Source organism: Pavona decussata, unplaced genomic scaffold, assembly GCF_977016875.1.
Source record: "Pavona decussata unplaced genomic scaffold, jaPavDecu1.1 SCAFFOLD_199, whole genome shotgun sequence".
Taxonomy (NCBI): Eukaryota; Metazoa; Cnidaria; class Anthozoa; order Scleractinia; family Agariciidae; genus Pavona; species Pavona decussata.
Genome location: NW_028145607.1, coordinates 921,642 through 993,730, shown reverse-complemented (window position 1 = coordinate 993,730; position 72,089 = coordinate 921,642). Strand labels below are relative to the sequence as shown.

Here is a 72,089-nt window from a genome sequence, read left to right as displayed (position 1 = left end):
CTCTGGCTCGGGAGATTGCGCAAGTAATCCCTATGATTTTGACATTAAATAAATTACTTCACTTTAAATTTAAAGTTACAAACTAAAAAAAAGGAGTGTATCGTGCTCGCTCATATTTAAATCATCATCATCATCATCATCATCATCATCATCATCATCATCATCATTTTCATTTCAGAGCAAGGGCTATAACTCTGAAAGCTATAATCAAGCTGGAATCCTGCTAGCTAGAAGTTCTAATCATCCAAGGGACCGACCGCTCTCTCCTCTTACCTTTTTCTTTTCGGGCGCGTGCACGGACGATTTTTTTTACCAATTGGATTTTTTAAAATTTTCTCTTAGAAATAATTTTATTTTAATTTGTAGGTCCTAAAAGAACCATTTGCATTTAAACACAGGAGCCAAACAAAACAAGGCCTTAGCAGCAGCCTTGTTGAAAAATTTCCTGTGATTTTTTTTTTCCACTTTCCAGTTCAATTGTCCACCCCCTACACCCTCCCAACGCGCAACGCGCGCGGCTCCACTGATTTGAGCGCTAAGAACCGTGACAATGTGTACTGTGAAGTTTATAATCATTTGACACCTTACCTGCTTGGGAAAGCAGCAATTTTGATTCACTGTCCACTCCACAATCGTCGCTAACTGTCCTTTCTTGGCAAAATGCGAGATGCCCTTGAACGCCCGATAGACTGTCACGCATTCCACAGTTGCTGGAGCCGCACAGGCACCAAGTCGAATATTTACACACCGTTCCCGACAAGGCCATAACAGTGCCCGTTTGCAAGCTTCCCAGAGGACAAAAGTTATTGGGACAGGCCAACAAAACTACTTCAAAATCTGGCCACAAACGACGTTCTGGAACGTTTTGTAGAGGGAGAAATCTGGACCATATGGCGTGATTGGTCAACTATAAAAGTAACTTTTGTACTTGACGGAAGGTAATTGCAATACTCCAGTGTACATTCACAGCCTTTGGAGGAAACAAGTCTACCGGTTTTCTAACTTTACATATAGGAGCAAGTTTGTCATACATAGCAATAGAAGCAAGAGATTCACTAATTTTCTCAAGGATTGCCAAAAGACCGGTGAGGTTGACATTGTTTTGTTTCCAACTACAAATTAATTTAAAAAGCTTGTTAACAGTTGCTTTCCCACGGTACTTTGACATTGCTGAAAGTTTGTTTTTACTTTGTTTACGAAATCATTTGATGTATATTATGCCTTATCACTGGAATATAAAATAAATGTGCGTTAATCAACTGAATACTAAATTTATCGGGCCTGGATTTGTAGCTACCGTATTTGCATTTGTCTTGGAATTTGATCGCCCTGTTTGTTTGTTTGTTTTTTTTTTTTTTGGCGTGTAGCGTGTTCCCTTCAGAGCTTAAAAATCTCGAGATAAGAATGAACGAAGGAAGACGACAATATGCATGATATTGAGGATCTTCTCTTTATTTTTTGACGGTAAAATAATAGCGGAACGAAATAGCAATCTTGCGTCATGTACACGTGCGTGGTACTGTAGATATCTGCTCGGCGCGGCGTTAAATTACATATTTCACGGCTTGAACTACACGTCTCCTGTTTTCCACAAGTGTTAAAATAATAATGTTTTCAATCCAAAGGGATTGTAGCTTTGAGTACAAGACTGTTTTGATGCATCCAGGATTTCGAAACAGGTTTCCATCGGTAGATTTTACAATGTGCGGTTCTGTTCGGAATCGGGATGCTTCTTGTTCGCTTCGTGAAAGGTCGAAATTCCAGAAAGTACACTTCACGTTTCCGTCTCTCGACAGGACACTTTTGTCGGGCCGCCTTAGCAATTTTTACACAACAAACTATAAAGAATGGGCTTTAAGGCCATGCTAGTTTCAACTTCAAATTACATGTACCAGTGGGCTTTTGTTGCTGTTAAAGTTAGCTAAAATTACCTTATCCGCTAAAGCGCTGTAATAAGGGTAATTGTAACAGCCAAAAACAAGCAGTTTTCAACAGCTTTCTCAAAATAATTTAGTGATTCAGGGAGATCAAGAGTTCTGTTATGAGTGAACCAAAGTACATCGATAGATGTTATTGCGTTGATCTGAACGAGCGAAAAGAAAATGCATAATTTTATTGTAGTTTCGACGCCGCCGGAAGGCCAAAATGGCGTTTTTCGAACTTTCTTAGATTTTGAAAAAACTAAAGCGCTTCAGGTCCTTTGAATAGTATTTTCGAAAATAACTCACTATAGAGGTTATTTGGGCAAAATATGAGGAAATTGAAAATTTCACGACTGACGCCGGATTCTCGATATTTACAGACAGTGGCTCTTAATATTTGAAGCACTGTGCATTACATGGCAGTCATAAACTCGGACCTTCAAAAATCAGCGATTACGGGGAATTATATCGTCATTTACTCAATTTTTCTCGCATCACTTCGACGTATTTCAGAAAAGTGTGTCAGTTAAGGCTATAATAGCACACATTTTTCAACAAGGCGTGAGCGAGTGAGCTGGTGTGAGAGTTGGCAGGTATACCAAGGCTGTAATCACTTTATGTGAACGATTTCTCCGACGACACTATAACACGAGCCGAGTCACATCTATACGTGGAGGACACAACTGCCTTTGTAATTGGTGATAGTACTGACGATGTAGTATTAAACCTCGATGGACTTAGCTTTTTGAAGAAGTCTACTCTTGGTGCGAGCTCAACAAGCTAACTTTACACACTACAAAATCTGAAGCGATGATCATGCAAAGAAATGGATTTGTGAACCCCTTGTTACCAGTTATGTGCGGAAACTAAACTTAGCGTGGACAAAAAAAATTATTGGTTGTTATCAGGTATAGACAACAGATTTTGCCGAAAAAGCTGAATGCATTGGAAGACAGTGTGTACTGTATTCCTACATTATGGCTGTATTTATGACGTGTTACTGCGTTTGGGCTACCACTGATCAGACAGGCGGGGGTGTGGGTGGGGAGGGATGGGGAGGTCTGTTCCTCGGTAAGGGAACTAAGACTATTCACTTTGCTCGATCACACCGAGAAAGTGAAAGTTAAAGAAAATCTGGGAGGCGTACAAATGCGTCCAAAATTCGGCCGCTTATCAAGCCTTATAAGCCTGTTGTATTGCTTTTTTGACGTTCTCGTCAGTCTCGTTGCCGTCGCCAGGCGACCTAGGAATCTGGGTACGAAATTAACCGCGCTAACGATCTGTCAAAATTATGGCGGAAGCGGTCCCTGCTTTAGGCGATGAAATGGAGTCGAAAACACCATTTTCTCAGCCGTGGAGATCAAGTAACTTGGTTCTTGTGGTTGAAGGTAAAAAATTTCATGTTCATCGAGACGTGCTCATCGTTTGCTCGCCAGTGTTCGAAGCCATGCTGCCATCGGATTTCAAAGAGAAGTCCACGCTTGAAATTCCCCTACCAGAAAAGAAGGCGGAGGAGATCGAACAACTCCTAAAAGCTATTTACCCCGATAGGGAGTTTAGGATCACAAAGGACAACTGCTTCTTCCTCCTTACGCTTTCGTTTGAATATCAAATCGATGTGCTGAGGGCGCGTTGTGAGACTTTTATTTGCACTTGGTACAAGAAGGACATGACGGCAGACGAAGCTATGGAACTAATAATCTTAAGTCAAAAGTATCCGTTGAACGACAAAACAGTTCAAGGCTGTATGAAAAGATTTGTGTCCCAGGAAAAAACATCTTGGAAAGACCGTAAGAAACACAGGCTGTTCCCTGAGGTTGGGCCCGTGAATGCCCAGCGGATTGCAGAAGAAAAAGGTAGGTACTTCATATATTGGAATTACGGTAACCGAGTGACAAGGTAACAGAGTAACAGGGTAACAGAGTAATAATTAACAAATAATTATTATTATCCCGCAAGCACACATTGGATACGAGATGATAGACAGCCATCAAGGCGAGTAACGCTGATCATCACGTCAATCATCACCTTGATTAGGTTGATAAAAGCGACTTAGGCAACACAGTAACCAATGACAAAATGTAAAAGTAAATATTACATGCCACAATAAGTAGAATACGGGATAAAAAATTGAGTTGGGTGGTCGTTTCCCGAAAACAGAAAACAAAAGAATATGTCAAGCTCCTGGCCTAAAAAGTGGTCGCGGTCCCTTAAGAAATTTGAATGGTGGTCAACTTCGAGAGAGCTTTTGAAACAGTATTTAACTCAGAAACAAAAGGGTTGTTTCCAAAGTGGTCGCTTACTGGAGGTGGTCGCTTACAAGAAGTGGTCGCTATGAGAAAGTTGACTGTAGTCTCCTAGACAGCTGTTATTTGGCTTGTCACGCAATGCTCCTCCTCAAGCATTGAGTGACAAGCCAAACAGCTGTGTAGGAGGACTGTGTATGTTGCCCCTTATAGTGGTAGTATGAAAAGAAATAATGTCATCTATCATTTTGTTTGTTGTTTGTCAGTATATCTTTTATGTACTGATTCATTGTTTTTTATTATAATTTTATTTCAGAATATTCTTGCTCCTGCACTGTTTGCTGGTGTTGTTGTGGACAAACATCCAAAGGTTAATTTGATCCTGGTTTAACAAAGTACTTATCTTTTGCAGCATTTCAATGACCATACATTGTGTAATTCTGTTTTTTAACTCTTTGTAGCTTAAATTGGTTAACTATTTTAGAAGTATAATGAGAGTGGAATTATTAACCTCAACTCTTAAATTCAAAGAATTAGCCTATCACCTTGCCTGAATATTCTCTGTTTTAATTGAATCAAAATAAATTAACAAAGCAATGGATTCTCTTCTGTCTCAGCCTGTCAGTTTGAATAGTTTCAGGCAAGCTTAATATAGAGCTAAGAGCTATCTATAATAGATAAATAAATAAATAAATAAATAAATAAATAAATAAATAAATAAATAAATAAATAAATAAATAAACAGAACCAAGTATTTAAGGACAAAACAGTTCAATTATTTTCAAGACAATGAAATGATCAGCTGACAATAAAACATAATTATACATGTACTTGTATGTACTTTTGAAGGTGACTTCACTAAGTACTCTGTTACTTGGCAAATTTCGGCAAGGTTGAGAGACAGAGATCTTCTTGTAATTACATGATGAATTTCAGCCTGGGTGCAAAAGAATTGTGTGGGGCATGGTTGTCCTGCGATGAACCCTTTTTTCATTGAAAATATAATTTTGCCTGCCTAAGTGCACTTTGCACTTTGCACTTTTAACAAATTACCCAAACTACTACCTAGAAATGTAGAGAGAAAGAGTTTAGAATTTCTTAGTAGTGTTTCAGCAGGCAAGATCAAGAAATATTAGTTGTGTCAAATTGAGTTGGGAACTTAAATCATCTTACACTCATGTTACTTATCTTTAATTTTATGGGAACACTGAATGTTCCTCACGGTTTTTGGCCACAATAATCTCTTTTCGTTTGAAAAATGCATATTTTCTCTCCGCTGTGACATTAATTTTACTAAGATGGTTAAAAGTGAAGCACTTTATTTCCAAAAATGATTCTTTAACTGATTGGAATGGTCTTGCTCTATTTGGGCATGCACACTAAGCAGGGCAAAAAGCCTTCCTGGTTTAACCACAGTATACTCTTCTCCTTTTAGAGTAACAGTATGGAACATTGCCAAGGCCTTATCAGCTGTTTAGTGTAAAGCCTTTATTTAACAAAGGTAGTACTTACTAGTTAAAGGGTAATAAAATAGTGCTTTTGAACTTTGAGTATAAAGGGTACTGCAAAGAGCCTGTGATACCCCTTTGATGTATCGTACAGCCACGGTGGATTGTATTGTAGACGTTGATTTTCACAAATGAATATGATAATCCCACGGAAACAACAACTGTTAGTATAATTACTCAGGTGATTATAGAGATTCTGTTGATCTGATTGGTCGAGGATTGCGTCATATCCTGCTATAATCACCTCGCGCGAGGTGATTATAGCGGGAGCACTAACTTTCAAAATGGCCGCTTAGCTATTTGTTGACATTTCTGAAAAAGAAGTAAATAGGATGAAAGAAAATGCAATTCCGAAAGGCACTAAAGATGCAGCTAAGTCCGAGGTGATACTTTTCGAAGGCAAGAGATGAAAATTTTGCTAATTGTGATTAAAAAAAACCCTTGTAAATTGCATGTTGTCGATCTCGATGACTTAAAATGAAGACAACAAATTAAGTTAAATTCGAGCAAGATTTTCTTTATTAACAGAATGATTTCACAAAGAAAACGAGTTTAAGACAAAATTTGAAAGCATGGAAGTAAGCAAGATGAATAAATGTCTCTGTAAGTTTTACGTTTCAGTGACGAGAAAAGAAAACAGTTTTTATAATCTGAAAACTAGCTTGTTGTCGGTTCGAGCGGCTCTCGACCACCATCTAAAGTCACCGCCTCACAACAAAATATTTTCATCTGCGACAACCGTGTACTTGTTTAGTGAAGCCAACAAATGACTTAATTCCTACCTGAAGCAGCTTATCTCCGAGGGCAATTTATAAACGTCCGTTAACCGGCGAAGCCATCATGTCAACAAGAAATTGTGCAATAAAATGCTATCGCTAACACATCCAGGCTCGAGTTTTACGCCAAACAGCCTGGTTCCGCTGTGGTTCATCTCCATCTATTTTGGTAAACGGGTCGGAGAAACCCAACATTCATTCACAGAAGTCAGTGCTTCGTCTCAATGAAGCGGCAGTTAAAGAATACTGACATTCTGCTTGAGGCCGTGTGCAGTTTATCGATTGCGCATGTGATTTCGATTGAGCATGTGATCGGCAGACTGCGCGTCTCTGTTCATTGACGCGTGACGATTTGAAACAAACAAACAAAATCGACATTTTTCGGACGGTACTTGTTTTTCTCTGATAATCACCTGAGTAATTATACTAAAACAATTATTCGCCTTATTTACTTCGCCTTCGGCGAATAATTGTTAAATAGTACAGCATCAGTCACTACCAGCAGTGCCAAGTCCCCACCCCCCACCCCCCAGCCGGGTATTGATGAGACATTTTTCCTCAGTGTACGTCCTAGGTGTTGGGCATTTGTTCACACCAGAGCCGGGTGGGCTCAGTCACATGAGACATAATTCATAGAAGCATAAATGTGACAGTATTTTGGGATTGTAGAGGCCTTCATGGAATTAGTTGTCTAAAGCGAATGTTGTTAAATTGAAACATTTTCTGTTTGATTTCACACACTTTCGACCAGCACTTTTTGAAAATAATTATGTTCCTGTTGTTTCAGTTTAATTTCAAAAGGGAAATGCATTAAGTATTAATAAAATTGCTAGGCCTTCACTAGCAAGCTTGTGTTGCAATCAAGTACTGATTACTGGCTGATAAGTTGTTTTTTTTTTGCATTTCTTCTTATGCTCGTGGTTCCTTCTTTTATGTCAAAAGATTGAAGTCCAAATGCAGAAATAAAAGTTTCATTCCCACTCCCGAACTGGACAGCGTCAACCATAATTACACATCACACACATTTAAAAACAAAGGTAACATTTATTTACACCTCACTACATGAAATATTACAAATGTACTTGCAAGTAAATAAAAAGTGAACTCACTTGAAAATATATTGTGGAACAGATTTATTTACAAGCCCTTGCTTCACCCTACAATGTACTAATTTTCTTAAGCCGCCTGTTTAACAGGATTCAGCTGCTTAAACAGTTTTATAAGAGAAAGTGGATTTAAGGAATAATCTCGGCCTTTTGAGCCCTTAAAAAAAACATTCAATTAACAAAAACATAACAAAAACATAACTGTTTCGTAATACAGTAGTAATATTTATACAATGAACTGTGTAAAACTCGCGTTTTGATTGGTCTAGAGGAGTGTGTGATTAGAGTATAGACGCACGATTGACGTCATCGGGTGGTGTGACCAGCGCACGTGATCAGAGTCTAGAGTCCAGCCAGAGTGACTGGTCAACAAAGTTTTGCAAAATGTTTTTGCGAGTAGCGGAAAAACACAGGCAAATTTTCGCAGGAAAGGAAAACTGTCCGATAAAATATTGGACAAAGACCGTTGAGAGTGACCTCAGCCAGGTTAAAGAAAAATAGAACTTTGTTGTGACGTGAAAAGGAAGCAAATATTTGTCGAAATATGTCGCCGATAGAAATCCGGTAATGGCGAGTAATCGATTACAAATCGCAGTGAAGCGACTTACATGCTGTAATATTTTGGGGTCACGATTTCCTTCTGGAATAAAGGTTAGTTTTGAAATATTTTTAGTGAAATTCTTTCGGGTTATACTCTAATTTAAAAGATCACAATTGCATGTGTGTAGTAGTCTAAAACTGAGTTTGCTGGAAAGTTTTTGACTCAGCTCAGGCAAAGCGATGCTCGCTGACGAAATGTGTTGAAATGTCTTGGTTATTGCATAAAACAAATAGATTCCATTTTGCCGTGGGTCTGTACTCTGATAACGCACAGAGGACGTCAAAACGTGGTGAGAACATCAGTCACGCTACTCGCCTGCGGCTCGTAGCGTACTTCTTTGTTCTCACCACGTTTTGACGTCATCTGTGCGTTATCAGAGTACAGACGCACGGCAAAATGGAATCTATTTGTTAAATAATGTAGATGTAGTAGACTGCGATAAATGTCATGTAACATATTGTTTTAAACTGCTCCACAACACATTCATTTACAAAATCTCTCCAAGAAAAACAATCAAATAAAAGACATCACTTGAGATGTAACCTGCTACTGACCTCTACGAAACGCTACAAATATCTGTAACTATTTCTTCTTACAAAAATTCAGAAATTTCTGAATCAACAATGAGTATTTTGTCGATATTTTATCACAGGTGAGTAATCATATGAGCTCAAATATCTGGATTCGGCTGTTGTTAGTCTCAGACACAACTATCCTTCCATCACTAAGATTTGCTGTAGACACTGGCAAATTTAACTCTCCACTGCCACTGCCTTTTCTTCCAAACTTTGTTACAAACTTTCCGCTCAGCTCGAAGACCTGAACCCTGTGATTCCCTGAATCACAAACCGTCAGATGTCCGTCCCTGTTAACCGACAAGTAACCGGGAAAATTGAACTCACCCTCCTTGTTCCCCTCCTTACCGAATTTAAACGCAAAATTTCCCTCCAGATCAAACACTTTGATACAGTGATCACCCACGTCTGAGACTATAAAATACTGCTCCGTCTGGATGCAGTGATAGGGACGGGACAAAATGCCTTGTCCGCCAAATTTAAGTTTGAACTGCCCACGAGGGGAAAATATCTTTATTAATTTGTTACCTTTATCAGCGACAACAATATCACCGTTACTGGTGACAGATAAACCTTCAGGATTCTGAAGCTGATGATCAAGGTTTCCTTTGTCACCAAACTTGGTAAGAAACCCACCCTCCCTTCTGAACAATTGGACCCTGTTGTTGCCATACTCCGCAACTATGATGTTGCCATTGGTTTCAAAAGCTATCCCTAAAGGGCAGTTAAATTCACCCGGATTACGTCCCCTTCTACCAAACGACCTTATGTGGGTACCGTCACTACTGAATACCGATACCCTGTGGTTACTTAACTCGGTTACTGCTATTTCATTTCGATTATTCACTGCCACTCCATATGGTCTATGAAGCTTTCCAACAGACTCACCGTATTCTCCAAAAAATAGCACAGGTCTGAACCGCCTGGTTTGGAACGGAACCTTAAAAGAACTGCCACGGACATGAATTCCTTCAAACCCACTAATTGCTTTACTCTTTTCTTTTCCTTCTGCACCTGATTGCTGCGTCTTAATTTTGTTAAAAACAGTCTTTACAGAACCGACCCCCTTAGTGTTTAACATGCTATAAGTAAGTAGTTCTTTATGTTCAGTAAAATGAAACCTAGGGATGTGTTCAAGGTCACTTTTACCTTGGGCTTCCTGTTCCTGAAGGATCGTGTCAAATGTTTCATTAACTCCCAAGATTTCAGCGCTGGAACTTCGTCTCAAAAGTTGTCTGGTTTCCTCGATGGCTGATTCAATGATATGAAGTTGATTTTCAGCTTCGTCTTTTTTCAGCGCGAAACATTCGAGCGATACTTTCGCTTGGTTATCAACTGCACCAAAAATGTCCTTCTTCCTCGCTTCAATGATTGCCATCATCTGATCTGCAGTCGCCTGCACTTTGCTTTTTACATCAGCTGCTTCCACCTGAACACCAATGCTGCTTTGGTCGAGTTCGCTGATTTCATTTCTCTTTTCTTCTGATTTCTTGTCAAGCGATTCTATCAGGGACTCCATTCGTAGCCTGTGTTCACTTGCTCCATCTTCCAGAAGCACTTTGGTGTGACCTAGCTTTGTGAAGTGTTACAGCACAAAAATTGCAAATGGCGACTTTACATTTCTTGCAAAAGAACTTAAGCGCTTCGTTTTCGTGGCGTTTAATCTGGCAAAACGCTGGTCGCTTTAGCACGTCTCCAATGTCCTGATCTTGAAAGTCTTTTATCGCCAACACTCGATGGTCTTTATTTGCTCGGATTATATTATGTCCCGTGATGCAGTCTTCACACCAGAAACCACAGCACTGGAAACAGTAGAAACAGTTGGCGCTTCTCTTGTCGCAGTTTCCGCATTTCACGCCAGTTGTGTTGCACTCTTTAATGGCTAACACATCCAGGAGGCTGTTTATTCTTGGTGGGAAACTCGCTGGGATTTCCACTTTCTGGGAGCCGAGTTTCCTTGCGACATTCTGGACATGAAATAGCATCTTGACTTGAACTCGTTCGATGAATTTCGTTCAGACATTTAAGACAGAAGCTGTGCAAGCAAGGCAGCTGTTTTGGCTCGGTAAAGGGGCACATACAAACAGAACAGGATACTTCATCATGAAGATTATCGAGCAAAGTCTTAACATCCATAATAAAGGACGCGAAGCGAAGGTTTGGAATTCAAATTGATGCAGTTGAGAGATCAATGAATTTTTGTCTGGTGGCGGGATGTTATTTCTTATTAGATTTGCAATACCGGTATTAACCAATCACAAAGCGATCAATGCGTTGTTTTGACGTATCATCGAAAAATAATGCTTTCAAAAATATCCTGAGGAATTGTTTATTATGCGCTCAAGAAGGCATAACCCTTTTTAAGAAGCTGTCAAGATGTTTTCATATCAGACTGCCTTAGGGCAATGTTTGAGAGATTTACTAATTTTTCTGCGTCTGTTTTCCTTTACACTCGTCAGGTTTTATCCTTTAAAGTTGGCTTTCTTTTTGTCCCAGCAGGTGTCTCGTGTCCAAGCGATGTAGCGCGTCTGGTTTAAACTGTAGATACCTGCACCCCATATCAAATTAAAGCTATCAAACTACACGAAGAATTTTGAAAATAAAGTGAATTGTCGAATTTTTCACGACCTTTAAATGCGAGCGTCCGAATCACATTTTGAAAGCTACAAGTCAAAGCGAATTTTATTTTTCGCAAATTTAATTTGCTCCTTAGTTTCCGGACCCAAAGCGCTAAAAAACGTGTCTGCGTTTTGCCATATTCAATCGCAGTGAAAAGTTACAGAACATTTTCGAAATAGGATAAAAAAAATGTAGAGTGATCCTACAAAAATCGCTCTCGGAGAAAAAATATTTTGAAAGAAAAAATTCGCAGACACGTTTTTGTTGTTTATATGTTAAACTAGCTACTGTACAAATTTGAAGGCAAACGAACAAATTCCCTTTGAGTTTTTGCTCTTTAAAGTGTCCCCTCCAAGTAAAAAAAAATTGATTCGAGAAAACACTGCTAAACATTCGGCAATTCATTTATTTCAAACTTCTTGGAATAGTTTGATAGCTAGCCAGCTCTATAAGCTTTAATTTGATATATGGGTTTAGGTATCTACAGTTTAAACTGGACGCGCTACATTACCGCTATATCGCTTGGACGCGAGACACCTATGAAGGTACACGCTGTCGAAACGTTTAACTTTTAGCCTTTCGGTGGGGAGTAGGGTGAAAAGAAGAGCCCCTCTCCGGCCTTCCTTCTTGACCCTTTAGTGTAGGAAAGCCATTACAATACTACATTGAATTGGCTTTCCAGGGCATGTATATAACTGAAATTTGTTCTGTATTTGTTCTATTATTTATTGCTGATTAGACCATTGACGGCAGTTACTAATTTTTACAATACAATGCAGTCGAACCTCCCGTAAGCGACCACCCATAATGTCAAGGATATGCGGTCGCTTACGCGGGAGTCGATCGCTTACCAGATATCAGACCACAGGGGATCTAAATTTCGGGTAATATGCATATGGTAATTGCGGAGTGGTGATTATTGTTTGTATCTCACAAATTACTCAATACAGCGATTGAGACAATTCTTGTGAAAGAAACTTGACTCTTTTATTACTCCAGGTGGCGCTGTCTAAATTTTTCAGGGAATGGAACATCAGCAAAAAGTTAACAATTCTTTTATAAAACCTATGATGTGTGTGGTTTCAAGCATTAAAAACACCAACAGGCCTGTAGGTTGCAAAACAATCCCACACTTGTGCGCCCATAAGTTTGGAGCTAACCATCTGACTGCTGCAGGACAGTTCAAAGCACTTTATACTCTCAGAGGCCGCGCGTGTCATTAAGTATTAAATCATTACCAGTGTACGACAGCTTAACACGCTGGACTCTCCTACAAGGGGTTCAACCGATCTGATTAAAGTTTATTTCAGTGTACAGTATAGTGCATGTGTATTTTATCAATTGTTTCACTGCTAAACTATATCGGGAGACACTTCCAGTAGCTCCAACTATGAGATTTACGGCGTCCGCTGTAATGATGTGGCCAATATAATATTACAGCGACACATTTTTCAATTTCCGCCCGTGAGAACTGCAGCAGTTTGTGTGTAAAGTGGTCGCCTACGGGAGGTTAAAAACAATTGAAAATTTTAAACAATCATCTCTAAAAGTGGCCGCTTACGAGAGGTGGTCGCTTACAAGAGGTGGTCGCCTACGAGAGGTTCTATCTATAGTGATTTGACTTGAAAACTTTCGGTATTTTGGAAAAGTGGTCGCTAATGCAGGGGTAGTCGCTTACGAGAGGTGGTCGCAAAGGGAGGTTCGACTGTATGTAAGACTTTAAAAGCTCTTTTAATGTGCCGTCTCAACTTCTATATTTTCTGAGACGTGAATTATAAATTATAAATTATGTGTGTTTGAAGAACAAACCGCAGCAAAAAGCGAAATCGTTCCAAATATCGCATTTTTCAGTATTGCACTTGTGTTTTGATGTTAAAAATCAAGGGAGTTGTAGCCTGTTTGAAGGTTTCTTTTTAAGTTCCAACTTTTAGGGGTTGCGTCCTTCAGTTTCATTTTTTAGGCGTGGCTCGATCCTGAGACACGCTCTTCCAAAACGTTTCGACGCAACCACTTCATTCAGTTGCCATATAAAAAGTATATCTAAACAAACGAGAAATGTTTTTTGTCAAAACCACAGCGCCAAGATGTTTAGAGATGCCGGATGTTTTGTAAACCTGGATCCAGGATCAGTAAAATACTTGACTGACGGCACGACTGATCCTTACGGCAGTAAAACAGACGAAACCAAAAAAGTTGGATATAGGCCTGGAATTCTGTAATCATTTCCAGCTTCTACTCTCTTGTGGACGGTAGACAAAGTGTCGAAAAACCGAGTGTAAATACAACACTTTTTTAAAACATGATGTTTTCGAGATGTCAAAAACAGAAGGATTTGACAGCATATCAGTGTGGGCATGGCCTCTGAATCTGATATGAAGTAACTTCAGATATATTTTTTTTATTATTATTATTTTTTTAACAAATTCTACAACGGCGGGGAATTCGACAAGACTGAGGGTACTTTGTCCTGCCTGACTATTTTCGACATGACAAAAAACGGAGGGAATTGACAGCATATCAGTTTGGGCATGGCCTCTGAATCTGATATGAAGTGACTTCAAACACTTTTTTTTATAACGGCGGGGAAATCGACAAGAGAACACTGTCCTGCCTTTCTATTTTCGAGATGACCAAAACGAAGGGAATTGAAAACATGGTAGTGTGGGCAAGGCATGAAAAAGTGCCTGTCATACTGCTCTGGGAATTCCCCAGCAGGGCGTAAAAAAGTGCCTGTCATATTGCTCTGGGAATTCCCAAGCAGGGCGTAAAAAAGTGCCTGTATTGCTTTGGGAATTTCATTTAAAGTAACTTCAAACACATTCAGTTTATTTATTTATGGTTTTATTTTATAAATTAGCTAATGGCGGGTAAACAGAGAAGAGGACACTGTGTCCTGCCTTACTACACCTACCTACCCAACCTGTCCTCAAAGTGATACTGAATTTAAAACAATCCAAACCAACAAGTTGGGCAAAAAGATCAAAATGAAATCAAAAATTAAACGTAAGATCAGCTAGAGTGCTACGCTAAGTTCGTTTGTTGTCTGCATCAAACAGGCAAGAAAAATACGGACGGAAAAATAAACTTTTTCCACTTGGTTTAAGATTGTTGTTAACATCAGGTTCGTATGAAACATTTTGTTGTGTTCCATTTTTTTATCCTCTCAGAATGACAGACTAAAATGTAAACTGGCCTTTCGTATCTCGTTTTCTAATAGAGAATGGAAGTGCAGGTTCTCTGATGTGCTATTGCCAAACAAACAAACAAACAAACAATTGCTCCGCGTAAAACAACAGCACAAAACAAAGACAATTTTGTGTGATAGCTGTAATTCTTTTTGTTGTTTATACTATGTTTCTCTTTGTATATTCGGTTTTAGGAAATGTATTGTGCCATGTCTGGCGCATTTAAATATTGTTCGTTAATTTTAAAATATGTTACTCCATTGCTAGTATAAATTCGAATCACAACTGTAAACGAACTCACAACTGATGATGATCGTTGAACGATCGAAACATGTCTTTTTACAAACTCAAAGTGGTTGTCCATTTTTTCAAAAAATGGAGAAATGCTTTATTGTTTTTTAAAACCAAACTTAAAACCTTCACGGGTAACTTGAAAGCGTTTTGATGCATAATTATCTAGACTTGCGATCTGCATCAAAGAGCGTTCAACAAGAAGAAACAAAGCCTTTTAATCTTCTATTACAGTGGGATCCCGCCCTACGACCACTTTTTTGTGCCGCGAACGAATTGGAAAGTCCAGTTATAGTTCCTTGATTTTACAACCTCGTTATTACGACCATATTTTCACGGCCCGATGGTGGTCGTATTAACGGGGTTCCGCCTTATTTCATTTTAAACATTGCTGTGAAGTACATGGTCGGTGAAACATGTAGTGTTCACCATGTCGCAAATGTGGAAAAAAGAAAAACTCTGAGCCTCTGACGGGAGTCGATCCCATGCCCTTCCTCATAAACAGGTCGGACGTTCTAACCACTGAGTGTTTTAAGAGACTCGTGGAAAGCCAGATCATTTATGACAGTCTCTTATTCTCGACCTATCCCGCTATGATAAATCAATTTACATGCTCAATGGCCTACGAGCAAGCTCGCCTTCTTGTTCCTTGACCCCGCCTAGGTAAGCTCACTCACACACGACCAACTACGCCCTCATGAAACTGTACAGTAGCGACATTATGTAGTCTTACTATGATAAAAAGTGCAATTCACAGGAGGCAGCGTGGTCGAGTGGTTAGGGCGTCAGACTTGGAATAAGGAAGTCCCTGGAGTTGTTTCTGGGTAGCCCCGGGTTCAACTCCTCGGCTTTGTTTGTCAATAGCCAGCTGGTCTGCCTCCTGCCAGCTGGGATTCTTAACCATGTTATGTTCTATTTGAAATAATTATTTGTTTCTTCCTGTTTTGTTTTATTATCCCTGAAAAGCTCCAGGAGGATTATTATGCGCAGTAAAACTATCTGTATGCACAGTATAAGAAGCACCACAGGGCGCGTAGCGTAACCTGTTAGCATAGCGAAACTTAAAATAGCACGTGAATAAATCAGCAAATAAATATTATTATTATTATTATTATTATTATTATTATTATTATTATTATTATTATTATTATTATTATTATTATTATTGTTGTTGCTGTTGTTGTTGTTGTTAATATTATTGAACGAGTGAGCATTGTTTAGCTCGGAAAATGGTGAGCTTTAATATATTAAAAAAATTGTATGAATATCTTGGCTTTTTTCTGGACTGAAGTAGAACATTTGACATTCCAGGACAATGATGCTAGACTCTTTAATTGCCTCCCAAAAGTTATTAGAAAATGCAAAAATTACAGTTTTTTCCTGAGACTGTCCAAGACTTTACTGCACTTTAATATTTGCTTACTTGTTTTTCAATTTTCCATTAACTACATGGGTAATTTAATATAAAAAGTAATAAATATTAGATGTGTCTATTTTGTGCTTGGTAAATTTTGCTAGACTGAGATTACGATTAGGAGCACTTCGTAATGTAAATCTAGCCATCAAGTAGTGATTATTGGCTGATATTTGTTTGTTTTTGTTCTCATTTTCGTTGTTCCTTCTCTGATGTCAAAAGATTGAAGTCCAAATGCAGAAATAAAAGTTTCATTCCCACTCTTAACTGACAATCATCAAACATAATTACACATCACGCACATTTAAAAACAAAAGTTACCATTTATTTACACCTCACCACATGGTATATTACAAACCTACTTGCAAGTAAACATTAATTTACTTATGTCACAAAAAATTCTGTCCCTTGTAATGTTAATTTTATTACACTGACATGCTAAAAACATTCAAAAGAGTGAAATCACTTGAAAATCATGATATTGTAGAACAGATTTATTTACAAGCACTAGCTTCACCCCACAATGTGCTAATTTTCCTAAACCGCCAGTTTAACAACATTCAGCTACTTACAGTAAATTATATAAGAGACAATAAATTTAAGGAGTAATGTCGGCCTTTTGAGCCCCTAAAAAACATTTCATTAACAAAATCTATGTTACAGTAATAATATATAGTGTAGATATAGGAGAATGCAATAAATGTCACAACATATGTGTTTTTAACTGCTCAACAAGTCATTCATTTACAAAATCTCTGTTGCCCAAGAAAAACAATCAAATAAAAGACATCATTTGAGATGTAACCTGCTACTGGCCTCTAGAAAACGCTACAAATATAATTATTTCTCAAAATCGTCTTCTTACAAAAATCTAGAAATTTCTGAATCAACAATGAGTATTTACTCGATGTTGTTTCACAGGTGAGATATTATATGAGCTTAAATATCTGGATTCGGTTGTTTAACCTGTCAGACACAACTATCCTCCCATCACTAAGATTTGCTGTAGACACAGGATAATCAAACTGTCCATTCCCACCGCCTTCTGTTCCAAAATGTGTTACAAACTTTCCGCTCAGCTCGAACACCTGAACCCTGTGATTCCCTGAATCACAAACCATCAGATGTCCCTCTCTGTTAACCGACAAGTAACGAGGAGAATTCAACTCACCCTCTTTGTTCCCCTTCTTACCGAATTTAAACACAAAATTTCCCTCCAGATCAAACACTTTAATATAGTGTTCACTCCCGTCTGAGACTATAAAATATTGCTCCGTCTGGATACAGTGATAGGGAAGGGACAAAGAGCCTTGTCCGCCAAATTTACGTTTGAACTGCCCATGAGGGGAAAATATCTTAATTGTTTGGTGACCTTTATCAGCCACAATAATATCACCATTACTGATGACAGATAAACCTTCAGGATTGTAAAGCTGGTGATCAAGGTTTCCTTTCTCACCAAACTTAGTAAGAAACTTACCATTTCTACTAAATACTTGGACCCTGTTGTTATTTTCGTCCGCCACTATAATGTTGCCATTGTTATCAAATGCTATCCCTGTAGGGTAGTTAAATTCACCCTGATTACGTCCCCTTCTCCCAAACGATCTTAACTGGGTACCGTCACTACTGAATACCGAAACCCTACAGTTATTGAAGTCAGTTACTGCAATTTCATTTCGATTGTTCACTGCCACTCCCCATGGGAAATTAAGCTTTCCAACAGACTCACCGAATTCTCCAAAAGATAGCACAGGTCTGAACCGTCTGGTTTGGGTCTTAACCTCAAAAGAACTGCCAGTCGGACATGTTTTCCTTCAAACCCACTAATTGCTTTAATGTTTTCTTTTCCTTCTGCACCTGATTGCTGTTTCTTAATTTTGTTAAAAACAGTTTTTACAGAACCTACCCCTTTAGTGTTTAGCATGCTTAGTAGTTCTTTATCCTCAGTAAAATGAAACCGAGGGATGCGTTCAACGTCACTTTTACCTTGGGCTCCTTGTTCCTGAAGGATTGTGTCAAATGTTTCATTAAATCCCAGTATTTCAGCGCTGGAGCTTCGTCTCAAAAGTTGTCTGGTTTCCTCGATGGCTGATTCAATTATCTGAAGTTGATTTTCAGCTTCGCCTTTTCTCAGCGCGAAACACTCGAGCGATTCTTTCGCTTGGTTATCAACTGCGCCAAAAATGTCCTGCTTCCTCGCTTCAATGATTGCCATCATCTGATCTGCAGTCGCCTGCACTTTGCTTTTTACGTCAGTTACTTGCACCTGAACATCAATGCTGCTTTGGTCGAGTTCGCTGATTTCATTTCTCTTTTCCTCTGCTTTCTCGTCAAGCGATTTAATCAGAGACCCTATTCGTAGCCTGTGTTGATTTGCTCCATCTTCCAGAAGCACTTTGGCGTGACCTTCGTGGAGTGTTACAACACAAGCGTTGCAAATGGCGGCTTTACAGTTCTTGCAAAAGTACTTTAGCGCTTCGTTTTCGTGGCGTTTAATCTGGCAAAACGCCGGTCGCTTTAGAACATCTTCAATATCCTGATCTTGAAAGTCTTTTATCGCCAACACTCGGTGGTCTTTATTTGCTCGGATTATATTATGTGCCGTGATGCACTCTCCACACCAGAAGGCGCAACACTGGAAACAGTAGAAACAGTTAGCGCTTCTCTTGTCGCAGTTTCCGCATTTCACGCCAGTGGTGTTGCACTCTCTAATGGCCAAAACATCCAGGAGGCTGTTTATTCTGAAGTTGGTGGGAAACTCGCTGGGATTTCTACTACCTGGAATCCTAATTTCCTTGCGACATTCTGGACATGATATGACATCTCGACTTGGACTGGTTCGATGAATCCCGTTCAGACATTTAAGACAGAAGCTGTGCAAGCAAGGTAGCTGTTTTGGCTCGGTAAAGGGGCACATACACACAGAACAGGATACTTCATCATGAAGATTATCGAGCAAAGTCGTTATATCCATAATGAACTATGAGGAGGCGAAGCGAAGGTTTGGAATTCAAACTGATGCAGTTGAGAGATCAATCAGTGTAGTTTTGTATGGTGACGGGATGTTATTTCTTATCATACCGGTATTGACCAATCACAGAGCGGTCACTACATTGTTTTGACATCGAAAAATAATGGTTTCAAAAATATCCTGAATTTCTAGGAATTGTTTATTATTCGCGCAAGAAAGCATGACCTTTTAAGAAGCTTTCAAGATGTTTTCAAATCAGATTGCCTTAGGGCAATTGAGTGATTTAATTTTCTGCGTCGGTTTTCCTTTAGACTCGTGAGTTTTTAACCTGGCTTTCTTTTTGCCCCAGCAGGGGCGTAAATGAGACTTTAAGTCAACCAAGAAAAAGGTTTTGATTTCCAATATCACGCTGTCGAAACACGGAATGAAATCGAGCTTCTTGAAATGCACACAATCTTTTTAGTATCTATCAAAGCTTGTTTGACAGAAACGCGTTTGTTGTTGCAGGAAATGGTTATTCAGCTAGCCTGTGAACAAAATCCTTGGTGGGAAGTACGGTGAAAAGAAGAGCCCCTCTCCGGGCGGCCTTCCTTCTCAACCCGTTAGCGTAGGAAAACCATTACAAAACCGTGCATTGAATTGGCTTTCCAGGGCATGTATATAACTGAAGGTTTATTTCTTGATAAGAGAAATATATTATTTGTTCTATTTATTGCTGATTAGATCATTTACGGAATAGGATTCGGTGCTTTTATTTTCGTTACGCAAAAAAAGAGTTCCTGATTTTTACAGTACTGTATATGTAACACTTCACAAGCTCTTTTAGTGTTCCGCGTGTCGACTTCGATATTTTCTGAGACATGAACTAAAAATTATGTGTGTTCAAAGCACAAGCCGCAGCAAAAAGGTAAAATCATTTTAAATATCGCATTTTCAATTATTTTGGACGTGTGTTTTTGGTGTCAAAAATCAGGGAGGTTGAAGCCTGTACGAGAGTTTCTTTTTAAGTTCGGACTTTTAGGGCTTGAGGTGTCGAAATGAGATTCCTACAAAAGGTACGTCCGGCAGTTTCATTTTGTGTGCTTGGCTCAATCCTGAGACACACTCTTCCAAAACGTTTCGAAGCAACCACTTCATTCAGTTGCCATATAAAAAGTATATCTAAACAAACCATAAATGTTTTTTTGTGACAAGCCAAAAGATGACAAAAACTCGAAACTCCGAATTTGGCAAAAGTACAGCGTCAAGATGTTTAGAGATGTAGGATGTTTTGCAATTGGCCTGGATCCAGGATCAGTAAAATAGTTGTCTGACGGCACGACTGATCCTTACGGCAACAAAACAGACGAAACCAAAAAAGTTGGATATAGGCCTGGAAGTGAAAACGTATCAAATGTAATAATTTCCAGTCTCTACTCTCGTGTGGATGGTAGACAATGTGCCGAAAACCCTAGTGTAAATGCAACACTTTTAAATATTTTCGAGATGACAAAACTGGAGGGAATTGAAAACGTAGTAGTATGGGCATGGCGTAAACAAGGACCGGTATTGCTATGGGAATTTGATTTTAAGTAACTTCATACACAATTATTATTTCTTTGTTTTTGGTTTTACTTTTAAATTCGCTAATGGCGGATAAACAGACAATAGGACACTGTGTCCTGCATTACTAGACCTACTTACCCACAAATTCCCAAAGTGAGACTGAATTTAAACCAATCTCAACCAACAATTTGGGCAAAAAGATGAAATGAAACCAAAAAGTGAAATGTAAAATCAGCAACAGTGTTCCGCATGCAGAAGGTTAATGTGGCAGACAAATTTGTAAGTTCGTTTGTTGTCTGCATCAAACAGGCAAGAAAAATACGTCTCCCCATTTCCGGCGTTCGCAATTCTTCAGCAGTAACCGCTGAATCTCGATCAGTGGGCGCGCTCTAGGAAACAGTGGTAGGTTCCACGTAGCTGCTTGTTGGTTACGTGGTCTTTTCAACTTGTGTCGAGTGCTGCTCAATACTCATTGGTTGCAGCACTGTGGTTGAAAGTCCTAAATATTGAGCTTGGACTAGCTCTGCTTTGGGCCTTTTCTGTAAGAAAACTAGAAAAAGTTCTGTCATGTCTTATGGCCATATATTATACACGATTTTTCCTTTTTTGATTTTATAAAAAAATACTGGAAGTCACAATTATATCAAAAAATATCAAAATGTTATTTTGACAATTGATAACAGTGAAGATACAATAACTGCTTTAATACCCGAAACTAACGCATAATAAATTCTGCGTATTGGGAAAGTGAATTTCATATTTGAGACCAGTTTTTTTTATAATCCCTTTCAGAGAAAGAGCTAAAGTTCCACGAGGAAAATCGATAAAAAAGAGTAAAGATTGGATTAAAGAAAAGAAGGAGAGAAGAAGACGGCAGGAAAGGTAAGGGAAATCTTTGTTACTAAAATGATGAAGTGATGTTAAGGGCAGTTTGGAACACAGAAGGCCTTTATTTAGCACATTGAAGTAGTGTCATTTGTGCTCTGTTACATGAAAAAGTGCCCTTCATTTTGGCTAATTGGAATATACTTATTCGTTTTCGTGAACGAAGAGATGAACTTCAATTATTTTTTCTTAATTCTAGGGAAGTGAGGCCAGACTCCAAGTACACGGGACGAAAAAGAAAATCCACCTTTTGATTGGGACGCAAGCGAGGAATTCCCCCATCATTAATTCAGGCGAGGAAAATTAAGCCGGTCGTGAATGCTTGCGTTACGGTAATCCACTTGGAATAGAATGGTCATTTACAGTTCTGGGAATGTATATGGTCACATTTGACGTGGAAATAATCCTTTCACGTGTACTAACAAAAAGACAATCTTTATAATGACAAAGAGATGGGAACTTGTTATAACTGAACGTAAACGAGAGGGACGAAGATTGTTTGGCAAAAGCTGTGTTACGAAAATGATAACTTGCTAGACCTTACCATTGTGAACCAAGTTGCAGGCGACATTGACACATTTGTACATGACACTCAATAAACATGTCTCAATTCGTCAGTAGTTCTGCTTCCTTGTTCATATGTCTTAGAAACCCCCAGTTCTTGGTGGAGCTGCCAGGCCAACAAGGTTTAAAAATCCTAGTTGGTTTCCTCATCCCTACCCCCTACCCCCACCCTGACCTACCAGTCCACCACCACTCGGTTCAAGCACCTTCCCGCCTTCTTCCTTGGTGCCTGGAGTCTCCAGTGGGGAGAACTCCCCCCACCCCCTCCCCCCAAAAGTCAAACATTGTGGTTGCAGACAGGTTTGCCGAGGTCTGGCTTTAGGAAAAGAAAACTCTACTTTATTTTCATCTGATTGGTTGTCTTCTGATCCATTTCCTGAGACCAGTTGGCCTGTTGTTGCGTTTAACTTTTTGTGGGACCAAGCAAATTTTGAACCGAGTTTAGAACTGCAAGACCGTACTCCGCGCCGTTTTCACCGTGTCATCGTGTAGGAGCGGTATTAAAGAAAGGCTTGAAAGAACGTGAATCATCCGTGTGGTTCATCGTCTCCGTTGAAACGGTACCGCACCATGAACAACAGCGAACTCGGCCAGCGTATGTCGGGTTTACAGATCCTGGTCCTAACTTTGAATCCGCTGTGAGATCCAACAAAGCCGTCTGGGCGCTTGTGTTTTTAGGACCACTCTCGTCAAATATCCACCGTATTCCACCATACAAATGCTAGAACGAGAAACCGCAATGTATGTGCCCATAGCGATACGAGAATTTGACTTCCAGGGGTTTCCACACACTGAAATAAGTTTCCCGAAGGAAAAACTTTGCCTCTTGCTCATTCCTTTTTGAACTGCATCTCGGCGATAGGGACGAACAACAACAACAATCTTTATTTGTACTCTTGCCTTATGTAAGGTTCATTGCAAAAATATTAGAATTAAAATTAGAGTACTGGCTGCCTGGAAAAACCGCTTGGGGCTAGAGGAGCCAGGCAGCCAGTTGATATCGGGACGAGGTTACCCATCTATAGAATGAGCTGGCTAAACGGTAATAAACTGTGGCTGTGAGTATTAAGGGTACTACAAAGAGCCTGTGATACTCCTTTGATATATGGTACACTGTAAAAGCAGACCAGTTAAGGTAACCTTTTTAAAAGGTTATAACCGATGCAATTAGGTTATTTTAACCATCAATTAATCGGTTAAATTCGATAACCTATTCAGTAATGGTTAGATTAACCAATTAGTAAAAGTTACTTCAACCATAAAAAAATTGGTTGAACAAGGAAATTGTCAAAACAACCTTTTTTGTTGGTCAAAATAAACCAAGTAAATACTGTCTATAACGATGTAACCAATTGTGTTAGTTGTTTTAACCAAATGGATGCTTTCTAAAAAAAATCGTTGAATGCATCTAATCAGGCTAAAACAAAGACAAACATACAAGAAACGTTTCTTTACTTTCACTGTCAGACCGGAGTGTTGTTTTGAGGTAGTAACATGCCTTTGTGAGGATGAATACCAAGTAGGACAAAGAAGCCACAAAAACTACAACTGTTACCACTTTCACATATAAATCACTTGGTTCTGAGCATGAACAAAGATTTTCATCAATATCTGGTTCAGTTCCCGCAATTTCCATTGGAATTTATTCCTCTTCTTGCCGTAATTGTTCTCCATTCACTCCATACACTATTGTTTCGGTGAATGTAAATTGAACTCTGCGTGATCCCGGGAAGACGTGACTGGTAGGAACATGGCTTTCAATAAACTTAAACTGTACGTTGGCACCCACGCAAGTCACATTTGCCAGAAATGTGCAGATCATTACTGTAAACTTCAATCAAATGACTTAACATCACGGCAAGAGTGTAAAAAGCGGGGTAAAGCTGGCATTTTAGGTTTTTCATGGTTCCCGTCTTTTGTTTTATCCAGCCGCCGGGTCCCGTGAATTCAAGGTATATTTGAGGCATGTGTACGTGTGCCAAAATCAGGAAATTATTTCAGGAACTTCTGGCATTACAGCGGCATTTTGTTTCTATTAGTTTGCGGTGCCAGGACACAGAGTTATTTCCGCTAATCTAACCAATCTTTTATCCTGACCGGGTCACGTTTTCTGTGGTTACCAACCACAAAAAACACTTACACGTTAAAAGTAATACAACCAATGAGATGTTACGAAATTGTGTAATAACCTGACACCTCACTCAATAAGAGGTAATAGAATTTTGGCGGCCGCGGGCAAAGGCAGTATTTTTACCGTTGGCCTTTTGAATTTGGAACCAAATCCTTCGTTCTACAGTGAAGACGTATTGTTCATTGAAGAAAGTACACCACGTTAGGACAATTAAAAATCGAATCTGGCAATATCAGCAGTGGAAGATATGGCAATTTCTCGCAAATCAACAGTGAACTGAGAGGTCGTGGAATTCCTTGAAAGCAAGGGACTTGGAGAAATCAAACAAACGTTGGAAGGTAACCCTGTATTTTCACTATGCCTTCTTCATTTTCTCGTAATAGGACCATAAGGAGTATCTTACTGAATTATTTTTCTAAATTTGCAAAATGATTTGGGAATTCCACTTTTATTTCTAGCTTATGAAAGATGCTGATCTTGATGGCGAGAGTTTCATCGAAATGGATCTGCCCGGACATTAATACAGTCTTTGACTGCTAAAGTTAAGCTTCGGAAACTGCCAAGACTTGCGTGGACGGAATGGTGAGGTTTTTTTTTTTTTCTTATCACTATGTTGCAAGCGAAAGTAAGAATTGTTGTCAAACGGCCATGGTCTTGCGACCGTGGTGAGGGATCGGGGAATTGATCATTACATAGATGGTTCTTTTGCTTTTCAAATCAGCATATTTCATGTATAACGATTCCGGCTGTCATATGTCAAAAATAGCATATCTCTGTGTTCTTCATATTTCCCTTTGAGATTATTGAAACAAACTTAACTCTCTCTAATGGTGTATTCAGACTTTTATTACACCAAGCTATCCAAATTCCCGTGTCATTTGCAAGGGTTACAGAGATTTCATGTTCATGATTCAGCCGGTCAAATGGGGTATTTGTAAAACGAGGACCGGATGCGCGCGGTTTTTTTGGTCTCGCTCCTCTGTCTGCTTGCTTGGCTCGTCATACAACTCTTCGCACGTTGCGTGACGATCCAGCTCGAGACAATTGTCATCACATTTAGTTTAGGGTCTATTAAAAAAGCCAATTTATGTACAAATAAAATTACAAATTCTGGACTGTACAGAGAAGTTAAGCACTGAAACGCAGCACCCAAACGTGTTTTTCTTGTCAGAAACGTACTAGTAATAAGATGTTCCATTGGCACAAGACAAGAGTAAATCAATTGTGTCCGGTTGCGAAACCGAATTTCCGAGTTTCATGACAAATCCTGCTAAGAACATGAGCCCTTCACTTAGTCTCCCTGGTCCTTGGTTAAAACAATTTTCTTCCCAAACGACGTACTTTAACATGACGCATCACTGAATTTAACATACTACTCCTCTACCCTCTCTCCTTCCACGACTTTTGCCAATTCCTTTTTCTTCCCTTTATTTTATTGTTTTAGTATTGTTTTGTTTTGTTCCATCCCTATTTTATCACCAGCCATCCGACATTCGCATGCATCTGGTGCTCGCGGAGTTTACAGATACCCGATCGGAGATCACTGTCTAGAAGACTAAGTCTAGGAGACTAAGCAACGACTAGTTTTCAACTCATCTGCTTTGTAACTTTCTTAATTTTAGCTTGAGATAGTGTAGAAAATAATTGTATTAACTGTTTTTTGTTTTTGTTTTTTTCAGGGGTTTTTAAATCCAGACTGGGAAAAGAATCCATCTAAAACCACAAATTCTACTCCTTAAATGGACACTTGAATAGTTAAAAGAACTCTTCTTGGCCTCGGAAGGACAGTGGTGTGTAAATTCAAGCTACCTAGCTATTGTTTTAATATGGATTTTTCAAAGTGTAATGCTGGCAGTAACTAGAATGTCCCTTTGTTACTGAAGCACACAGTGTTGCTTGGATTGCCACACTTCCACTTTCAAGATGTTTTAGTGGAACATGCTCTTAGTGATTTACACAAACCTTGACTCACAAAAACCTGGAACACATGCTTTTCAATGAACACAAAAGATTGAGGTAGTAACAGTTTGCAAATTTGAAGGTTTCCATGGAGTCTTCAAAATTTTGTATTTTACACGTCAATCTCCTTTTCTTTCGTTTTGAAGTAGAGTTGTTTATTTTGTTATTAGAGCTATGATGGAAATAGTTATTTTGTAAATGTTGAAATAGTCACTAAAGGTTATTGTAAGAACTGTATTCCGTGTTCTATTGCATTATCTTGGGTGTAAAGAATTGTTGAAATAACCATTAAAAACGTTTACTTGAACCTTTATTTCGTAGTCACTATAATCTATTTCTATCCGTTAAAATAACCTATTTTTGCAACTGATAAAGAATGGTTAAATTGACCAGTCTTCGACCATTTTTAATTGGTTACCTCAGATTCATTGACAGAACCAAAAAACTGAGGTTACTGTAACCATTTTAAATGGTTCTACAACCATAAAAAATGGTTGTTTTAACCAAAATTTAAAGGTTACATAACCTAATATAAAAGGCCATATGAACCTAAAAACATCGGGTAATAACAACCTATTTAAAATGGGTTAAAAGGCGGGTATGATTATGTCTGAAACAACCATATTTTTTGGTGAAAACAACCTTTCAAAAACGGTTCTTTTAACTGAAAAGCGAATGGTTAATTTAACCAGTAATTATAAGTTTATAGTGACCAATAAAAATACTGTTACCTCAGATTCAAACTTTAACCTTTTTTTTTTGGTTATGGTAACTGGTCAGCTTTTACAGTGTAGAGCCGCCGTGGACTGTATCGTAGAAGCGAGTTTTTTTCTGGCTGTTTGCTTCTTGGTTTTGGTGATTTTTTTCACAAATGAATATGGATATCCGATGGAAACAATAACCAATGGTTTATGCATCAGTCCATACCAGCAGGGCCTCTTTCCCCCCCCCCCCCCCCCCCCGTCTGGGTATTGATGGGGCATTTCTCCTCACTGTACGTTCCAGGAACCACCGGGCATTTGTCCACCCCAGAGCCGGGTGGGCTCAGTCAAATGAGACTTAATTAAAGAAGCTTGAAAGTGTACTGCATAATATATTGCGATTGTCGGATACTTCATGGAATTCGTTGTTAAATTTGAATGTTGTTGTAACATATCATGGAAATTGAAACTTATGCTGTTTGATTTAACAGACATGTCAACTTTCGACAAGCACTTTTTTGTTGTTCCTGTTGTTTGAATTTCAAGGGGAAATGCATCATTAACTATATAAATATATTTTTCGCTCAAATTCGCGCGGCTTAGCTCCGCTCGGGCTGGCTCGGCCCGACAAATTTATTAACCTCGCTTCGCGAGGAAATTAAAATTGCAATTCATTGGAGGCAGCGTGGTCGAGTGGTAAGGGCATCAGACTTGGAATAAGGAAGTCCCTGGAGTTGTTTCTCGGTAGCCCCGGGTTCAACTCCGCGGCTTTGTTTGTAAATAGCCAGCTGGTCTGCCTCCTGCCAGCTGGGACTCTTAACCATGTCATTTTCTATTTAAAATATTTCTTTGTTCCTGTTTTGTTTCATTATTCCTGAAATGCCTCATTTGGGGGGGGAGGACAATTAAGTACATTATTATTATTATTATTATTATTATTATTATTATTATTATTATTATTATTATTATTGTTATTATTATTATTATTATTATTATTATTATTTATTATTATTATTATTAACCTGTGAGCCAAGCGAAACTTAAAATAGCATGTGAATAAATCAATAAAATATATGTAAAAATATAAAATGTATAAAAATATATAAAAGCCATAGTCTAAAAATATAAAATATATAAAAATATATAAAAGTCATAGCTGGTCTATTCATGGCTGGCTATCAATCTTGGTATTATTATTATTATTATTATTGAACGAGTGAGTATTGTTTAGCTCGGAAAATGGTGAGCTTTAATATATGAAAAAAGAATTGTCTGAATATCTTGGCTTTTTTCTGGGCTGAAGGGTAAATTTCGATTACAGCATTTGACATTCCAGGACAATAATGCTAGACTCTTTAATAGCCTCCCAGAAATTTTTAGAAAATGCAAAACTTTCAGTACTTTCCTGAGGCTGTGCAAGACCTTACTGTGCTTTAATATTTGCTTACTTGTTTTTCAATTTTCCATGAACTACATGGGTAATTTAATATAAAAAGTAATAAATATTCGATTTGTCTATTTCTTGCATGGTTAATTCTGCTAGACTGAGAACACGATTGGGAACACTTCATAATGTAAATTTAGCAATCAAATAGTGATTATTGGCTGATAATTTTTTGTTTTACTTCTCATTTTCGTTGTTTCTTTTTTATGTCAAAAGATGGAAGTCCAAATGCAAAAAAAAAAAAAAAGTTTCATTCCCTCTCCGAACTGACCATCATCAAACATAATTACACCTCACACACATTCAAAACAAAAGTTACCATTTATTTACACCTCACCACATGGTATATTACAAATCTACTTGCAAGTAAATGTCACAAAATATTCTGTCCCTTGTAATGTTAATTTCATTACACTGATATGCTAAAAACATTCAAAAGAGTGGGTGAGTTGAAAACATTTTTGTAGAACAGATTTTTTTACAATTACTAGTTTCACCCTACAATGTTCTAATTTTCTTTTAAGGTGGCCTGTTTAACAAGATTCAGCTGCTTACAGTAATATAAGAGAAAATAAATTTAAGGAATATTCTCGGCCTTTTGAGCCCTTAAAAAACATTCCATTAACAAAATCTATGTTACAAGCACAAACATAACTGTTTCGTAATACAGTAATAATATATAATGTAGGTATAGTAGAATGCAATAAATGTCATAACATATTATAGATTTGAAAACTCCGCAGCTAATTCATTTACAAAATCTGCTGCCCAAGAAAAAACAGTCAAATAAAAGACATCCTTTGAGATGTAACCTGCTACTGGCCTCTAGAAAACGCTACAAATATAATTATTTCTCAAAATTGTCTTCTTACAAAAATTCAGAAATTTCTGAATCAACAGTGAGTATTTTATCGATATTGATATCATGAGTGAGATATCAAATGAGCTCAAATATCTGGATTCGGTTGTTGCAGAAGTCAGACACAACTATCCTTCCATCACTAAGATTTGCTGTAGACACAGGATTATCAAACACTCCTATCTCGCTTCCTTTTGTTCCAAACTTAGTTACGAACTTTCCGTTCAGCTCGAACACCTGAACCCTGTGATTCCCTGAATCACAAACCATCAGATGTCCGTCTCTGTTAACCGACAAGTAACCAGGACGATTGAACTCACCGTCCTTGTTCCCCTTCTTACCGAATTTAAACACAAAATTTCCCTCCAGATCAAACACTTTGATACAGTGTTCACCCTCGTCTGAGACTATAAAATATTGTTCCGTCTGTATACAGTGACAGGGAAAGGACAAAGAGCCTTGCCCGCCAAATGTACGTTTGAACTGCCCACGAGGGGAAAATATCTTAATTAATTGGTTACCTTTATCAGCAACAATAATATCACCATTACTGATGACAGATAAACCTTCAGGATTGTAAAGCTGGTGATCAATGTTTCCTTTGTCACCAAACTGAGTAAGAAACTCACCATTCCCACTGAACACCTGGACCCTGTTGTTACCACAGTCCGCCACTATAATGTCGCCATTGTTATCAAAAGCTATCCCTGAAGGGAGGTTAAATTCACCCGGATTACGTCCCTCTCTACCAAACGATCTTACGTGGATACCGTCACTACTGAATACCGATACCCTGTGGTTTGTTAACTCAGTTACTGCTATTTCATTTCGATTATTCACTGCCACTCCCCATGGGGAATCGAGCTTTCCAACAGACTCGGCGCATTCTCCAAAAGATAGCACAGGTTTGAACCGCCTGGTTTGGATCTGAACCTTAAAAGAACTGCCACGGACATGTTTTCCTTCAAACCCACTAATTGCTTTACTGTTCTCTTTTCCTTCGGAACTTGATTGCTGCGTCTTAATTTTGTTAAAAACAGTTTTTACAGAACCGACCCCCTTAGTGTTTAACATGCTAAGTAGTTCTTTATTTTCAGTAAAATTAAATCGAAGGATGCGTGCAATGTCACTTTTACCTTGGGCTCCTTGTTCCTGAAGGATCGTGTCAAATGTTTCATTAAATCCCAGGATTTCAGCACTGGAACTTCGTCTCAAAAGTTGTCTGGTTTCCTCGATGGCTGATTCAATAACATGAAGTTGATTTTCAGCTTCTCCTTTTTTCAGCGCGAAACCCTCGAGCGATTCTTTCGCTTGGTTATCAACTGCGCCAAAAATGTCCTGCTTCCTCGCTTCAATGATTGCCATCATCTGATCTGCAGTCGCCTGCACTTTGCTTTTTACGTCAGCTACTTGCACCTGAACATCAATGCTGCTTTGGTCGAGTTCGCTGATTTCATTTCTCTTTTCCTCTGCTTTCTCGTCAAGCGATTTAATCAGAGACTCCATTCGCAGCCTGCGTTCATTTACTCCATCTTCCAGAAGCACTTTGGCGTGACCTTCGTGCTCTGTTAAAGCACAAGCGTTGCAAATAGCAACTTTGCAGTTCTTGCAAAAGAACTCCAGCACTTTGTTTACGTGGCGTTTAATCTGGCAAAACGCTGGTCGCTTTAACACGTCTTCAATGTCCTGATCTTGAAAGTCTTTTATCGCCAACACTTGATGTTCAATATTTGCTCGGATAAAGTTGTGTGGCGAGATGCATTCCTCACACCAGAACGCGTAGCACTGGAAACAGTAGAAAGAGTTGGCGCTTCTCTTGTCGCAGTTTCCACATTTCACGCCAGTTGTGTTGCACTCTTTAATGGCCAACACATCCAGGAGGCTGTTTATTCTGAAGTTGGTGGGAAACTCGCTGGGATTTCCACTTCCTGGGATCCTAATTTCCTTGCGACATTCTGGACATGATATGATATCTTGTCTTGGACTGGTTCGATGAATCCCGTTCAGACATTTAAGACAGAAGCTGTGCAAGCAAGGCAGCTGTTTTGGCTCGGTAAAGGGGCACATGCACACAGAACAGGATACTTCATCGTGAAGATTATCGAGCAAAGTCTTAATATCCATAATAAATGACGCGAAGCGAAGGTTTGGAATTCAAAACGATGCAGTTGAGAGATCGATGAAGTTTTGTCTTGTGACGGGATGTTGTTTAATTTCTTATCAGACTTATAATACCGGTATTGACCAATCATAGAGCGATCACTGCATTGTTTTGATGTTACATCGTAAAAGAATGGTTTCAAAAACATCCTGAATGTCTAGCTAGGAATTGTTTATGCGACCAAGAGAGCATGACCTTTTAAGAAGCTGTCAAGATGTTCTCCATCAGACTGCCTTAGGGCAATGTTTGAGAGATTTAATTTTTTGCGTCTGTTGTCCTTGACGCTCGTGAGGTTTTATCCTTTAAAGTTGGCTTTCTTTTTGCCCTAGCAGGGGCGTGAATAGGATTTTAAGTCAACCGAGAAAAGGTTTTAATTTCCAATATCACGCTGTCGAAACACGGAATGAAATCGAGCTTCTTGAAATCCAAACAATCTTTTTAGTATCTACGAAAGCTCGTTTGACAGAAACCCGTTTGTGGTTTGCACGATATGATTGTAGCCTGTGGACAAAACATTTCGGTGGGGAGTAGGGTAAAAAGAAGAGCCTCTCTCCGGCCGGCTTTTCTTCTCGACCCCTATGGGAAAAACATTACAATACTACATTGAATTGGCTTTCCAGGGCATGTATGTACCTGAAATTTGTTCTGTATTTGTTCTCTTATCTATTGCTGATTAGAACATTAACGGCTTAGGTTCCGGTGCTTTTATTGTCGTTAAGCAAGAAAACAGTTACTGATTTTTACAATACTATATGTAAGACCTCACAAGCTCTTTTAATGTGCCGTCTCGTTTTTGATATATTCTGAGACATGAATTAAAAAGTATGTGTGTTCGAAGCACAAACCGCAGCAAAAAGGGGACTCATTCCAAATATCGCATTTTTGAGAATTTTGCGCGTGTTTTAAGGGAGTTGTAGCCTGTTTAAAGGTTTCCTTTAAGTTCCGACTTTTAGGGGTAGAGGGGTCGAAATAAGATTCCTACAAAAGGTACGTCCTGCAGTTTCATTTTGTGGGCTTGGCTCGATCCTGAGACACACTGTTCCAAAACGTTTTGACGCAACCACTTCGTTCAGTTGCCATATAAAAAGTGTATCTAAACAAACCATAAATGTTTCTAATGACAAGCCAAAAGATGACAAAACTCGAAACTCTGAATTTCAGCAAAATCACAGCGTCAAGATGTTTAACGACGCCGGATATTTTGCAAACCTGGATACAGAATCAGTAAAATACTTGACCGACGGCACGATTGATCCTTACGGCAGTAAAACAGATGAAACCAAAAAAGTTGGATATAGGCCTGGAAGTGAATCCTTTTGTAATCCTTTTCAGCTTCTACTCTCTTATAGGCGGTAGACAACGTGCCGAAAAACCTAGTGTAAATCCAACATTTTTTTAAAAACATGATGTTTTCGAGATGAGAAAAACAGAGAGATTTGACAGCATATCAGTGTGGGCATGGCCTCTGAATCTGATACGAAGTAACTTTTTTTAAATTTTTTTAGTAATTTTTTTTACAAATTCTACAACGGTAGGGAAATCGACAAGAGGACACTTTGTCCTGCCTTTCTATTTTCGAGATGACAAAACGGAGGGAATTGAATTAGAAAACATGGTAGTGTAGGCAAGGCATAAAAAGTAAGTCAACGTGTAAAAGCAAGATACAGTGGAACCTCGATTTAACGAACCTCTATTTAACGAAGTCCTCGATATAACGAACGATATTCTATGTCCCAGCCAAAGTTACAGTAAAATGTATGGAATAGAACCTCGATATAACAAACCTCGTTATAACGAATTCTTCGATATAACGAACATAATCCGGAAGCCCAATCCGGAAGCCCAAACGTAAAATCTATGCTTTCAAGGAATGGTGGCTCGGTGGAATGAAACCGTTGAATATCGGGCCTAAGTCGTTGTTCCGATGCTGAGCCGCTGTTAGTGGGTTTTTGTTCCAAGTTCCATGAGAATGGAAAACTTTTGCTGTTTACCTGGATATTGAATTGGGTTCGGCTGCGTTTATGTAAGGCCACGAAAAAAGGGTCCTGAACAGGTAAAATAGGAAACGGGACCTGTCGTTTTGCACTGGAAAAATAGGAATTGACACAATTGGAATGGGATGTGATCACTGGAACTGGGAAAAATCATCTTGAAGCCGAGAATGTGAACATCTTTTACCTCCTGTTGTTAATCAAAGACTCCTGCAAGCCCACTCGTAAATGCGGAAGTGAACAGTTGTTACCGTAACGCAGAACTCGAACCAAACTACGCTACCAGGATTCGTGGACGCCATACGGGAATGAAGTGTGAGGTGAAAGGTATAGAACATTGTTCGCATTGTGTTTGGTTGGCCAAGGAGTCGAAATATCAATCGCATTTAACAAGAAAGCCATAATGGCTTAATAAGCAGCGTGGTCGAGTGGTTAGGGCATCAGACTTGATATAAGGAAGTCCCTGGCGTTGTTTCTCTGTAGCCCCGGGTTCAACTCCTCGGCTTTGTTTGTAAATAGCCAGCTGGTCTGCCTCCTGCCAGTTGGGATTTTTAACCAGGCTATGTTTTATTTGATTTGCTGTAGACATGCAAGAATTACAGTATTTTCCTTAGACTGTCCAAGACTATGCTGCGCTTTAATATTTGCTTACTTTTTTTTTTTTTTTTTCAATTTTCCATGATAACTTAACAAAAAAAAGCAATAAATCTTCATTTTGTCTATTTCGTGCTTGTTAATTTTTTTTAGACTAAAAATACGATTAGGGACACTTCATAATGTAAATCTAGCAATCAAGTAGTGATTACTGGCTGATAATTGTGTTTTGGTTTTTTTCTTATTTTCGTTATTCCTTCTTCTTTTATCTCAAACGATTGAAGTCCAAATGCAGAATAAAAGTTTCATTCCCACTCCAAACTGACCATCATCAAACATAATTACACGTCACACACATTGAAAAGCAAAAGTTACCATTTATTTACACCTCACTTCATGGTATATTACAATACTACTTGCAAGTAAATAAAAATTTACTTATGTCACAAAACATTCCGGCTGTTCCTTATAATGTTAATATTATAACAACTGGTATGCTGAAACCGTACAAAAGAGTGATATCACTTGAAAACATTTTTGTTGAACAGATTCATTTAATATCAATAGCTTCAACCTACAATATAATAATTTTCTATTTAACAAAATTCAGCTGCTTACAGTAAATTATATAAGAGAAAATAAATTTAAGAAATTTTCTTGGCCTTTTGAGCCCTTACAAACTAAGAACATAACTGTTTCGTAATACAATAATAATATATAATGTAGATATATATATAGTAGAATGCAACAAATGTCAAAACCATCTTAGTTTTGAACTGCTCCATAGTATTTTCATTTACAAAATCTCTGTTGCCCAACAAAAACAATCAAATAAAAGACATCATTTGAGATGTAACCTGCTACTGGCCTCTAAAAAAAGGTACAGATATAATTATTTCTCAAAATCGCCGTCTTACAAAAATTCAGAAATTTCTGAATCAACAATGAGAATTTTATCGAAATCACAGGTGACATGTCAAATGAGCTCAAATATCTGGATTCGGTTGTTGCGGCAGTCACACACAACTATCCTTCCATCACTAAGATTGGCTGTAGACTCTGGGAAATAGAACTCTCCTATCTCCCTTCCTTTTGCTCCAAACTTCGTTACAAACTTTCCGCTCAGCTCGAACACCTGAACCCTGTGATTCCATGAATCACAAACCATCAGATGTCCATCTCTGTTAACCGACAAGTAACCGGGCCAATTGAACTCATCCTCCTTGTTCCCCTTCTTACCGAATTTAAACACAAAATTTCCCTCCAGATCAAACACTTTGATACAGTGTTCACCACTGTCTGAGACAATAAAAAATTGCTCCGTCTGGATACAGTGAAAGGGACGGGATAAAGAGCCTTGTCCGCCAAATTTACGTTTGAACTGCCCACGAGGGGAAAATATCTTAATAAATTTGTTACCTTTATCGGCCACAATAATATCACCGTTACTGGTGACAGATAAACCTACAGGTATCTGAAGCTGGTGATCAGAGTTTCCTTTTTCACCAAACTTGCTAAGAAACTCACCATTCCCACTGAACACCTGGACCCTATTGTTAAGATAGTCCGCAACTATAATGTTGCCATTGTTATCAAAAGCTATGCCTGAAGGGTATTCAAATTCACCCGGCGCAGGTCCCCCTCCACCAAACGATCTTAAGTGGGTTCCGTCACTACTGAATACCGATACCCTGTCATTACCCAACTCAGTTACTGCTATTTCATTTCGATTATTCACAGCCACCCCACATGGTACATTAAACTTTCCAACAGACTGCCCGCGTTCTCCAAAAGAAAGCACAGGCCAGAACCGTCTGATTTGGATCTGAACCTCAAAAGAACTGCCATGAACATGTTTCCCTTCAAACCCAGTAATGGCTTTTATCTTTATCTCTTTTTCTCTATATTTATTTGCTTTTCTCTTTATCCCAACCCCCTTAGTGGTTAACATGCTAAGTAGTTCTTTATGTTCAGTAAAATTAAACCGAGGTATGCGTTCAAGGTCACTTTTACCTTGGGCTTCTTGCTCCTGAAGAATCGTGTCAAATGTTTCATTATATCCCAGGATTTCAGCGCTGGAACGTCGTCTCAAAAGTTGTTTGGTTTCCTCGATGGCTTCGATGGCTTTGTTGGCTTCGCCTTTTCTCAACGCGAAACACTCGAGCGATTCTTTCGCTTGATTATCAACTTCGCTAAAAGTGTCCTGCTTCCTCGCTTCAATGACTGCCATCATCTGATCTGCAGTCACCTGCACTTTGCTTTTTACGTCAGTTACTTGCGCCTGAACATCAATGCTGCCTTGGTCGAGCTCGCTGATTTCATTTCTCTTTTCCTCTGCTTTCTTGTCAAGCGATTCTATCAGAGACTCCATTCGTAGCCTGTGTTGATTTGCTCCATCTTCCAGAAGCACTTTGGCGTGACCATCGTGAAGTGTTACAACACAAGCGTTGCAAATGGCAACTTTACAGTCCTTGCAAAATAACTTAAGCGCTTTGTTTTCGTGGCGTTTAGTCTGGAAAAACGCTGGTCGCTTTAGCACGTCTTCAATGTCCTGATCTTGAAAGTCTTTTATCGCCAACACTCGATGTGCTTTATTTGTTTGGATGAAGTTGTGTGGCGAGATGCACTCTTCACACCAGAACGCATAGCACTGGAAACAGTAGAAAGAGTTGGCGCTTCTCTTGTCGCAGTTTCCACATTTCGCGCCACTTGTGTTGCACTCTTTAAAGGCCAAGATATCCAGGAGGCTGTTTATTCTGAAGTTGGTGGGAAACTCGGTGGGATTTCCATTTTCCGGGATCCTAATTTCCTTGCGACATTCTGGACATGATATGACATTTTGTCTTGGACTCGTTCGATGAATCGCGTTTAGGCATTTAAGCCGGGATTTAAGACAGAAGCTGTGCAAGCAAGGCAGCTGTTTTGGCTCGGGAAAGGGGCACATACACACAGGACAGGATTCTTCATCCTGAAGATTATCGAGCAAAGTCTTGCTATCCATAATGAAGGACGCGAAGCGAAGGTTTGGAATTAAAAATAACGCAGTTAAGAGATCAAGGAAGTTTTGGTTGTTGACGGGATTTTATTTCTTTTCTGACTTTTAATACCGGTATGGACCAATCACAGAGTGGTCATTGCAATGTTTTGACGTTACATTGTATTATGAATGGTTTCAAAAATATCCTGAATTTCTGGGAATTGTTTATGCGACCAAGAGAGCATGACAAAATGTTTTCACATGAGATTGCCTATGGGCAATGTTTGAGAGATTTACTAATTTTCTGCCTCTGTTTTCCTTTACACTCGTGAGGCTTTATTCTTTAAAGTTGGCTTTCTTTTTGCCCCAGAGAGGGCGTAAATAAGACTTTAAGTCAACTGAGAGAAAGGTTTTAATTCCCAATATCACGCTGTCGAGACACGGAATTAAATCAAGAAATGTAGAAATCCTAACTTCCTTTTTAGTCCCTACGGAAGCTCGTTTGACACAAACTTGTGGTTGAACGAAATGTTCATTTAATTAACTCCTAGCCTATGAAAAAAAAACCCTCCGGTGGGGAGTAGGGTGAAAAGAAAAGCCTCTCTCCGGCCGGCCTTCCTTCTCGACCCTTTAGTGTAGGAAAACTATTGCAATACTACATTGAATTGGCTTTGCAGGGCATGTTTATAACTGAAGGCTTATTTCATGGTAAGGGAAATATATTAGTTGTTCTACGATTTATTGCTGATTAGATCATTTACGGCATAAGATCCGGCGCTTTTATTTTCGTTACTGAAAAAAAAAATCCTAATTTTTACAATACTATATGTAAGATTTCACAAGCTCTTTTAATCTGCCGTGTCTTCTTTGATATTTCCTGATACATGAGATAAAAATAATACGTGTTTAAAACACAAACCGCAGCAAAATGATGAAATCATTTCAAATATCGCATTTTTCATTATTTTGGTCGTGTGTTTTTAATGCGAAGAATCAGAGGAGTTGTTCCAACTTTTAGGGGTTGAGGTGTCAAAATAAGATTTCTTCAAAAGGTACGTCCTGCAGTTTCATCATGGGCAATAGGAAACATGGGTTTCGACTAAATAAATATTACATTTATCTCACATAAAGTTGAATTACTCACAATGAAGTAGTCTTTAGTCTTTTCTGGTCGTTTCTCCCCATTTATTTCTTGTAGAGTAGCCCTAACATTCTTTATCGCCAGCATGCATTCGTTAAGTCTTGGTAACCGTGCTGTGTTTATTAAAATCCTAGGCGCGGCCGCTAAGCGCGCAAGCGTTAACACCAAAAAGTGACTGGGTAGGAAACGATTTAACCGTTGCTAGGAGATTAGAGCTACTGGCCAATCACTGAACCGAAAAGACAAAAGACATCGTTTTTCAAATTCGTCTGCACGCGGTAAGAGCACTGCAAACTCCTTCCACCCCTTGCTAGTAGCATGCAATATGTGACAAAAAGATTACTCTCCCCGCATACACCTTATTCCAAAATGGCGGCTGCCTCAGACGATCTGGGTCAAGTAGCACGAGAGCGAGGCATCGAGGGCCACGATTCAATGTTTGCATGTTTACATGTGGTAGTATAGTCCGAAAACTGCCTCGAAACTGCTGTGTTCCCGGGTGTAAGAAAAAAGTTTACGAAGAGGATGGTGTTAAAATATCTTTTCATAAGTTCCCTGAAGACAGAGAACTGTTCAGGAAATGTTTAGTTGTCATCCGAAGAGATGTTGGCAACTGAAAGAGTTTAGAGTGACCGATCATACGAGGGTTTGCTCAAGACGCTTTAAATCGAGTGATTATCTCACATCACTGACAGGCCGTAAAAAAAAATGTTAAAACGGACAGAGAGTGCCGTCCATATTTTTTTTGGAAGCAACGTTCTCCGGTAAAGAGGAAGTCCCCGAAGAAGAGAAGTCCTGTAAAGCGAAAAAAATTGGCGAAGGGGTCGGAAACAAGTACCGCGAACGCTGCAAATGCAAATATATATTCCTCCGCCCTGGAAACTGACAAAAATCAAAATCCTGATTCTGTATATAACGAACACAGCAATCATCTCTGATGATAGAATTAGCGTTACCTTTTTACGAGCTGTGCCTTCGTTGACATTCATCTTAATTAATTTGCATTTGCATTGCATTAATTTAATTTTTATTAAGGATTTTTACAAACATTACGTACTTGACGTATTGCAGTCCGGTCTTCCCAGCTTAAGCGAGCGCCAACTCCAGCTTCTTCGGATGGCTTCAACATAGTATGAAATTCGTTGCAGTTCTGATACGGCAGTTAAATGACTTGCACTTCTAATAAGATTAAAGAGATATAGATATTTATGGCAACAATCGCTATAATGTACACAAGAAAACAAAATCGAACACTTTCAAGCGCTCAACTGGAGTAAACGTATTTTAAACGATGGTATTTTTTCCAAACCTGGTATGAAGTTAGTTCGTGGTTCCATGGCAAGGTATTCAAAACAAACAGCGAAATATTCCGGTGAAACAGCTTCCAACTATAAACGAAATATTTCGAACTCGTAGCAATTCTGTTCCAGTTTATTTTCCGACATCTCTTCGTTACCAGACTTCTAGCGGCTTTTTAGACCCCCAGGAGCGGGCACCCTTTGCTTCCTTACATGGAAATGGTATGGAGGAGGAATTGGGACAAAAATGTAATTGAATCGAATTTCATGCCATTGGACCATTAACGCCATGCCACCGAATCATACATCATTCTATCCGACAATATGCTTCATGTCATTGGATCGGACTTCATTTTATTGGATCATACGTCATTCTATCGGATTATACACTTCATGTTATTGGATCGGACTTCATTTTATTGGATCATAAGGACATGCTTGTTAGGGCAAAAAATATAAAGGCAGCGTTCATAAAAATGTACACCACATAACGCAGTAAGCCGTGCAGGCCTGTCATTTCTATTATTATCCTAATCATAAGTGAAATGAGATTATGGGATTGACGTAACTTTGGAAGGAGAGCTGCTTCAAACGTTCCCCCAAGCCTCACAACCAGCGAGCATAACCACTCCACCTTCTACAAGCCATAATCAAGATCTGCATTGCAAGCCAGTTGATTCATAACTTCAAGAAGTACCGTTTTCATGTTGCTTTCTATAAGTTCTTGTGCTGTTCGATGTTGACCCTGCAGGTGAGCCGCCATATTTGCTGTTACGTATCTGGAAAAGCAGTCTGGGAAACAAACTTTTTTCAATGAGACGCTGGCCCGATGGAATGACGTTTCTGATCCAATGACATGAAGTCCGATCCAATGACATGAAGCATATTGTCGGATAGAATGATGTATGATTCGGTGGCATGGCGTTAATGGTCCAATGGCATGAAACTCGATTCAATTACATTTTTGTCCCAATTCCCCCTCCTTAGAGACGGGCATAGTTTCTTCTTACGAGGTTCGCACCCGGGGGGGGGGGGGGGGGAGGTACTCCCCGGAATTCTTGGTGGGGGTGTGCCACCCGGATCTTCAAATCCCGACCCTATTTCAGACCTAAACATGCCATTTTCCACACCCGTTTTCAGACCTGAAATTTATGCATCAGTGCCGAACGGAAGTTGACGCAAGGAGTAAAAGTAAGCTGGAATGACATAGTTTATCTATTTCTTTTTCTCGCTATCAGTTAGTCGTTCCAGTTACGTACTGAGAAGAAACATATGTTTGTAAGCTTTCGTAAATGTTCCCCGCCCCAAAAACCCGACCCGATTTCAGACCGTAATTGTCAAAATCTATACCCTATTTCAGACCAAAACGGCTCAAAAACCATACCCTTTGGGGCGGCACATACCTATATACCTTATAAAGGGGAGTACCCCCCGGGGGTTCGCATGATTGATCGAGTTTGGTTCGTACCCAGGGGGTGATTGAGTTAACACTCGCGGGTTTAGTGGCCGCGCCTGGGATTTTAATAGGACGCACGGTTACCAAGACCGTAACGAATGCTGAATTTGTTTTGAGTCAAACGGCGCGTTGTTACTTGCTAATCAGGGCTATTCTACAAGAAATAAATAGTGAGAAACGACCAGAAAAGACTAAAGACTACTTTATTGTGAGTAATTCAACTATATTTGAGATAAATGCAATATTTATTTAGTCGAAACCCATGTTTCCTATTGCCCATGGTTTCATTTAGTGTGCGTACGCGTGGCTCGATCCTGAGACACACTCCTCCAAAACGTTTCAACACAACCACTTCATTCAGTTGCCATATAAAAAGTATATCTAAACTTCTAAACAAACCATAAATGTTTTTTGTGAAAAGCCAGAAGATGACAAAAACTCGAAACTCTGAATTTCAGTAAAATCACAGCGTCAAGATGTTTAGCGACGCCGGATGTTTTGCAAACCTGGATACAGAATCAGTAAATACTTGACCGACGGCACGATTGATCCTTACGGCAGTAAAACAGATGAAACCAAAAAAGTTGGATATAGGCCTGGAAGTGAATCCTTTTGTTATCCTTTTGCTTCTACTCTCTTATAGACGGTAGACAATGTGCCGAAAAACCTAGTGTAACATTTTTTTTTTAAACACGATGTTTTCGAGATGAGAAAAACAGAGGGATTTGACAGCATATCAGTGTGGGCATGGCCTCTGAATCTATTGTGGAGTAACTTCAGATATTTTTTTTTTAATTTTTTTTCTTTACAAATTCTACAACGGCGGGGAAATCGACAAGAGGACACTTTGTCCTGCCTTACCATTTTCGAGATGACAAAAACAGGGCGAATTGAAAACATGGTAGTGTGGGCAAGGCATAAAAAGTAAGTTTTAAAACGTGTAAAAGCAAGATATAACGTGCTATGCGAAAATACGGTTCACTGGCGAGGATTCATACCCCGGTCTCCTGCGTTCAAGGCAGACGTGATAACCACTACACTACAAGCGAAAAAAATGTGTCTGTATTGCTTTGCGAATTTCATTTGAAGAAACTTCAAACACATTTAGTTTATTTATTTTTGGTTTTATTTTACAAGTTCGATAATGGCGGGTAAACAGACAAGAGGACGTATTTGAGACCAGTTTTGTCTATCATCCCTTTCAGAGAAAGAGCTAAAGTTCCACGAGGAAAGTCGATAAAAAAGAGTAAAGATTGGATTAAAGGAAAGAAGGAAAGAAGAAGACGGCAGGGAAAGTAAGGGAAATCTTTGTTAAAGCGATGAAGTGATGTTAAGGGCAGTTTGGAACACAGAAGAAAGTTATTTAGCACACTGAAGTATTTTTTTCAAAAGTTTAGAAACTGTTCAAGTAAAGCAAGGGTAGCAAGAGCTTTAAATAATTTTAAAAGAGTAGTTTTCAATTGAGTGTTGTTAAATCAAAACCAAAGAAATTACTCTGACCAATCACAACAGACGTAAACAGCGCAATGAGCCAATCAGAATTCGAAACAAATATCTGTAACTGGTGCCAAGCGCGGGAAAATACGTGAGAGAAATGACGATTGGTTTTGGTTCTGTTTCGTTGGTTAAGAAGATGGCGCGAGTTTTGCCAACCAATCACTGAGCGCAATAAAGCAAAACTTGAACAAAGCAAACGCGAAATTACTTTTTGACACTCGGTTGAAAACCGCCTACTAGAGGAGCAACTTGCGGATTTCAATCTCTGGCAATCTTGGGAAGTCAAAAGTTATCTCTATAAATCCCGGGTTTTTGCCAGCTAAAAATTGCCTTAGGGAGCCTTGGCAATATTTAGTTAGCAGTCGTCGGCTAAGTGTCAGACATCTTCTGTTTAGGCATCCTTCGGAGGCTTGGACAAAATGTTGGTATTCTTTTCACACATGTTATGATCATTTTAAAATACCTAGCGTCATTTGTGCCCAATTACACGAAAAGCTGTCCTTCATCTTCGCCAGTTGGAATAGTTATTCCTCTGACCTCGTTTTCGTGAACGATTTCAGTTTGATGAGATGAACTTCAATTATTTTTTCTTAATTCTAGGGAAGTGAGGCCAGACTCAAAGTACACGGGACGAAAAAGAAAACCTACCTTTTGACTGGGACGCGACCAGGGAATTTGTCCTTTAAACCAACAGCGAAACATGCGTTACGGTAATTTGCAGAGAATTGAATGGTCATTTACCGTTCTGTGGATGTGTATGGTCACATTTGACGTGAAAATAATCCTTTCACGTGGACTAACGAAAAACAATCTTAATTATGACAAATAGATGGAAACATGCTGTACCTGGCTCTTAATATTCCTACCAAATGGTGTTGGGAAAGTAAAAAGGAAGGACGAAAATTGTTTGGCAAAAGTTGTGTAGCGTAATCTTCAAAATAGAGTGATGATATAGTTTGCAAGCCAAGTTGAAGGTGAGATTGAACGTGTATGTAACGCGCGTGTTACGCCACCTCTGAAATTATCTTACCATAGTATCTGAACTGCGTTGCAGAAAACATGAAAAGTAGTATATTCAGCTGTTTTTCAAGACATTGTGAGACTGAATAAATGTCTCAATTCCTGGGTGACTCTTCTTTCCTTGGTCGCTCCCTCACTTTTCATCGCTCTTATGTTTTGGTGACTCTAGTTGTTGGCGTGGCTACAAGGTTGAGACCGATACAACGTAGAATTACGTTTTAGAGTGTGCTATATTTCGGCTGCTTCTCTTACCATTTGTATTTGTTAAGCCGATCAGATCAACAATTGATCCAAGTGAACGTATACCAGCAGGATTAACGCCACGGTTGTTGCTTAGACTTTACTCACAAGATTGAGGTCCTTCACTGCACCCAATCTTAGTTCGGTACCTTAACTCCACCCTCCCCTCCCCTTACCCCCATCTTGGTCTAAGCACCTTCCCTACTGAATCACGTTCAGCGCCTTCTTTCTTGATGCCTGAACTGATGAAGGCTCCAAAGTGGGGCCCTTGGAACCCCACCCCCACCCCGCAGCAACAACCCAATACTTCCCCCTCCCCCCCGCACTAGCAGTGGTCTTCAGCAACGCTTTTTTTTTTGTTTTTTTGTTTTTTTTTTTGTTTTTTCAACTATTATGTCAAAGTGAGTGCACAAGTCCTTCAAACGAATGATCTCTTCTTCAAATTTTGTGGTGATTGCTCGGCTAGTGGCGTTCTAATCAGGAAGGATCCACGACGATAGTTTACCGTGAGCTTCTAGTGTCAAGCACTCGCCGAGTGTAAGTTAAACATGGCGTCGCATGGATGAATTTTGCGTCGCGAAAGAGGGCGGCAGCTTTTAGTTGTTGGAAGGACTAACGGAAAATGAATCTAGAGAGCGCTGGGGGAGAAAACAGAAGACCGAATAAATAACTATCATCAACGATCCTGCGCGTGGTCAAACGGAAAACACTGTATCATCAACTATCATGAAGAATTTAAACACGCTCAAAATGAATGATAGTTCATAATGATCGATGATAGCGCATGATAGTTGGTGGTCTGCTATCATGAACTATCCTTGACTTTCATGCGCTGTTTGCCCAGCGTTTCCACTCGTAAAAACTCAAAACGAGTTGCGTACTCTGCGTCATATAAAGTGCCATTGTGACGTCACCATTCAGTTTGCTCTTTTTCGCGGAACAGATCAGCTGTCTTTTTCGTGTGAAAGGCAAAAAGTATCGTTATGAGAGAGAAGGTGTTGTTGGAATTAATTACCGCGATTAGAGTTTTCTTTCTGCTATCACATTACACTCTTAAAGCGAAACGAGAAGGTAGCATACGTTCATGGTTTCTTTTTTTATGACTTTAGTTTTTGTTGCACTCGGAGAATCTAAGAGAAGCTTTTTTTCATATCAAATGGTTTTAACTATTCTCAGCAAATCATGCTCGTTTTCATCACTGTATATCAAAAATGAAAAGATAAAAGTATGATCAGGCTATAATTAACGGCAAGAATTTTAGTTTTTAATTAAAAGGGATTTGCTGAAGCAAAGACATGCAAAAATTACAGAGAGATTTAAGGCTCGACGTTTCGGAGTCATCTTGACTCCATTATCAAGAGAAAAAATCAGTTTGTGAACGCGGATATTTAAATAGGCTAGAGCTGAAAATTAACATATTAATAGATGGATAAACAAATACTTTAGCGCGAATTGAATCAGTTTGCACGTTCAGTTCTGGTTTCAGTTCGCGTGCAAACTGATTCAATTCGCGCTAAAGTATTTGTTTAACCATCTATTAATATGTTAATTTTCAGCTCTAGCCTATTTAAATATCCGCGTTCACAAACTTAATTAATAGATGGATAAACTTAATTTACTTTTTTTTCCCGAAAACCAAACAACTTTCGGTTGCCATGGCAGTTCCATAAAGTGTTCCTCGCGCGCTCGTGTCGCCATTTCATTTTTTTCCTTTTAATTTTTAGCGCGCGCTTACACGGTTAAATCGAAATTCGTTTACGCAAGTTTTGACAAGTTTATTTAATTATCATATCTGTCTGTATAGATAAATATAAACTTCAGTGGTTCGTATTTGCCGCACGTTGAACAAAAATGGAACACAAAATGATACCAACACCAAATTTATGCAAGGCGACTACACAACAGTCATTCGCGCACTCGTTAAGCTAGGGAGTGAGGGAACTCAACGGAGGCGCGGATATCCGAAAGGTTCGAAGGGTTGAATGCGTGCACGCACCATGCCAGCCCCATTCTCCAATTCGGAAACGTCGTTGACCTTGTATTCTAAGATCGCGCATTGTACTGGCGGGAACAGACTCATGCGAAAGTATTGACTGCGATCCCCATCTCAAGCTCAAAAGGGTCCCTATATTGTAACGCGCATAGAGGCCTGGGCCTGCCTCCCTTGATAATCTTGATCTTCCAAAACGGAAGTAACGCTCCAGAGGCTAACTTGAATTTTAACTGTTGTTACATGTTGTTAGAGACAGGGTTATCGGACCTGTCGCCTGGGCCGGGTTGTTCGAAAGCTGATTAACGCTAATCTAGGATTAAAAGTTAATCGAGGTTTTCATCTCGCTCTTTGAAAGTGGTTTAAAGCCTAATTTCAAGCTAAAGGTAAAGAAAAGTCAAAGTCAAAACTGAGTGACAAAAATGTTTTGGAATAATCTTCACCGATTAGTAATTAAACTTGAATCAAAGTTCACATTAATCCAGGATTAGCTTAATCGGGCTTTGAACAACTGGGCCCTGGAGTTTTTCTAGGGACCACTAAGTTGGGGGAACTTGTAAGTTCTGTTGCGCATGCCCGCCTTACATTCTCCTATCGCTAATCGAGACCCACTTCCTTTCTTTCTAAAGACAAGGGCTAAACGCTCGCCTTCTCGTGTTAACACTCGCGTTGGAAAACACAAATTGGTGTGTGAATGTCGAAAGAAGAGTCTGGAAACTATGTCGGTATTGGCACTAAAATACAATAAATTAAACAAACGAACGAGCGGATTGATGGACAAATGAATGAAGAAATAAACAAATAAACAAACAAACAACTACATAAATAAACATGATCTTTCTATGAAACGATCACGACTGAAGCCAGTAGTAATGCTTCTATGTTAAACAAATAAAGCAACTAACTATTGGAAATGTTAACAAAAGATATATCCTTGCACGTTTTAGGCATGCGTACAAAGCAAGGCAAAAAGGCTCTCTGGTTTAACCTGAGTATACTCTTCCCCTTTTAGAGTAACAGTATTGAACAGTGCCAAGGCCTTCTCTGCTGGTTAGTGTAAAGCCTTTAGTTAACAAAGGTAGCACTTACTAGCTAAAGGGTAATAAACTAGTGGCTTTGAGCTTTGAGTATAAAGGGTACTGCAAAGAGCCTGTGATACCCCTTTGATGTATAGTACAGCCACGGTGCTGTTTGTTTCTTGTTTTTGGTGATGTTTTTCACCAATGAATATTGATTTCTGATGGAAACAAGAACTAGTAGTTTATGCATCAGTACCAGCAGAGCCCATACTAACCCCCGCCCCCGTCTGGGTATTGATCCCGGGGGGGGGGGGGGGGGAGGCACTTGATCCATGTTTGGGTATAGGGGTGCCGCTGGGGGTTTAAAACCCTGACCCTGTTTAGGACGAAAATAACCTTAAATACCTACCCTGTGTAGGACAATGCCCTCTATTTTAAGGCCCTATTTAGGACAAACGACAACATCTAGCTCTTGTCTTACACAAGTGTTTATTGGCAATAGTAATAACATTTCAAGGCCCACTATCACTTACCGGACGTGATGTTTCACGCATTGAAACGCGAATACCAATCACAACAGATAAAAAAATACACTTCCTAGAAGTGATGGCGAAAAATCCCAAAATTTCGCATTAACAGCGGTGAACCTCAAGTGGAAACGTCTCTGATTTCGGATTGCCAAACACTTGACGACAGTCTTGCAACCATGCCCTGTCTAGGACGGGTCCAGGATAGACTCGCTTGAAATTGTATACCCTGTTCGGGGCAGAGGGGCCAAAAACCATACCCTATCCAGCGGCACGTCCCCGTATAGCCCATATAGGGGAGTACTCCCCCTCCCCCGGGTATTGATGAGGCATTTTTCCTCACTGTACGTCCCAGGGGCCGGGTATTTGTCCACCCCAGAGCCGGGTGGGCTCAGTCAAATGAGACAATTATCGAAGCATAAAAGTGAATTTCATAATATTTAATTTGCTATTGTCGCCGTCGGGATTTGTTTTTTAAAGTGGGATTTGTTCTTACATATAATGGAAAATTGAAACTTTTTCGGAAATAGTTATGTTTCTGTTGTTTGAATTTCGAAAGAGAAATGCATTAAATAGTAATTGCTCGGCCTACAAGCCAGCTTGCTTCTTGCTCCCTAATCCCTGCCTAGGTAAGCTCACTTGCACACGATCAACTACACCCTCATGAAACTGTACAATAGTGACATTATTTAGTCTTACTAAGATTAAAAGTACAATTCATAGGAGACAGCGTGGTCGAGTGGTTAGGGCGTCAGACTTGGAATAAGGAAGTCCCTGGAGTTGTTTCTCGGTGGCCCTGCGGGTACACATCTTCGGCTTTGTTTGTAAATAGCCAGCTGGGATTCTTAACCATGTTATGTTCTATTGGAAATATTTCTTTGCTTCTTCCTGTTTTGTTTCATTATCCCTGTTAAGTATATTCAGGAGCCATAATCAGGGATGGATACCATAACGAGATGCCATTTTGACTTGTGGGCTTGTCCCCCTGTGTTGAACCAAAAAATCCCCTTGCGCCATACCCGCGTGCGCGCACGCTTAAATGGCCAGGATCGCGCGTGTAGAAATTTAAATTTTTTTTACCGTTCAAAATGGCGTCCAAATTTTAAATTCTGCCAGGGAATATCTCCTCGGTGCCCACATTTAAGATATAAGACTCTCACAACGCCAAGGTAACAATTGAAAAAAGACGGGAAAGTTGTTAAAATTGCTAGTTTGATGTTAAGGAAATAAATTTATCCTGCGAACTTGAAAAAAAGAAAGAGTTTGAGAACAGATAAGAACGTGTTTACAGCTGTCTTGTGCCTTGGATGACCATAGAAAACGAATAGACATTAATCTCAGTCTTACGTGTAATACTTCTTGAAATCAGTAAGCCAACAGCCGTCATAAGAAGCAGTAAGAAATCGAGAAACTGGCACTGGCTTAATTAATGGTTTATCATTTCTCATGGCACTGGCTTAAACAACGTATTGTTGTTTTATGTGGCACTGGCCTAGTCAATGAATTTTGTTTTATCGGGCACTGGCTCAAATAATTATGGTTTATCGTTTTATGTGGCACTGGCCCCATGATCGTTATTTCTTTTCCTTTTGTTCGGTTATGAGCGGATGTTCTTTTTGCTCTTTTAGTGTATATGTTTAGTTCTTGTCTTTCCAGGTAATCTTGTCAAGTAAGTCCTGGAAAGGTTTTCAACAATTTTCCTCAGGCATCGTTTATCAGGTTTTAGAAGTTATGTTGAAGTCCAGGGCGGATACAACTTCTAAAGCCTACGTTCGCGTAATTAGGAAGTTTTTTGAGTGGTGTAAAAGTAAGCATTTCAGCTTGCAGCTACCTTTTCCTCTTAGTGTTGTTTCTCTTTATTTATTTGAAGTTCAGCAGTCTTGCACCTCTAGTTCCTCAGTAATTTTAGCCCATGCCGCCCTTAAATGGCTTCATTCCTTTGTCCCTAGTTTGGATCGTAATCCTTTGGATAGTGACTTTTGCAGGAATATTGTCGAGTCTGCTAAACGCCAGAAATCACAGCCCGTTGTGAAAAAGAAGCCTATTACCACAGATATCATAAGGAGTATTTTAGATATCCATAATAAGAAAGACGCTAATTTAAAGAATCTTCGTATCGCCGCGTTATGCTCTTTAGCTTTTGCAGGATTTTTTCGTTATGACGAATTATGCAGTATCGCTCCTAAGCATATTGAATTTCACAGTAATTATATTAGAATTTTTGTACCTCGTAGTAAGACTGATGTTTATAGGGAAGGGAATTACGTCTTCATTAGCGCATCCAGGTCTAAGTACTATCCTGTTAGTGTTTTACAAAGGTACTTAGATTTATGTGGTATTGACTTATGTAGTTCTCTCCCTTTATTTAGACCGCTTGTTTTTCACCGTAGTAGTTCTATCTATACCCTTAGAAGTGGTAAGATTTCTTATACTACTTGTAGAGAGATCTTAAGGAATACCTTAAGTCAGCTGGGTTACAACCCTAATGATTATGGTCTTCATAGTTTAAGATCCGGTGGCATTACTTCTGCGGTACGTAATAGTTGTAACTCAATTCCAGAAAGGCTTCTTAAAATGCATGGTAGATGGAAATCTGATTCGGCCAAGGATATGTATGTAGAAGAAAGCCTTGTAAGCAGATTACAAGTAACTAAGTGTTTAGGTTTGTAATGTATTATCGAACGTATATTATTTAATGCATGCTTTTATTAAGAATTGTAAAAAAAAAAAAAAAAGAAAGAAACAGTCTTCTGATTTTCCTGCAAGTTGTCTTGTATTAGTAACAAACAGTTTTGTAATTTTCTTCAGTCTATTGTGTATTAGTAGCTATTTATCTTATAATAAACTGTTTTGGATCCGCTTGCGCATCCTACCATATTTCTTGTGTGATTTGTTTGTATTACGGGAATTTAAGGGTAAAATGATTTACGTTCGTTTGAGCGAAGCGAATTAGAACGTAATAATGGTTTCAAAAATATCCTGAATTTCTGGGAATTGTTTATTATGCGCTCAAGAAAGCATGACCTTTAAAGAAGCTGTCAAGATGTTTTCACATCAGATTGCCCTAGGGCAATTGAGTGATTCAATTTTCTGCGTCTGTTTTCCTTTAGACTCGTGACTTTTTATCCAGGCTTTCTTTTTGCCCCAGCAGGGGCATAAATAAGACTTAAAGTCAAGCAAGAAAAAGGTTTTGATTTCAAATATCACGCTGTCGAAACACGGGATGAAATCGAGCTTCTTGAAATCCACACAATCTTTTTAGTATCTATCGAAGCTCGTTTGACAGAAACCCGTTTGTGGTTTGCACGAAATGATTACTCAACTCTCATTTAACTTCTAGCCTGTGAACAAAATCCTCCGGTGGGGAGTAAGGTAAAAAGAAGAGCCCTTCTCCGGCCGGTTTTCATTCTCGACTGGTTAGTGTAACAAAACCATTACAAACCGTGCATTGAATTGGCTTTCCAGGGCATGTATATAACTGAAGGTGTATTTCATGATAAGAGAAATATATAATTTGTTCTATTTTTGCTGATTAGATCATTTACGGCATAGGATTCGGTGCTTTTATTTCCGTTACGCAAAAAAACAGTTCCTGATTTTTACAATACTATATGCAAGACTTCACAAGCTCTTTTTAGTGTTCCGCGTGTCGTCTTCTGAGACATGAACTAAATTATATCTAGTTTTCAGCCGTGTTATCCGCTTGTGATTGATTGAGTCAAGTAGTCAGTAACAATATTACAGTAAGCACTATTCTTCAGTATTTTCGACAAACACACAGAAAAACAAAGCTTGGTTGGCAAGTGTATTTATTTAGATGGGCATAGAGAAGATATTTTGTTTCTACTTTCTGGACATATTGAGGTAAAACAACGGACGCGTTTCATTCATGTGGCAAGTCGAGAAACGGCTGATGTTTACCGTTACGTCGGTGCGCGATTTTTTCAGTTTTTTCTTGCGGTGGACTTCATTCATAATATTTTAAGCAAATTCTGTTTTAGGTCACGTAAAAAGGGAGCATTTACACTTTTTAGCTTAAAAATAACGGTAGTTTGGAAGTGTAGCATGATATGAGAGAGAGAGTATTAATTTCACTGATTTCCGAGTTACTTCCCTGGGAACGGCTCTTTCATCTCGCTTGAACGTCTCAATATAAACTCGAAAATTTCACCTGAAAAGAATCATTTGATAACTTAATGCTAATATGGGGAGCACTCAAGTTTAAATCTGGGTATTAATTAGGTGTATAAATGCATGAGATGAAACCAGAGACCTTGGCTTTTATCTTAAAGCTTCCGTGAACTGTATGGCAGCATAAGCTCCTGCACGCGCAAAGTAAAGGACCGATTGTTTATTACGTCCTGGGGAGGGGTTGGGGGGGGGGGGGGGTAATTTTTTACCTTGTACGAAAAGTGAGGGGGGTAAAATTTTAAGACATACAAAAGGTACCAACTAAGTGTATTTAGCAACCATTCCTCTCATCAATCATAGAGTTGGTAAAATCGACTAGATACTTCTCCATATCGCTACTATTCTTCAGAGCGACAAAGATCTTGCACGTAATAGGTTGAGTAATGACATAGACAGACAAACCGTGTATTTCATCAAGCAGTTTATCTCTGAAGGCTTGTTTATCTGGGCAAAAAAATTGACTAAAAGACGAATAGAGAGGGTAGGCTTCTTCAAAATCCATATATCCACATCCATACATCAAATGCTCCTGTACTGCTCTCAAACCCCGAGCTGCTTTGACCTTCTGTGTACCTTCTTTTGACGACTGAAGAATAGACTCCAGCAATAACAGAACATCGTTATTATCAAGACATTGAAGAGACATTCTAAGGTACGTTCCCTTACTTAAATTTCGCCTAACTTCTGATTGTTTCTCTTGCCAGTTTAGATTCAGAGAGCTAGCGATTTCCGCATCTAACCAAGTGTTGCCCCATGGGGGCGGGGGGTGAGGTAAAATTTTCAAACTGTCATTGTAGTGGGGGGTAAAACTTTTGTTTGAAAGATTCTCTTTTTTTGGGGGGGGGGGGTGGGTAAAATTTTCATACTCTCGATTTTTTAGAAAACCACCCCCCCCCCCCCCCCCCCCAGGACGTAATAAACGATCGGTCCCTAACAGGACGGAGGAACATGAAGTACTGAAATGACGAATTGTGTCAAAGTGCATTCCACACATCTCAACCTAGCGCGCTCACATTTCACGGGCCAAACTAAATATTTTAACATGATAAATAAGAACAATTGCCCGTTCAAAAAAATTATTTCATTACCAGTATATTCGTATACCCCCGATGATACGGTCATCTGAAATATGGCAAAAATATCTCTATCTAAGGAATAGCAAACATTGTATTCTTTACGTGGGCAACTTCAAATGAACGAATGTTCAGGTTGATATAAAATATAGTTTGGAAGCAAGCACAAGGGATGTAAAAACGATTGTGAAAACATCAACTCGAGAAAACGTTTCATTGTCTTGAACGAGAGTTTTGAAAATGTACTAATTAAAAAAGTATCTGAAGTTACTTCATATCAGATTCAGAGGCCATGCCCACACTGATATGCTGTAAAATCTCTCTGTTTTTGTCATCTCGAAAACATCATGTTTTAAAAAAGTGTTGCATTTACACTAGGTTTTTCGGCACATTGTCCACCGTCCACAAGAGAGTAGAGGCTGAAAAGGATTACAAAATGATACGTTTTCACTTCCGGGCCTATACTTTTTTTTGGTTTCGTCTGTTTTCAGTTTTTTTTTTTTTTTTAATTCCACAACGGGGGGAAATCGACAAAAGGACACTTTGTCCTCCCTTCTTACTATTTTCGAGATGACAAAAACGGAGGGAATTGAAAACATAGTTGTGTGGGCATGACATAAAAAGTGCCCGTATTGCTTTGAGAATTTTATTTGAAGTAACTTCATACACATTTATTTCTTTATTTTTGGTTTTAACGGCGGGTAAACAGACAAGAGGACACTGTGTCCTGCCTTACTAGCCTTACCTACCCAACCCATCGCCAAAGTGAGACTGAATTTAAACCAATCCCAACCAACAATTTGGGCAAAAAAATAAAATGAAACCAAAAATTAAACGTAAGATCAGCAAGAGTGTTCCGCATGCAGAAGGTTAATGCGGCAGACAAATTTGTTAGTTCGTTTGTTGTCTGCATCAAACAGGCAAGAAAAATACGTCGCCCCATTTCGTTCACAGTTCTTCAGCAGTAACCGCTGAATCTCGATCAGTGAGCGCGCTCTAGGAAACAGTGGCAGGCTTCACGTAGCTGCTTGTTGGTTACGTGGTCTTTTCAACTTGTGTCGAGTGCTGCTCAATACTCATTGGTTGCAGCACTGTGGTTGAAAGTCCTAAATATTGAGCTTGGACTAGCTCTGCTTTGGGCCTTTTCTGTAAGAAAACTAGAAAAAGTTCTGTCATGTCTTATGGCCATACATTATACACGATTTTTCCTTTTTTGATTTTATAAAAAAATACTGGAAGTCACAATTATATCAAAAAATATCAAAATGTTATTTTGACAATTGATAACAGTGAAGATACAATAACTGCTTTAATACCCGAAACTAACGCATAATAAATTCTTCGTATTGGGAAAGTGAATTTCATATTTGAGACCAGTTTTTTCTATAATCCCTTTCAGAGAAAGAGCTAAAGTTCCACGAGGAAAATCGATAAAAAAGAGTAAAGATTGGATTAAAGAAAAGAAGGAGAGAAGAAGACGGCAGGGAAGGTAAGGGAAATCTTTGTTACTAAAATGATGAGGTGATGTTAAGGGCAGTTTGGAACATAGATGGCCTTTATTTAGCACATTGAAGTAGTTTCATTTGTGCTCTGTTACATGAAAAAGTGCCCTTCATTTTGGCCAATTCGAATATACTTATTCGTTTTGGAACGAAAAGATGAACTTCAATTAGTTTTTCTTAATTCTAGGGAAAAGAGGCCAGACTCCAAGTACACGGGACGAAAAAGAAAATCCACCTTTTGATTGGGACGCAAGCAAGGAATTCGCTTACCATTAATTCAGGCGAGGGAAATTAAGCCAGTAGTGAATGCGTGTGTTACGGTAATCTACTGGGAAATAAATGGTCATTTACCGTTCTGTGGATGAATATGGTCACATTTGACGTGAAAATAATCCTTTCACGTGTACTAATGAAAAGACAATCTTTATAATGATAAAGAGATGGGAACTTGTTATAACTGAACGTAAACGAGAAGGACGAAGATTGTTTGGCAAAAGCTGTGTTTGGAAAACTTCAAAATACAATTATGATTACTTGCTAGGCCTTACCATTGAGAACCAAGTTTCAGGCGACATTGAACGAGTGGCACCCCGTCTGAAATTTATCTTACCATGGAACATTGCGTTGCAAGTAACACAAAGAGGAAAATGTTCAGATACTTTCCACAACGGTATGAGACTCAATAAACATGTCTCAATTCGTCAGTGGTTCTGCTTCCTTGTTCATATCCATATGTTTTAGAAACCCCCAGTTGTTGGTGGTTCTGCCAGGCCAACAAGGTCTAACAATCCTGGTTGCTTTCTTCATCCCTACCCCTTACCCCCACCCTGACCTACCAGGCCACCACCACTCGGTTCAAGCACCTTCCCGCCTTCTACCTTGGTGCCTGGAGGCTCCAGTTGGAAGAACTCCCCCCACCCCCTCCCCCCAAAAGTCAAACATTGTGGTTGCAGACAGGTTTGCCAAGGTCTGGCTTTAGGAAAAGAAAACTCTACTTTATTTTTATCTGATTGGTTGTCTTCTCATCCATTTCCCGAGGCCAGTTGGCCTGTTGTTGCGTTTAACTTTTTGTGGGACCAAGCGAATTTTGAACCGAGTTTAGAACTGCAAGACCGTACTCCACGCCGTTTTCACCGTGTCATCGTGTAGGAAGGGTATTAAAGAAAGGCTTGAAAGAACGTGAATCATCCGTGTGGTTCAACGGCTACGTTGAAACGGTACTGCATCGTAAGCAACTACAGCGAACTCGGCCAGCGTATTTCGGGTTTAGAGATCCTGATCCTAACTTTGAATCCTCTGTGTGATCCAACAAAGCCGTCTGCGCGCTTGTGTTTTTAGGACCACTCTTGTCAAATATCCACCGTATTCCACCATAAAAATTCTAGAACGAGAAACCGCAATGTATGTGCCCATAGCGATACGAGAATTTGACTTACAGGGGTTTCCACAAACTGAAATAAGTTTCCCGAAGGAAAAGCTTTGCCTCTTGCTCATTCTTTTTTGAACTGCATCTCGGCAATAGGGACGAACAACAACAACAACAATCTTTATTTGTACTCTTGCCTTATGTGAAGTTCATTGCAATAAAATTAGAGTACTGGCCGCCTGGAATAACCGCTAGGGGCTCGCGGAGCCAGGCAGCCAGTTGATATCGGGACGAGGTTACCCATCTACAGAATGAGATAGCTAAAAGGTAATAAACTGTGGCTGTGAGTATAAAGGGTACTGCAAAAAGCCTGTGATACCCCTTTGATGTATGGTAGAGCTGCGGTGGTCGGTATTGTAGAAGCAAGTTCTCTTCAGGCTGTTTGTTTCTTGGTTTTGGTGATGTTTTTCATAAATAAATATGGATATCCGATGGAAACAATAACCAATAATTTATGCATCAGTCCATACCAGCAGGGCCTCTCCCCCCACGCCCGGTCTGGGTATTGATGAGCTATTTTTCCTCACTGTACGTCCCAGGAGCCGGGCATTTGTCCACCCCAGAACCGGGTTGGCTCAGTCAAATGAGACATAATTAAAGAAGCATAAAAGTTAATTGCATATTGATAATTTAAATATTTTGCAATTGTCGGGTCCTTCATGGAATTTTCGTGGCGTTTTATCTGGCAAAACACTGGTCGCTTTAACACATCTTCAATGTCCTGATCTTGAAAATTTTTTATCGCCAACACTCGATGTTCTCTATTTGCTCGGATTAAGTTGTGTGGCGAGATGCACTCTTCACACCAAAACCCACAGCATTGGAAACCAAGTAGAAACAGTTGGCGCAATAATATATTGCGATTGTCGTATACTTTATGGAATTCGTTGGTAAATTTGAATCTTGTTCTAACATATGGAAATTGAAACTTTTTCTGTTTGATTTTACAGACATGTCCACTTTCGAAAAGCACTTTGTTTTTGATCCTGTTATTTCCATTTCAAAGGGGAAATGCATTAAATAGTAATTGTTAGGCACATGAGCAAGCTTGCGTTCTTGTTCCCTAAACCCCACCTAGGTAAGCTCACTCGCACACAACCAATTAATTACACCCTCCTGAAACTGTGCAATAGTGATATTATTTAGTCTTACTATGATTCAAAGTGCAATTCATAGGAGGCACCGTGGTCGAGTGGTAAGGGCCTCAGACTTGGAATAAGGAAGTCCCTGGAGTTGTTTCTCGGTAATCCCGGGTTCAACTCCTTGGCTTTGTTTGTAAATAGCCGGCTGGTCTGCCTCCTGCCAGCTCGGATTCGAAAGCATGTTATGTTCTATTTGAAATAATTATTTGTTTCTTCCTGTTTTGTTTCATTACCCCTAAAAAGCCCCAGGATTATTATTATTATTATTATTATTATTATTATTATTATTATTATTGAACGAGTGAGCATTGTTTAGCTCGGAAAATGGTGAGATTTAATATATATCAAGAAGCTGTTTCCAGCTTATACTCGGGCCATATTTGACTGTGTGGTGCGTAAAGCCTACAATCTTTTAACAGTGATAACATCCAGCATCGACAATTCCCCTAAATAGATAGCCTGCGAGCAAGCTCTCTTGGGGGTGGATTCTCTTTCCCCCTCCCGCCCCCCACCCCCAAGAGAGCTTGCTGGCAGGCTACCAAATAGATAGATACAGAGATATAGTGAGGCAATAAGTAACCACCAGATAGAATTGCATTTCTTGCAGTCAGAATGAAATACAGGGGAAAACGACATTTGTCATACGAATGCTTTTTATAATCCCCGGGCTTTAATCCTTACGTTTTCACCTTTTGTTTAGAGACAGAAACCATTTGTACAGTCCTTATATGTATGTGACGCCGGGTCAATGACGGATCGTAATTTTCGGTATGATCTAGACCCGGGGGGTACTCCCTTATGTGACCTTAACGTGGACGTGCAGCCCGATAGGGTATGGTTTTCAGGGTGTTTTGTCTCGAACGGGGTATCACTTTCTGTCCTAAACAGGGTATCCCTACATGACCTAATGGCTTATACAGATTATGATTGCCAATGCTTTAAAATACAGTAAGAAACTAGTGTATTCTTATTTCATTCTAGTCTTAAACAGGGTGTGATTTTGGGTTAAATGTCTTAGAAAGGGCCTGAAAATTTTGAATTCTGTGTTAAACGGGATAGGGAAATCGGAGAATTGTGTCTTAAACAGGGTCAGGGATTAAAACGCCCGGGCCGGGCCGCACCTCCCTACCCAAGCATCTGTTGTGTACCCCCCCCCCCCCCCGGATGTAGAGTTACGTTACGCATCACGCGTACGTTTATATCCTTGTACGTTTTTCAATGTTTCGCTGTTTATATTTTTAAATGAAATGCAGGGGAGAGCATTTGTTATTCACCTTTCATTTGAAGTCAGGCGCGTAGCTAAGGTTTTGATAGGGGTGTTCGTTGAGCCCCAAATCTTGCTGAGCGCCGGAGGTGCTCTTACTAGGGGGGTCCGGGGGCATGCTCCCCCGGAAAGTTTTGAAAATCTAGGTTTCCAGAAACCTCATTTCCTACATTTTGAGACCCATTTTAGGCAAATCACAACTTTGTTTTGCAGCAGCTTCTTAAGCTATATACATCATTTCGACGGCATAATTGTTTCAACTTAAACAAGAAAGTTCAATGTACATTCCGCGCCCTGTCAAGTTCTGATAGCTATTCGATCTGCTGATAGTCATACACCAAGCTGGTAAACTGCATCATTCTCGGGTGTAGGCCTTCGAACAAATTGACTATCTCGTCAAGATTGACAGGCATATCATATTTGATATGCATTAGAGCCAGGGCGGACAGCTTACTCTCTCCCATGGTACACCTCATGTAGTTGTTCAACCTCCACATTGCGGTTATGGAACGTTCACATTCACAAGTGAATGTTCTCAGGCGAACTTGTACGTAATTGGCGTGAAACTCAACAAGGCTTGAACTATTAAGTTTGAAGTGAGTCGCATTCAGAGAACAAAACGTATCGCAAAGCATGCTTTTCTATTGTTTTTTAGGGCGGATGCGGTTTTACGGCAAAAATGAAACCTCATTAAAATTAATCTCCAAGGGTTCCTGACAATTTTTATTTTTACTGGGGATAAGACATAAGGCCTAAAGAACGGGTTTATTTCTCTATTTTTCTTTGGTTGATGTATTTCGATCACAGAAACCTTAGTTAAAAGTTTTCCTTCCGCCATTATTGATCTTCAAAGGGGGTTCGTTCGAACCCCTCGAACCCCCCCTCCTACGCGCCTGTGAAGACAGAAACCGTTTCTACATTGATTGTCTTTCTATAGTAAACGTGAGACATCTTTATCTATCTTGGCCCGCGAGGTCATAGACTGATTTAGTTGCCAAATTTTCGGTTAAACAAAACTAACCTTGAGGCACTCAGGTTAGCCTAAAAAACACTTAGGTTAGCTTAAATAGCTCCCCGGTTAAATTAACGGTTAGCAGTTAATGTTGGGGTTGTTCATGCCTCGCTAGCCCGCATGCCTCGCATGTTTTGTTCATGCCTTGCACGTCTGGCTCGCATATTGTAAACACTCCTAACGGCCCGAAAACAAAGAACGCGACCGAGAATTTAAAGAATTTGATAACACGACAGCCGAGTACAAAAAACGAGACCGAGAACAATAACTCGTGGCCCGCAGTCTTATCTCTCGGCCGATCGCGACCGCAAAAAGAAAAAAGAATTTGATAATGCTACCAAAACCTTAACTCGGTCCGCCTTACGGCCCGAGTAAAAAAGAATTGTATGAATATCTTTCCCGGGGGGGGGGGGGGGGGTACTTCCTTATAAGAGGCTAATGGGGATGTGCCGCTGGATGGGGTCGCATTTTCACGACTGAATTGACTATAATGGGGTTGCATTTTCAATAGAGTTACCAGAATGGGGTCGCACATTTTCGGATTTTTGGGGTAAGAAAATTCTATTAGGTAGGGATTCAAAATGGTCTCGGCTAAAAAGGTCAGAAAGTTGTCGTTAATTAAATGTAACAATCACCTCGCATTACATTTCGTTCTTGAAACCACAACTTCAATAAACCAGTTACACAATAGCGCAAAACCACCGGTCCAGAACAAAGTAAATGCATAAATAGAAAGTGACTTAGTTGGGATCGCGAAAATTACATTTTCCCAAAAGTGACTAAGATGGGGTCTATAACTGGCCACAAAAAAGACTATAATGGGGCAGGGGCTCTGAGAGGCCAGTGGCACATACCCAGCAAAACTGAACCCAAGTACCGCCCCCCCCCCCCCCCCCGGGATATCTTGGCTTTTTTTTGGACTGAAGGGTAAACTTGGATTACAGCATTTGACATTCCAGACTTTACCGCCCTTTAATATTTGCTTACTTGTTTTTCAATTATTCATAAACTACATGGGTAATTTAATATAAAAAGCAATTAATATTCGATTGGTCATTTCGTGCTTGGTTAATTCTGCTAGACTGAGAACACGATTAGGAGCACTTCATAATGAAATTTAGCAATCAAGTTCAAAGAAGTCCAAAAAATGTTTCATTCCCACTCCAAACTGACCATGATCAAACATAATTACACATCACACACATTTAAAAAAAAAACGTTACCATTTATTTACACCTCACTTCATGGTATATTACAAATCTGCTTGCAAGTAAATATTAATTTACTTCTGTCACAAGGCATTTTGTATCTTGTAATGTTAATTTCATTACACTGACATGCTAAAAACATACAAAAGAGTGAATCAGTTGACAATATTTTTGTAGAACATTTTTATTTAAATTACTAGCTTCACCCTACAATGTGCTAATTTTCTTAAGCCAACCGTTTGACAGGATTCAGCTGCTTAAACAGTAATATAAGAGACAATAAATTTAAGGAATAATCTTGGCCTTTTGAGCCCTCAAAAACATTCCATTACCAAAATCCATGTTACAAGCAAAAACATTACTGTTCAGTAATACAGTATTAATATTTAATATAGATATAGTCGAATGCAAGAAGTGTTATAACAATCTTAGTTTTGAAAACCCCACAACACATAGGCTCGATTACCAGCCGCTGTTCGGGAAAATGAGCCCGAAAGCCGGACCCGAGGGAGCGGCGGAAATCGAGCCTACACAACACATTCATTTACAAAGTCTTTGTTGCCCAAGAAAAACAATCAAAAACAAAAGACATCACTTGAGATGTAACCTGCTACTGCCAGCCTCTAGAAAACGATACAAATATAATTATTTCTCCAAATAAACTTCTTACAAAAATTCAGAAATTTCTGAATCAAATGAGTGAGTATTTTATCGATATTGATATCATAGGTGAGATATCAAATGAGCTCAAATATCTGGATTCGGTGGTTCGAGAAGTCAGACACAACTATCCTTCCATCACTAAGATTTGCTGTAGACGTTGGATAATCAAACTCTCCTTTCCCACTGCCTTTTGTTCCAAACTGTGTTAAAAAATTTCCAGTCAGCTCGAACACCTGAACCCTGTGATTCTCTGAATCACAAACCATCAGATGTCCATCTCTGTTAACCGACAAGTATTTAGGACGATTGAACTCACCCTCCTTGTTCCCCTTCTTACCGAATTTAAACACAAAATTTCCCTCCAGATCAAACACTTTGATACAGTGTTCACCCTCGTCTGAGACTATAAAATACTGTTCCGTCTGGATACAGTGAAGGGGATGGGACAAAAAGCCTTGTCCCCGAAATTTACGTTTGAACTGCCCACGAGGGGAAAATATCTTAATTGATTTGTTACCTTTATCAGCAACAATAATATCACCGTTACTGGTGACAGAAAAACCATCAGGATTCTGAAGCTGGTGATCAAGGCTTCCTTTGTCACCAAACTTAGTAAGAAACTCACCATTGCCACTGAACACCTGGACCCTGTTGTTGCCACGGTCCGCCACCATAATGTTACCATTACTATCAAAAGCTATCCCTGTAGGGAGGTTAAATTCACCCAGATTACATCCCCGTCTGCCAAACGATCTTAAGTGGGTACCGTCACTACTGAATACCGATACCCTGTGGATAATAAACTCAGTTACTGCTATTTCATTTCTATTATTCACTGCCACTCCACATGGCGTAGCAAGCTCTCCAAAAGACTGCCCGCATTCTCCAAATCTGAACCGCCTGGTTTGGGTCTTAACATCAAAAGAACTGCCACGGACATGTTTTCCTTTAAACCCACTAACTGCTTTACTCTTTTCTTTTCCTTCTGCACCTGATTGCTGCGTCTTAATTTTCTTAAAAACAGTTTTTACAGAACCTACCCTCTTAGTGTTTAACATGCTAAGTAGTTCGTTATTTTCAGTAAAATTAAACCGAGGGATGCGTTCAACGTCACTTTTACCTTGGGCTTCTTGTTCGTGAAGGATCGTGTCAAATGTTTCATTAAATCCCAGGATTTCAGCGCTGGAACTTCGTCTCAAAAGATGTCTGGTTTCCTCGATGGCTGATTCAATTATCTGAAGTTGATTTTCAGCTTCGTCTTTTCTCAACGCGAAACACTCGAGCGATTCTTTCGCTTGGTTATCAACTGCGCCAAAAATGTCCTGCTTCCTCGCTTCAATGATTGCCATCATCTGATCTGCAGTCGCCTGCACTTTGCTTTTTACGTCAGCTACTTGAACCTGAACATCAATGCTGCTTTGGTCGAGCTCGCTGATTTCATTTCTCTTTTCCTCTGCTTTCTTGTTAAGCGATTTAATCAGAGACTCCATTGTTAGCCTGTGTTCATTTGCTCCATCTTCGAGAATCACTTTGACGTGACCTTCGTGGAGTGTTACAACACAAGCGTTGCAAATGGCAACTTTACAGTTCTTGCAAAAGTACTTTAGCGCTTCGTTTTCGTGGCGTTTAATCTGGCAAAACGCTGGTCGCTTTAGAACGTCTTCAATGTCCTGATCTTGAAAGTCTTTTATCGCCAACACTCGATGTTCTTTATTAGCTCGGATTATATTATGTCCCCCGATACAGTTTTCACACCAGAAGAAGCAACACTGGAAACAGTAGAAACAGTTGGTGCTTCTCTTGTCGCAGTTTCCACATTTCGCGCCAGTTGTGTTGCACTCTCTAATGGCCAACACATCCAGGAGACTGTTTATTCTGAAGTTGGTGGGAAATTCGCTGGGATTTCCACTTCCTGGGATCCTAATTTCCTTGCGACATTCTGGACATGATATGACATCTCGACGTGGACTTGTTCGACGAATCCCGTTCAGACATTTAAGACAGAAGCTGTGCAAGCAAGGTAGCTGTTTTGGCTCGGTAAAGGGGCACATACACACAGAACAGGATACTTCATCATGAAGATTATCGAGCAAAGTCTTAATATCCATAATGAAGGACACGAAGCGAATGTTTGGAATTCAAAATGATGCAGTTGAGAGATCGATGAAGTTTTGTCTGCTGACGGGATGTTATTTCTTATCAGACTAGTAATACCGGTATTGACCAATCACAGAGCGGTGATTGCAATGTTTTGACGTTACATCGTATTAATGGTTTCAAAAATATCCTGATTTTCTAGGAATTGTTTATGCGACCAAGAGAGCATGACCTTTTAAGAAGCTGTCAAGATGTTTTCTCATCAGACTGCCTTAGGGCAATGTTTGAGAGATTTACTCATTTTCTGCGTCTGTTTTCCTTTACACTCGCGAGGTTTTATCCTTGAAAGTTGGCTTTCTTTCTGCTCCAGCAGGGGCGTAAATAAAACTTTAAGTCAACCGAGGAAAGGTTTAAATTTCCAATATCACGCTGTCGAAACACGGAATGAAATCGAGCATGATGAAATGCAAATGACCTCTCGTTTGACACAAACGTTTATGACCACGAAAGGATCATTCAACTAACTCGTAGCCTATGAACAAAATCTTCCGGTGGGGAGTTGGGTGAAAAGAAAAGCCTCTCTCCGGCCGGCCTTCCTTCTCGACCCCTCCGTGTAGGAAAACCATTACAAAACCGTGCATTGAATTGGCTTTCCAGGGCATGCATATAACGGAAGGCTTATTACGCGGGATGCCCTGAGGGGGCATACCGTGTCTAAAAACGGGTCGATTTCTTTTTTTTTTCTTCCTCGTAGCTACAAATCGGTACATTAATTTATTCATTAAACTCACCCCTCTCCTACTCGGGGTGTATTGTTCTGATTGTCTTCAACAGAAGCAGGCCAATCAAAATCCATTCTTGTCGCTTACATCGCGAGGGAGGGGACCCACTCACCCCTACTTGTGTGACGTCAACGCATCATTTGATCTATTTATTAAAAACAGATTAAATTTGGCTCCATATTGTTAACATGTTGTGGACTCAAGTGTGCCATTTTCAAACGGAAATTTCACCATTTTGAAGCGGCAAATCGAAAGAATAACTTCTAAGAAGCATTCGACATTTAAAACGGTGGAAATTGGTGAGTTCCTGGCGAAGGAATCGTGCTTTGTTTGACAGTCTTAGACCACGACGCGAGACTGAAAAGAGGTCATTGAGAAGCTTACGTTATCGCAATGGAATTCCCGCAATTTCCCTTGAAACCCTGAGTAGCGTTACACAAGGGAAACAACGTAACGCGATCGTCGTGACTCAAACTATTCCATTAGCAAGGATAGTTTTATCAATCGGCGAAGCATACAGTTGGAATAAATGAATCAGCCCCAGCATCTCGCGTAATGCCAGTATAGCAGGCATCTTGTTTTTTTTCTTCCTCGTAGCTACAAATCGGTACATTAATTTATTCATTAAACTCACCCCTCTCCTACTCGGGGTGTATTGTTCTGATTGTCTTCAACAGAAGCAGGCCAATCAAAATCCATTCTTGTCGCTTACATCGCGAGGGAGGGGACCTACTCACCCCTACCTGTGTGACGTCAACGCATTATTTGATCTATTTATTAAAAACAGATTAATTAAATTTGGCGCCATATTGTTAACATGATCTGGACTCAAGTGTGCCGTTTTCAAACGGAAATTTCACCATTTTGAAGCGGCAAATCGAAAGAATAACTTCTAAGAAGCACCCAACATTTAAAACGGTGGAAATTGGTAAATTCCTGGCGAAGGAATCGAGCTTTGTTTGACAGTCTTAGACCACGACGCGAGACTGAAAAGAGGTCATTGAGAAGCTTACGTTATCGCAATGGAATTCCCGCAATTTCCCTTGAAACCCTGAGTAGCGTAACACAAGAAAAAAAGGTAACGCGATCGTCGTGACTCAAACTATTCCATTAGCAAGGATAGTTTTATCAATCGGCGAAGCATACAGTTGGAATAAATGAATCAGCCCCAGCATCTCGCGTAATGCCAGCATAGCAGGCATCTTGTTTCATGGTAAGTGAAATAGATTATTTGTTCTATTGTTTATTGCTGATTAGATCATTTACGGTACAAGATCCGTCGCAGCTCCTATACGGTTTTTGGAAAAAGATTGAAAATTTCTGGTTTATGCTCTCAGGAAAGTATGTAGAATTCACCTTGAAAGATGTTTTTGTCGGTAGACAAGTTGGAGAATCTGACCAGTTAGTAAACTATCTGTTTATTCTTGCTAAACTTCATATTTGGAATTGTCGTAAACGTAGAGTACCCCCAAATTCAATGCTGGATGTGAAATACAGAACGGAAATGTATCTTGCCTCTAACAATAATAAGGTAAAACAATTTCAGGCTAAATGGCAATTTTAAATCATTGTTAGAGATATTTGGTATAATTAATTAATTAATTAATTAATTTAATTAATTAGTTAATTAATTAGTTTCAAGTAATGGAGGTGTTATTGGGACTTATTGGCGACCTGTTATAAATTGCAGTGTACTTATCGCTATAAATGGAAATAAAATGTGAAAAAAACGTATTCAAAGCACAAACCGCCGCAAAAAGGTGAAGTCATTCCAAATATCGCATTTTCCATTATTTTGGACGTGTGTTTTTGATGCAAAGAACCGGAGGAGTTGTTCCGTCTTTTAAACAGGAAGACGCGCTATAAAAGGAGCGGTACCTTAAGTACCTTCGACTCATTTGTCAATCAACCGTTGTCGCATACAGACCTCTATACAATACTCCTGAAATAAAAGTTAGCTTTGAAGCAATCTGTCTGTTGTGCTTTATTTGCAGAAGTTTGAATTTTCGTTTTTACTTGTTCTAAAGATACAAACCTCAACATAATCTTCCATGGTGACTAACAATGTCGGCGATAATCGCCGACATTGTTAGTCACCATGGAAGATTATGTTGAGGTTTGTATCTTTAGAACACACGGAAAATTTTTGAAGGTTTATGGCGCTAATTTTGAATTTCGAGATACTGTACGCTTACCGTCGCGCAACCGGTTCTAGTAAAACCTTTTTGTCTCCTCTAATAATACTGAATACAGATGACCATAAAAGTTAAGAAGGGTGATGTTGAAATGCTAAAGGCATTCCTGAACAAGTGTGTTGGGGAAATTGTGGCTTCAAAGCGCCGAAGAAATGTCGAGAGAGCGGGAAGACAAGAGCCGGGTCAACAAGTACAACCGCCGTCTGCAGATGTTCCGCCGCAAATGCTCTTAGATGATACTCCGGTTTCGTCAAACGGTAAGGTTTAATCATTTGGAACAATATTTTTACTTAAATGACCTTCTCGCTACATCTAATTTGAATACAATATGAATACAAGCGCTCTAATCTGCTCATTATATTACGCTATTGACATGCAAATGAAGCGCCATTTTTTTATGCTCGAATAAACAACGAGTGTCGCAAATCCTCTACGTTCGTAATAACGATCTTGACAAAATAACAATTCAAGTAATTGTGACAAAACGTCTGCATTCTAAGTAATACACAAGATTTGCCAAAGAATATCAGACAATCACACCAGTCAGCGGATTACAGCAACATCAAGACCGCTTCCATGCCTGGTCCAAATAAACTTATTGCGTGACTCGCAGTATTAAACGGGTAGTACAAGCGAGAAATTTCGGTCCAAAATGATACCCTTCTTTCCCAACTAACTCTATATAGCAAACCTTTTTCTACTGAAAATCCATATTTATTTCCCTATATATCGGTGAGCTTTTCTTTAATACCAGCAAACCTGAGATTCAGCGGGAAGAGGAAAACACTGTAATTTTGGCGGGAAGAACCTCAACGAAGAACGTTGAGGTGTCGAAAAAAGTTTCCTACAAAACGTACCTCCTGCAGTTTCATTTTGTGGGCGTGGTTGAGACTCACTCCTCTAAAACGTTTCGACGCAACCAATTCATTCAGTTGCCATATAAAAAGTATATCTAAACAAACCATTAGTGTTTTTTTGTGACAAGCCAAAAGATGAAAAAAAACGCTAAACTCTGAATTTGGCAAAACCACAGCGCTAAGATGTTTAGAGATTCTTGATGTTTCGCAAACTTGGATCCAGGATCAGTAAAATACTTGACTGACGGCACGACTGATGAAACTGAAAAAGTTGGATATAGGCCTGGAAGTAAAAATGCATCATTCTGTAATCATTCCAGCCTCTAGTCTCTTGTGGACGGTAGACAATGTGCCGAAAAACCTAGTGTAAATCCAACACTTTTTTTAATAACATGATGTTTTCGAATCCTCTGAATCTTTTATGGAGTAACTTTAGATATTTTTTTGAAATTTTTTTTTACAAATTCTACAACGGCGGGGAAATCGAGAAGAGGACACTTTGTCTTGCCTTACCATTTTCGAGATGACAAAACCGGAGGGAATTGAAAACATGGTAGTGTGGGCAAGGCATAAAAAGTAAGTAAACGTGTAAAAGCAAGATATTAATAACGTACTATGCGAAAATATGCTTCACCGGCGAGGATTCTAAGCCCGGTCTCCTGCATTCAAGGCAGACGTGATAACCACTACACTACAGGCGATAAAAAAAGCGGTGAGGGTAAAAGGCGGAAAGAGTTTGCGGAATGGTATGTGGAATGGCGTGCGGAATGGCATAATTATGCGAAATACGATTTACGCGGGAAATAAATTAACTGAAGAGCGCGTCATGTTTTCGCGCCAATTTTATAAGAGCAGCAGCTTTTTTGATGCTGCGGACTCTTGCTAAATATTAACAACAATTCGAGGATTTGATCGTCTGATTGTTGATTTGGAAGAAGTGAGGGTAAAGAAAGCGATGAAAACTGTTTATAGTTTTCGCATTCAAGGAACTATGAGTAAATCCGTAGTAAATTAAATTTCATGTTCACTTTACTCCATGCGACTTCGGTTGACAAAAATAACTTGGCAGCGTGAAGTCTTCTCAGGACAAAGATTGATCCTTTACCGAGGGCAAATAATAAACATTTTTTTCTTTTTTTTTTTAACCCTCGGTGAAAGATCAATTCTCATACCCTGTATGCTCGATGATTCATTTATCATGAGCGGGAAAATGAACAACAATTTGACTAAAATGGATTTGTGATAAGAATAGTTTCACAACCTTTCACACAACCAGTGTCGATAATTAGACACCATACTTGTCATCTGCTTTTTTGCTCTAGGGCTTTTTCGCTTTTAAATCTCATTTTAGGTTGGGACGTCTGGTACTGAAAGACCTTAATTAAAGACGGATATGTTTAGTTCGATAACGCGTAACTGAACTATAGCTACCTGAATCGCCGTATTAAATAGCTAGGTAGCTAGCTCATGCGATCAGCAGCTCAACAGTGACTTGCGTACGTATTCGTCGCTCGACGAAAATGTAAGGTGAGAAAAAGTAGAACATATTTTTCCCATGAGTTGTACAAATTATAACCGTCAAAGAGTCTGATAAAATGACCGAGTTTAAATTTAAAATTTCTCACATAATAGTTTTGGCCTTGGACTGATGTTACTTCTCCAGTCTGGTGTTGCTTTTTGTCTAGGCTACTCGCTGCCACGTTCTTTCTGTCAACTAAAAATTTAATTTATTCTTAGTTCCTTGAATGCGAAACTTCATCGATTTCTTTACTCTCACTTCCTAACCAGCGATCAGACATGTTCTATCCCAGGCGTATATTTTCTAATCATCGATCTGTTGTTTGGTTGTTTACAGTCAACCCAGGTCACGCGTGAACAGTATTTCCAAGAGTGAAATGAACATTCGAATTTCTCTTTGTAATGTCCGACGTGTGAATGAAATGTTGGACATTTCTCTGGAAAAACTGAAAAAAAAGATTCAAAATTCTTGGGAAACAATTGTTATATTTGAAATATTCAATTTTGCAATGTAAAGAAAAATTCATAGCTTTATACCGTCAATAAGCTAGGGAAATTTATACGGGAACTCTGAAATCTCGTTGGCGATTTTCAAAACTGACATGTAAATTTCAAAATTCCGTTCAAATTTCAAAAATATCGTTCACGCGTGACCTGGGTTGACTGTTATAGTCCGCAACATCGAAAAACTGCTGCTCTTATAAAATTGGCGCGAAAACAGGATGCGCTCTTCCGTTAATTTATTCCCCGCGTAAATCGTATTTCGCATAATTATGCCATTCCGCACGCCATTCCACATACCATTCCGCAAACTCTTTCCGCCTTTTACCCTCACCGAAAAAAAAAAGTGCCTGTATTGCTTTGGGAATTTCGTTTGAAGGAACTTCAAACACAATCAGTTTATTCAATTTTTGGTTTTATTTTACAAATTCGCTAATGGCGTGTAAACAGAGAAGAGGACATATTTCAGACCAGTTTTGTCTATCATCCCTTTCAGAGAAAGAGCAAAAGTTCCACGAGGAAAATCGCTAAAAAAGAGTTAAGATTGGATTAAAGAAAAGAAGGAGAGAAGAAGACGAAAGGAAAAGTAAGGGAAATCTTTGTTAAAGTGATGAAGTGATGTTAAGGGCAGTTTGGAACACAGAAGAAAATTATTTGGCTCACTGAAGTATTTTTTTTCAAAATCTCAGAAACTGCTGAAGTAAAGAAAGGGTAACAAAAGCTTTGAATAACTTTAAAAGAGTAGTTTTCAATAGAGTGTTGTTAAACCAAAACCAAAAAAATTACTCTGACCAATCGAAACAGACGTAAACAGCGCAATGAGCCAATTAGAAATTCGAAACAAATACCTGTAATTAACTGGTGCCAAGCGCGGGAAAATACGTGAGAGAAATCACGATTTGTTTTGGTTCTGTTTCGTTGGTTAAGAAAGTGGTGCGAGTTTTGCCAACCAATCACTGAGCGCAATAAAGCAAAACTTGAACAAAGCAAACGCGAAATTACTTTTTGACACTCGGTTGAAAACCGCCTACTAGAGGAGCAACTTGCGGATTTCAATCTTTGGCAATCTTGGGAAGCCAAAAGTTATCTCTATAAATCCCAGCTCGGGTTTCTGCCAACTAAATATTGCCTTAGGGAGCCTTGGCAATATTTAGTTAGAAGTCGTCGGCTAAGTGTCAGACATCTTCTGTATAGGCATCCTTCGGAGGCTTGGACAAAATGTTGGTATTCTTCTCACACATGTTCATGATCATTTTAAAATACCTAGCGTCATTTGTGTCCAGTTACATGAAAAGCTGTCCTTCATCTTTGCCAATTGGAATAGAGTTATTCTTCTGACCTCGTTTTCGTGAACGAATATCAGTTTGATGAGATAAACTTCAATTATTTTTTCTTATTCCAGGGAAGTGAGGCCAGACTCCAAGTACACGGGACGAAAATGAAAATCTACCTTTTGAATGGGACGCGACCAGGGAATTTGCCGTACCATAATAAATTCAAGCCAGGAAAATTAAACCAGCAGCGAAACATGCGTTACGGTAATCTGCAGGGGATTGAATGGTCATTTACTGTTCTGTGGATGTGCATGGTCACATTTGACGTGAAAATAATCCTTTCACGTGGACTAACGAATAGACAATCTTAATTATGACAAATAGATGGAAACATGCTGTTCCTGGCTCTTAATAATCCTACCAAATGGTGTTGGGAAAGTAAGAAAGAAGGACGAAAATTGTTCGGCAAAAGCTGTGTCACGTAATCTTCAAAATAGAGTGATGATATAGTTTGCGAGCCAAGTTGAAGGCGAGATTAAACGTGTATGTAACGTGTAACGCTACCTCTGAAATTATCTTACCATAGTAACTGAACTGCGTTGCAGATAACATGAAAAGTAGTATATTCATCTGTTTTTCAAGACATTGTGAGACTGAGTAAATGTCTCAATTCCCGGGTGACTCTTCTTTCCTTGTTCGCTCCCTCACTTTTCATCGCTCTTATGTTTTGGTGACCCTAGTTGTTGGCGTGGCTACAAGGTTGAGACCGATACAACGTAGAATTACGTTTTAGAGTGTACTATATTTCGGCTGCTTCTCTTACCATTTGTATTTGTCAAGCCGATCAGATCAACAATTGATCCAAGTGAACGTATGCCAGCAGGATTAACGCCACGGTTGTTCCTTAGACGTTACTCACAAGATTGAGGTCCGTCACTGCACCCAATCTTAGTTCGGTACCTTAACTCCACCCTCCCCTCCCCCTACCCCCATCTTGGTCTATGCACCTTTCCTACTGAATCAGGTTGGGTAGGCAAACGCGGAGCAGGTTAAGGTGCTAACATTTTCAAGAAGTTTCAAAACATCACTCGTACCAATTTACGATGCTATGCTAATTTTATGTTAAAGGAGGTTTGATGTGTGGAAACATAAGTTTGCTACTCGTTAGCGTTTGTGAACAATAGTTTGCAAACTTTAACTTGCTCTTAAGTCCTGGTCAAACTGCGCATGATAGCTGATGATGGTCAAAACTATTATCTATTATCAACTATGAAGCGGGTGGTCAAACGGTTTTAAGAAACTCGAGCTGAGCCGACGATAGTTTACCGTGAGATTCTAGTGTCAAGCACTCGCCGAGTGTAAGTTAAACATGGCGTCGCATGGATGAATTTTGCGTCGCGAAAGAGGGCGGCAGCTTGCTTCTTTTTCTTTCAGTTGTTGGAAGGACTAACGGAAAATGAATCTAGAGAGCTCTGGGGGAGAAAATAGCTGACCGAATAAATAACTATCATCAACGATCCTGCGCGTGGTCAAACGGAAAACACTATCATCAACTATAACGAAGAATTTAAACACGCTCAAAATGAATGATAGTTGATGATGATCGATGACAGCGCATGATAGTTGGTGGTCTGCTATCATGAACTATCCTTGACTTTCATGCGCTGTTTGCCCAGCGTTTCCACTCGTAAAAACTCAAAACGAGTCGCGTACTCTGCGTCATATAAAGTGCCATTGTGACGTCACCATTCAGTTTGCTCTTTTTCGCGGAACAGATCAGCTGTCTTTTCGTGTGAAAGGCAAAAAGTATCGTTATGAGAGAGAAGGTGTTGTTGGAATTGATTACTGCGATTGGAGTTTTCTTTCTGCTATCACATTACACTCTTAAAGCGAAACGAGAAGGTTACATACGTTTATGGTTTCTTTTTTTTATGACTTTAGTTTTTGTCGCACTCGGAGAATCTAAGAGAAGCTTTTTTTCACATCAAAAGGTTTTAACTATTCTCAGCAAATCATGCTCGTTTTCATCACTGTATATCAAAATAAAAAGATAAAAGTATGATCAGGCTATAACGGCAAGAATTTTAGTACCGTTTAATTTTTAGAAACTTAATTTACTTTTTTTTCCCGAAAACCAAACAATTTTCGGTTGCCATGGCAGTTCCATA

General features: G+C 39.4%; 4 protein-coding genes, 3 long non-coding RNA genes and 1 pseudogene across 7 annotated transcripts; 4 read left to right on the top strand and 4 right to left on the bottom strand.

The window, feature by feature from the left end:
* The first annotated feature begins 3,213 nt into the window (after positions 1-3,213).
* LOC146461370 (BTB and MATH domain-containing protein 36-like) lies at positions 3,214-4,634 on the top strand. Its single transcript, XM_085086969.1, has 2 exons — positions 3,214-3,778; positions 4,630-4,634. The coding sequence occupies exons 1-2, from the start codon at positions 3,214-3,216 to the stop codon at positions 4,632-4,634; spliced, it is 570 nt and encodes a 189-aa protein (XP_084943095.1).
* A 4,069-nt stretch (positions 4,635-8,703) lies between these two features.
* LOC146461369 (uncharacterized) lies at positions 8,704-11,002 on the bottom strand. The gene has a single exon (XM_085086980.1). The coding sequence runs from the start codon at positions 10,251-10,253 to the stop codon at positions 8,820-8,822; it is 1,434 nt and encodes a 477-aa protein (XP_084943106.1). The 5' UTR covers positions 10,254-11,002; the 3' UTR covers positions 8,704-8,819.
* Positions 11,003-17,172: 6,170 nt separating this feature from the next.
* On the bottom strand, positions 17,173-19,247 carry LOC146461368 (E3 ubiquitin-protein ligase TRIM71-like; annotated as a pseudogene).
* A 4,842-nt stretch (positions 19,248-24,089) lies between these two features.
* On the top strand, positions 24,090-26,472 carry LOC146461367 (uncharacterized). The gene is made up of 3 exons (XR_014857419.1): positions 24,090-24,680; positions 24,801-24,924; positions 26,022-26,472. It is a non-coding gene; the product is annotated as an uncharacterized LOC146461367 (long non-coding RNA).
* Positions 26,473-28,744: 2,272 nt separating this feature from the next.
* On the bottom strand, positions 28,745-32,173 carry LOC146461366 (E3 ubiquitin-protein ligase TRIM71-like). Its single transcript, XM_085086986.1, has one exon. It carries the CDS (start codon positions 31,427-31,429, stop codon positions 29,384-29,386), a length of 2,046 nt encoding a protein of 681 aa, XP_084943112.1. The 5' UTR covers positions 31,430-32,173; the 3' UTR covers positions 28,745-29,383.
* Positions 32,174-44,614: 12,441 nt separating this feature from the next.
* On the top strand, positions 44,615-54,686 carry LOC146461365 (uncharacterized). Its single transcript, XR_014857440.1, has 3 exons — positions 44,615-44,751; positions 53,880-53,969; positions 54,170-54,686. It is a non-coding gene; the product is annotated as an uncharacterized LOC146461365 (long non-coding RNA).
* Positions 54,687-60,570: 5,884 nt separating this feature from the next.
* Positions 60,571-63,471, bottom strand: LOC146461364 (uncharacterized). The gene has a single exon (XM_085086987.1). The coding sequence runs from the start codon at positions 62,803-62,805 to the stop codon at positions 60,772-60,774; it is 2,034 nt and encodes a 677-aa protein (XP_084943113.1). The 5' UTR covers positions 62,806-63,471; the 3' UTR covers positions 60,571-60,771.
* A 2,372-nt stretch (positions 63,472-65,843) lies between these two features.
* On the top strand, positions 65,844-70,671 carry LOC146461363 (uncharacterized). Its single transcript, XR_014857431.1, has 3 exons — positions 65,844-66,028; positions 69,144-69,233; positions 70,050-70,671. It is a non-coding gene; the product is annotated as an uncharacterized LOC146461363 (long non-coding RNA).
* Positions 70,672-72,089: the final 1,418 nt, after the last annotated feature.

Excerpts from the sequence above, each read along its gene's own strand:
- LOC146461364 (XM_085086987.1), bottom strand. The coding sequence starts at position 62,805 with ATGGATATTAAGACTTTGCTCGATAATCTTCATGATGAAGTATCCTGT.
- LOC146461369 (XM_085086980.1), bottom strand. The coding sequence starts at position 10,253 with ATGGAGTCCCTGATAGAATCGCTTGACAAGAAATCAGAAGAAAAGAGA.
- LOC146461366 (XM_085086986.1), bottom strand. The coding sequence starts at position 31,429 with ATGGATATTAAGACTTTGCTCGATAATCTTCACGATGAAGTATCCTGT.
- LOC146461370 (XM_085086969.1), top strand. The coding sequence starts at position 3,214 with ATGGCGGAAGCGGTCCCTGCTTTAGGCGATGAAATGGAGTCGAAAACA.